The sequence below is a fragment of the Pinus tabuliformis genome, chromosome 4_1 (genome assembly GCF_031772625.1).
Source record: "Pinus tabuliformis cultivar Carrire ecotype Pingquan chromosome 4_1, CPIR1, whole genome shotgun sequence".
In the NCBI taxonomy this organism is placed as follows: Eukaryota; Viridiplantae; Streptophyta; class Pinopsida; order Pinales; family Pinaceae; genus Pinus; species Pinus tabuliformis.
In genome coordinates, this window is record NC_142303.1 from 830,527,358 (window position 1) to 830,599,446 (window position 72,089).

The window sequence follows — 72,089 nt, forward strand, 5'->3', positions numbered from 1 at the left end:
GCGAATATTAAGGATTTGTGCCATTTTTTATGATTCTGTTCGATGGTTCGCTTAATAATTTTAATCAGATTTTTATTTGTAGACTCTGCTAAACCATTACCCTGGGGATAGTAATTAGCAGAATATTTTAATTTAAATCCTCTTTTAATAGCGAAATCAAACATAGCATTGCCTGAAAAGTAAGATGCATTATCAAAAACAAGAGCATTTGGGACACCAAACCTGGTAATGATGAATTGATCTATGAATTCAATTATTGCCTCAGAATTTGTTGTCTTCAAAGGAATTGCTTCAACCCACTTAGTAAAATAATTAGTAGCAGTAAGGATATACTTATGTTGTTTGGAAGAATGAGGAGTAATTTCCCCAATGATATCTAATCCCCATTGCTCAAATGGCTGTTCAATGTTGACTAGTTGCAAAGGGAAAGCTGGTTTTCTTTTCCTTCCACTAGAAGTTTGACAATTTCGACATTTCCTTACATATTCATAAGCATCTCTAAACAGAGTGGGCCAATAATATCCCGCATGAATGATTTTGTGGGCTGTTGTGTTAGCTCCAAAATGTCCTCCTACTGGTCCATCATGTAATTCCTACAAGACCTTTTGTGCTTCAGGTTTTTCTAGGCATCTTAATAAGATTGAATCATAATTTTGCCTAAAAAGCACATCATCAATAATTGTGAAATTTTTTGCTTTTAATCTAATGGCCCTTTTGTTTTTGTAAGACAGGTTAGGAGGTGCATACCCATTTTTCAAATAAAAGATTAAGTCCGCATATTGTGATTCCGAATCAGTAATACTTATCTGGTTGATTTCTTCAGTTTGATCTGTATCACCTGATTTTGGAATGTTGGATGCGCCTGCCAATAACCTGCAAAAACCTTGGCCTCTAACAATCTTTGCTGGTTTAATTTCTAAATCATATTCTTGAAGTGCTGTAACCCAGTTTGCCCTTTTTTCACCTAGTTCTCTTTGGATTAATAGTTGCCTTACTGCAGGGAAAGGAACTATAACTTTTGTGTGGGCTTTTAAAAGGAAGGGTCTGTAATGTTTGACAGCTTTATATACAGCAAAGGCTTGTTTTTCTACCTCGGAGTAATTCAATTCAGCACCCTGAAGATTTGAACTATAGAATGAAATGGGTGCTTCCAAATTGTGATCATTAAGCTGTGTGAGTACTGCTGCATAAGACAAGTTGGATGCGATAGTATACAATGTGAAATGATTAGAAAAATTAGGAGTATTTAAGGCTGGGGCATTGATTATTGATTGTTTGATTAAATCAAATGCTTCCTTTTCTGCTGATCCCCACTTAAAGACTGAATTTTTCTTAATCATAGTTTGAAGTGGCAAAATTATTTGAGAAAAGTCTGGAACAAATCTTTTGACAAAATTGATTTGGCCTAAAAATGACTGCATGGATTTTTTATTATGGGGGAAAGGGATTTCAGAGATTTCTTTGATCCTATCAGGATCAATATAAATGCCATATTTAGACACAATAAAGCCTAAGAGCTTTCCTTGGTGAAGAGAGAAGAAAGATTTTTTAGAGTTAAGTGAAATACCATATTTTTTGCAGCGTTGAAAGATTTGATTTAAATCATGCAAATGATTGGACTTCTCCTTAGAAAATACAGTAATATCGTCTAGGTAGACGACTACTGTTCTGTTAATCAACCCTTTAAAGCTATATCCATCGCTCTTTGGAACGTCGCTCCTGCATTAATAAGTCCAAAAGGCATTTTCTGATACGCATATGTTCCCCATTTTGTTCTGAATGTGGTTTTGAGTTGGTCATCAGGATGGACCAAAACTTGGTTATATCCTGAGAAACCATCTAGAAAGGACATTAACTCAGAGCCTGCTACTGATTGGAGTATCTGCTCCATAGTAGGTAATGGGAAATTATCTTTTAAGCTTGCCTTGTTCAAATTTCTGAAATCTATGCAAATCCTAATGTCGCCATTTTTCTTTCTGACTGGCACCATATTGGAAACCCAGTTTGAGTGCTGAACGGGAAAAATAATCTTAGCTTTCAAGAGTTTATTAAGTTCAGATTTTATTTGACTCTCTAAGTTCGGATGTATTTTTCTCAACTTCTGCTGAATTGGTTTCTGTTCGGGAAGCATTGGAATGGTATGCTGGATGATGGATGTATCATATGTCTTTAAATCATCATATTTCCAAGCAAAAACATGTTTATTCTTCCGTAACAGTTTAATGAATGCTTCCTTTTCTTCCAAGGAAAGTCCTAATCCTAAATTAATGTTTTGAGGAGTTTGCTCAGTGCCAAGGTTTATCAACTCAAACCTTAGGGTAGAACTTTGGAGCTTTGTATTAGTCACAGGTTTAAACCTGTCTTTAATATCATAAAGATCCTCAAGCTTCACCACAGGCTTAGGGATTGAATTCTCCTCAGGTTTACCTGTCATTTGATGGTCATGCTCGTTTTCCTCGATGATTTGATCATCATAGGACTTTTCGGAAGTTAAAAACTGTAAAATGTCTTCATCATGGTTGAATACTCTCCAATTAGTTACATTGTCGGGAATTGATGGCCTAAAAAGCAATTCTACTGAAAATCTATCTGGGCTATAGTCTTCGGAAGGTAGGAGCTTGGAAGCAACATTGGCTAGCAGGTCAGCTGCTGAATTTTGAGACCTGGGAATAGAAGAAATATTGAATGCCGAAAAGTGGGAGGTGAGTTCCTGTACCAGTGATTGATAATGTTTGAGATGGGTGGAAAGACAATGAATTGTATTCCTTACCTGTTTAATAATAATTTCAGAATCTCCAAACACTTTCAAATATTGGACCTTGAGGCCAATAGCTTTATATAGTCCTTGGACTAAGGCTTCGTATTCTGCTATGTTATTTGTGCATTCAAATTCTAACCTACAGGACAGCATTGTTTTTTCTCCTTGCGGGCTAATCAAAATACATCCTGCTCCTGAGCCCTCACTAGGTTTGGACCCATCGAAATATAACGACCAAAATAAAGAAGTATTAACAATTTTATTTACAGTTTTCTCAATATCGTTGAAACATCTTGACCTATCTGTTTGTGAATAATTTTCGATCTGAGATGTAAAATGGTTTACTGAGAAAGGGGATGGTTGGGCAGCGAAGTTGCCAAAGAATGACTCTGATGAATAATTCCCCAAAATGTTGTTATTAAATGCTATTGGTTGGTTTTCTTGTTCAAATTCAGTAACTGTATGGGTCATATGCTTTTCCCGATCGATTCTTATTTGATTTGGCTTACCCTTATAGGGAAGCCACATATGTGACCAATCAGTAGAAATATACCCATGCAGTTTTTCAGACCAATCCCTACTCAAGATCAAACCATAAAATTCAGGTATGTCGGCGATTAGGATATCAATTCTTTGTACTATTCTGGGATCAGCAGATAACCTGATAGTTACAGAGTTGATCTCTCCCAAAACCTATACTTTAGTCCTGTCGAACTGTACAATATGAATAGCAGACTTCTGGGGTTCAATGTTCAGTTTGGAACAAACTAAAGCTTGCATTATGTTAGAAGATGCCCCTGAGTCAATCAAGCAGTTGTGCAGGTTTCTATTGTAGATCTCATCGGTTAGAAGGAAAGGTGGAGTATGAGAATTTGATCTATCTCCTATTAGGACTGCATCAGTAGCTTCGACCATACCAGAAGGTGGTTGACCTGTATCGTTTGCAGCTTTAGCACTGGGAAGAGGTGAAGTAGGAACAACATTTAATTCTTTGAGAAGCAATTTTTGCTGATGTTTCAATTTACTAAGTTCAAACATGGTAATGTTTGCCTTGGTCTTTTTCATGTCATCAACAATATTGTAATCCATTGAATCAGACACTACCAGTGTCTTAGATGTTGATGGGATTGTTGAGGTTGAAGGTTGGTTTTGTGGAATTGTTACAGGTGGCTTCTTCGGGGGTACCTTTTCCTTTGTTATAGCAGCACCTGCACTTCTTTTCTTCGAAGTTGTCTGAACGGGTTCAGAGGTACCTCTACTCCTGGTAGTGACAGGAAATGCTTCTTCTTCGTTTTCTGTATCGGAGTTAGGTAATATAAAATCCCACATTCCATGACATTCAACAACTTCCTCTTCTTCATCAGTTGGTGTAGCTGTTTCTTCTTCTCCTTCTTCAAGATCTGAATCTGCATTTGATATAACATTTGGTGGTTTTGATTAAGTTTTCATATAATTTCTAAAGGGTCTTTTGGTTGAGGTTTTGGCTACTTGTTTTTTGATTTCAACCATTTCATTTGACATAGTCTTGAGGACCTTTTGAAGACCTTCCAGATTATATGGATCTTTAGGGGTTTTCTTCTTTGAATCATCTTTAAAAGAAACTTTTTTGGCTTTTCTGTCTTCCAAAGCAGCTTTCTTTTCTAGAGCATTAATACGTTTCTCCACAGCAAGTGCTTCTTTCATGTTTTCAGCTAAAGTAGGTTTTCCAGCCCTGTCTACAAAAATAGCTATATTCGCAGGTAGGGCAGTTATGTACCATTCGCTTCGGATTTGCTCACTTGGTTTGAAGGCCGTTGGGATTTTATTCAAGAGTTTATTGAATCGGGCGTTAAATTCCTTAATTGGTTCCCTATGCTCTATCCTAAGATTGGAGAGATCGTTTATTAGTGTAGCCAAAGACCTATCATCTCTATACTTAGTAAGAAACTGTTCTTGGCAAGTCGTCCAACTGGTAATGGAACCAGAAGGTAAAGAAAAATACCAAGATCCTGCTGATCCTTGCAAAGTATAAGGGAAAAGCCTAACGACAACATCTTGCTCTGTTACTCCCTTCAAGTTAACTGCCAACATGAAGTTATTAATATGTTCCTCAGCTTGCGCTCCATCATCTGGGTTAAACTTGGGTAGCCATTTTTCAGGAGCATCAAGTAATGCATGCAATGGTGCAAGCATGTTGACTGCACCAGGCCTGGTCCATGGATCTGCCATTATAACAGCAGTAGTAGATGATACTATTGTTGAAATTCCAGATGTCTGGGAAGGAATTGATGTTGCGGAGTGAGCAGGTTGGGATATTGAAGTTCCTAATCCCTGATGAACAACAATATGTAATGGGGAAGTGGATGGTTGACTTCGCATGGGGGAAGGTGAGATGGAGGATGTGGATGAAAGCTCTTCACTGTCAGATCCTTCAATGTTTTTCTTCGCCTTTTTCCTTTTGGGTAAAGGGAACTCAGTGGGTTCAATACCGAGCTTTCCGCTCTGAAGTCTGGTGAGAGGGCGAGGTAAATTAAATTGCGAAGTCGCACTGCTTTGAGATACCTCAGATTTCTGTGGTGAAATCGAGAAGCTCTGAAGCTTGTGGATAAGAGACTGGACTTCAGGGGATTCAAGACTTAGTTGTTCTGGAGTATGATGGGTTTGAGCAGTGGTAGTTTATTCCTCTTCTTCTTGTTTGGATACTGGAGAACCAGCATGCAAGTGGGAAGTACGAGGTGATGCGGAGGGAGAATTACTCTTAGAATGGCCTGCAGATTTGGGTTTGCTTGCCATTCACAGTTGAGGCCCTCCTTCTAGCGCCAAAAATGTTGATGCCCCGAAAATCGTTGTATCAACATTGGGGGATAACCACCCAATCCGGACCTTAATACAACTCCTTTTCCGTTTGGAATGGTGGCTCCGACTGGGGATAATGGGACCAGTTTCGCAGCAATGAATAAATGGAATGAATGAATGATCGATTGACTAATCTAATGATAGGCGAATAACTTAATTTATTAGCAAAATAAAAAGAATTACTACTAATCCCGGGAACTATTGTACATCGAAGTGTAGCGCTTGATGATCTATGTTTATTAATAGGCATGTAGATGACTCCATCTAATAAACATGGACATTTACTCATTCAAGGATTACTTTGCTTAAATAGTTAAACAAGGTGATTAACGCAATATTGCTACACTAATCATTTATATCATCAATACATATATGATCAAAAGAAAAGCATTACCATAAACATCCAATAGTGGAGGGAATAACGAAATGCTGTTAAAACACATATATATATATATTTGATAATAGCAAAGGCGATAAAATAACAATTCATATAAAAAGAATGGATTCAGACATAGATAGTAGTACCATATGAGCTGTGAGTCACTCTCCAATATCAATCGCTATTTGAAATTCTTCCTCTAACGCAGAAATACTTTCAAACAAAGACAGTAGTGCACATTTGCATAAAAGCTTCTTTGCCAAAATCAGAATGATTGGTCCAGTTTATAAAAGAATATGCCTGAAGCACAGTAGTGCAACTTCAGGTTTTAAGTCAAGTACAAAACTTTACGACCCTTTCTAAAAACATGAAAGGGTCTATAAATACTGAATTAAACTAACTATCTATGAAACTGAAATCCTACTTAATTGGTATCAAATGATTTTGAATATCTCCTTCTCAGCAACCTGGCAGTCGGTGGCATGAATCATCAAGTAGGTTGTTTGCCTTTAAACTTGAGCTGACTTAACGCAAGCATTGGCTCCACTTCGGGTTTGTTGAGGCGAGAGTTAAGCTGGGCGGCATAGGTGGCATCCTGAATATCGGGGATAATATACCCGAATGCATCTGTAAGGCATTTGAGGGCGACTCTTTGACTGTGTAGTTTTACCAAGAAGAACCAATAGGTATCCCATGTTAAACTGTTAATTCCAGTAATTAATCTCTCTTTTTCCTCTAGATCTGGATAACATGACTGCTCCAATGTTTTGACCGCTGTCAATTTACCTGGAGTGCATTGGGAAATCATGTTTGACAAGTAGAGAGTATTATTAACCAATTCAACCAAATTACTTGTGGTTGATTTGCACCTTGAAATTGCCCTCTCTACTTTCATTAACTGGGATTGCCATTCTGTAAACAATATTTCTTTATGTGACTCTAAAATTCTTGGTAAATTTGCCACTTGTCCCTGATCGGTATCTTGCCAGTCAAGAAATTTAGTTAATGTTTCTTCAACTTGATCTAATTCTGTTCTAGCCTTTTCTGTTCGTTTACTTATTGATGCCGTCAATTCGCATAGTGGTTCCGCCTGGGCGATTTGTTGACATAGAAGCTTGATTTGTGCTATTAATGCCTTATTTATCTGTAATGCTTCTAATTTGAATTCGGTTATTTGTGGAACGCCCTTTGTCTTCTCAAGCTGTGCTGATAGTTGAGCAATCTGCTCATCTTTTGACTTCAGCATTTGTTCATTTGCTGCCCTCAGTTGTGCCAAGGCTTCAGACAACTCTTTCTGCTTCTGGATTGCGCTGTGATCAATCCTCTGTTTCTCTTCCTGCAATTGTTGAGTTAATTGATTATTTATTTGTTGTTGTGTTAACAATTGCTGTTCTGCCTGCTCCGCTTTCTGCTGTGCTTCTGTTAGCTGTGCTTGCAATAAAAATATTTCCTGGTCTTTTGTTTTTAATAAAAGACTCACCTCTTATGCCTTGTCTATTGTTGCTGCTGAATAGGCTCCAGCATACTGTGATAGTTTTGTTAGGTCATCAGAGGGGTCAAATTCCTCCTTCCAAACCACATTGCCCGTGACCGTTTGTTCTGGGAAAAGGGAAGGTTGATCAGTCCTTCTTCTCTTCCTCTGTCGTTTTACCACAGCTTTGTGCCTTGGGCTATAGAAGACATCCAAGGGAGGAATTTCTTCTATCTGCAAAATGATTTGATCGGAGGGGTCCTTTGGGATTATTTCTACTTCCTTTGAACTGGGTAGGCCGCTGGTTCCACTTGGAACCTGTTGTGAAGTGGTTTCCTGTGTATCTGCTGCTTTCGAGGTTTCGGTGTCCTTTGAACATTCAAGACTACTGATAATTGAATCAAATTGCTGCCATTCCTGGAGCAATTTTGGATCAATATGAGTATCCACATTTACCTCTATGTTGCTCTGTTTCTGCTCTTCAGTATGGGTTTCCTCCTGCACTTTCTCCTGTTCTTTTGTTGTAACTGGAGGTTCCTTTGAATGTTGCTGTTCAGGCTCGCTTGGTCTTGTTGCTGGGGTTGTTGCTAACAGATCTAGAGGCAGAGTTTGCAACCTCTGTTCTCTAAGTCTGTTGAATTCAGTTAACCCTTCATCTTTGTATTGCATTATGGCCAGCGATCTAACCTGATACATTGATTCAGCTGAAGAGAACAGGTCGTCAAACTTATCTTCTACATGATCAAACTTTGTTAATTTGGCCTGTTCAAGTGCATTATAGGCGACTTTGTTGGGATCAAATCGCCTATTTGGGAGAGTCGCTAGAGTTAATGATTTCATTTTTGTAGCTTCTTTTTCTGCATGTTTGAAATCATGCAAAGTGTAGACACCACATCTCAGAGGAAAGGAGGGCCAGACCTGCTTCTTATTTTTCTTGAGAGTTTGTGTAACTCCCTCGGCAATAATCTGATAGGCTATCTCCCTTGCCAGCAGTTTGTCAGGTATGTACAAAGGAAGGACATGAGGTTCGGCTTGGCTGCCGAAAATTCTTACATAAGTAAATTTCTCCTCTCTGAACCATCTTCCTATTGATGTTAAATCAATCCCTGCTTGGTAAGAAATTTTGGGAGCAGGTTTATTAAAAATAGAATAATGAATGGGTAACATGAAGCCGTTGCAGACTTGGTACAAATGGTGCTTATAGGAAGTTTTCAACAATTTCTGATGGTATATGTGAATAGGCATGGGGTCTTGTGGAGTCCACCTCCAGCCGAGTACAGGAAACTCAGAATTAAAACACAAGGTATCTAGAATATAAGCACTGTAGTAGAATGGGGGAATAATCCTTTCTGAGACGGAAGTTTTAGTTCTAAAACTAAGAATTGTTGTCGCTAGCTTATCTGACAATATGGTTGCCCAATACATTATCTCACTATTACATGCCGCTTCCATCAAGGGAACCATTTCTATAGTGAAATTATCGGAATCGTGCAACCCCCACAATCTACACATCATTATCCCAGCATAACAATACGGAGAACATAGAGAATCAACAGAGTACTTACCGGAAGTTTCATGCTTGTGTTTCGCCGGATTTTGCCTCCATTCCTGAATGGGTTCGGATTCAGTTTCGTTCTCATTTCTGAATTTCTCCAGAAATGCCTTGTTGTATTTCTTCTCTGGCTCAGGCAAATGATACATTTGCCTCAAATCATCAGCCTTGAATGAACCGAAGATTCTCCCATCTCTGGTGTAGAAAGTTCTATCTGTGATTGGGATTTCCTCAATTGCCCACTTTACTACATCCGTATATGGGAGAATTTGCTCCCGAGCTGCTATCCGATGAAGGAAAGAGTCGGCCAAGTCTTTCAAAGTACCATCAGATTTTCTACTGGAACCCGCTGTAGCTTGTACTGCCGTCACCTTTGGTTCTTCGGCTTCGATCAAATTATAGGTACTTTGCTAAGTGGTCTTGGAAAGTCCTGAACATGTAGTATCAGATATTAATCCTTTATTTTTATTTGCTGGATTAGCGACGGCTTGTCCTGTGGCTGGTGCAGTGGAAGCAACTGTGGTTTTCTTAGACTTGTTCCCCATTCTGCTTGAATCTATTACTTCGGAATAATTCTGCACAGTAGTGGAAATAAGCGTAACACAGAGAATTGGTAGCGAAAACCAAATACGAGTGAGATATATTGATCAATGCATGATGAGGGATTAACTTTAAAGTGGCCGCGGATACAATCCATGAGAAGATTTTTTAAGCTTACTATTTCATTAAATGGCCATTAAAACCTGTCAATCCTTTAAATTCTCATCATATCTCTTATCGGCCGCATGATTTGTTTAAGCATGCCTTGGACGTTTTGGCAGTTGAGCGCAGGTGAATCACTGTTTGAAAGATAAGGCTTTAAATACGAATTAATCGTAATACCTCTGCTTTAACGGCTTTTTGAAGTTTGCACTTTTGGCCTTATCGCAATCGGGTGTCGGGGAAAACTTAAATCTTCATATTGACACCTTTTGAAATCCCCGATCGCCGATAGCGATATTGCATCGCATCGCATTGGGAGTATGGGCACTTTAAAAAGCATGCATGGTGTATCGCCGATCGTCGATAGTGATATCGCATCGCATTGGGAGTATGGGTGCTTTAAAAAGCATGCATGGTGTATCGCCGATCGCCGATAGCGATATCGCATCGCATTGGGATGAATGGGAGTTTATCACATCTCATCAGATTGAAAGGCACTTTAATTATGGGAACTTATGATTGTCGATGTCCAATAGGCTATTGCATGTTATTGCGTCGGAGCAAACCAATGGGTTTTTAAGTTAAGCCTCCTTTGTCATTGCGATATGTGATCTTGCGATCGCTTTATCGCAATGATAAAAGATTGATTATTTATATTATAAGACCAAAATTGGTTTGTCAAAAAGGTTTTTTGTAATGTTTTCATTTTGTTTTCGAACCTTTTCGAATAATACAAAGTTGATACCAATCAAAACTAAAAGGGACCCATTTCATATGATAGTTTTGTGAATAAAAATGATATGAAATGGGGGGTTGTTGTAGAGCACAACAGGGTGGTATCACCCCTTTGTCACATATCCTTGCTATCAACGTAGGACAATCTTCTATTTCATGATCAAACAGAGTGCAATAATTGCACGACGGACATGTATGGCTAGTGCAATTGCGGGCATAGTGTCATGGTCCTTCGCAATTTTAGCAGATGAACTGCCCCTGACCTCTTCCAGGTCCTCCTCCACACTAGCCTCGTCCGCGACCCTGAAAGCCTGTCTGTGCCATCCCCGTGCTTTGGTCAGGGGGTCGCGTTTCTGCCTGAACCCTATAGGCGAGAGTTCTATCCACCATTTGTTCATAGCTTCTACAACTACGCTCATCATGCCCTACCGACCTACAGAAGTTGCAAAATAGTTGTTGTGGAGTCTGTACAAACTTTTGTAGCAAATGACAGTTATCCATGGCATGTTTTCCTACTACTTGACATATAGCGCACCACAATGCAGGCCCTGCGCTCGGTCCTACTTGAGCTTCTGGCCTCAAAGGCATCAGTCCTCCTCCTGCAATATAGTTCGCAAAGACTAGGCAATGGTCTTTGTCATGCCCCTGACCCTTGCATTTTAGGCACCATACCTCTTTATGCACCTCTAATTGAACTGTTCTGTCCTACTACAAACTTTGCATCTCAAGGCAAATATTTTTCAACTGCACATGGATCTGCTGAACCCCTAGATTTGGATCTTGCATCGGTGTTTCATGCAGTCTCATTTCAATCTCCAAGGCCTCTGCATGAGTCGTTATCTTCTATTGTGACAGCGCAACCCTTAGGTGTGGCAGGAGCGAAGCCATGAACCATTTGCAGTGATGTCCGTCTATTAGGTTCATATTAGCTTCCCAGATTTTAGACTTCAACCTTTGATCTAGTTCCCAAGGGGTCTCGCTGGTTGCATCACGATTTACTTGAACCCCACAATTGATTGTGCCTCAGATCTAGGCCTACTAAATTCTTTGTTCAGCACGGTCTGGATGCCTTCCACTCCAGCATTTGGGTTAGCATTAGAGTACTTGATGTACCAGGTTAGCGTGCGATCCTGCAGAACACTAACCAGTGTTTCCTTTTTCATGTGATCATCTGTAATGTCCTGAGCTTCCCATACAACTTTCACGACAGACCAGAACTGGTCTGGGTCCTCATTTCCCAAGCCTTTGCACAAAGGCAACTTTAAAAAAATTTCCATACTGAACTACAGTGGAGGTGGAGGTGGTATAGGTGAAGTCACAGGTGATGGTGGTGAAGTTGGGGGTGGTGTGGGTGGAGGTGGCAATCGCAGGAATCCTTGTCTTATTAACTGAATAGCACTTCATGGCGAAGCCTACGCTACTCCCTTTTCATCACCTTGTGGAGGTGAAATTAATGGACTATATTCAAGACCCTTTCTCTATTCGTTTCTGTAAGTTTTCCTACTTCGCGTAGCCTTGAACATCAAGGTAGTTGCATAACTTGCTTTTCGCACAATAACATTTTAATCCAGGTATTCAAAGATTTCAAGTACTTACCTCGTGGTCCTTTGAGAAAACACCACTCCACCTCACTGTAGCTGATTGAGGTATCGACTGCGAATTTAGTTGCAAATCCTCCTATGACGCGATCGAGCCAATGGTCGACAACACAGGTGATCTTATCCTCAGATGCTTCCAATCTCTGTACTAGCTCTGGGGTCCAAACAATAGTACCATCAAGTCTCCACCTTCCTTGGCTATCTGCTAGCTTTGTGATCCACTCATATAGCTCAACCGGAAACGAATAGAAAAATATCCTGTGTATTTTTGTATATAGGTACCTGTCTAGCTACTCTTACTTTGTCAGTCACAGGCTTCTGTTCTCCTGTGTCGTGAATTCGTGGATCTTCCTATCCAACCAGTCTCTGATCTCTTTCTTAGTTGGATTCCAGTCATACGAGATCACACATCTCTTATGCAGAATCCAGTCCCGGCAGCAAAACCATTTGTTGGCTTGTTGGGGCATGACCTAGGTTCAGTGTTAGTTAGCCAAACAAATCCCTGCACTAATGGCCCTTTCGGCATCAGCCCATGGAGCATGGACCAAAGTTTCACAAAAAGAATTATGGGGGGATGTTGGAACTAGGTTTATGCACACTAAGATGGTTGTGATGTCAGTTTGTTCCTTCCATTCTTGTTTTCACATAGGTCACTTAGTTCTAGGGCTCGCCAGACTAGCCCTATACTCTGGCCTTCAGTACCTCCACAAAAGGGTATGATTGGCCTTCGCACAACCCTAACCTTCATTTCAGATAATTTCACGCTGCTAAGGAAATGTATTGCATATATTGTCAAGTTACCTTCAGGATCTTACTTATCTTATTAGATAATCACCATTAGCACCGTATAAAAAGATATCCTTATTTACGTTAAGTTATCCAACGTAATTACATACATTTGTGCATCACATAAGCATTATAAATGAAATTCATATATAACATGAAATGATGCATTAATCGGAACAAAGACACAGAATTTGCAGAATACTTATCTTTATTGATATCTTCAAATGATTACAAACTCTGTCCGCCCTGCGCACACAGCTGCAGGGGTCTGCGCACTTAGTTGCAGACTTCTACCCTAGGTCTCTGTGCACTCAACTGTAGAGCCTCTACCTATTCTATGACTTGAAACTTAGACTTCTTACTTCAATGCTATGATTATCATCTCCACTATTGAGCTACTTAGATGTTACTTAGCTCTTTTTATACAATCCCATGATCTGCGAACCATAGGTGGATCTTTTACAGCTGACTTTAGTTTACAAAAATAAGGGCAGACAACCCTTTATGGCTCATGATACCTTCATGCTCCACAACCACAAAATGTGGAGTCTTTACAAGTTTATTACAAAATTCGACCCAAAACATGGGCTTTTAGCCCCAAAACTATCCTTGGAAGATCCCATTCCCAACAACCTTTACAAATTTCACCCAATCAAATGTGCATAAAAAACTAACGTGCATACCAAAATAAAGTACTCCAAGTGCTCAAATAGATTTATGAAAGTTCAGAAATTTACATATGTATATAGCTAGTACATCACAGATAAATATAATAGAGGATATTCTTTCACATTCTCCAACTAAATACATAAAGACATAAGAAAATCAAGGAACCTATGACCTCTATCTCATGGTGTGCTTCCAAAGTGGTAGTTGAAGAAGGAATGTGACCAGTAATACATCGTAAACTTCAACAAGGAAATGTTATATGTGTTCTTCCCTCAGGGTACTACGATTTCAGTGGTCCACAGTTAAAAGAATTGTAATCCAACAGATGGGAAGCTTGTGGCCTTTCCTTGGAGGCTGATATGGCATATAAATTCCCCCCACAAACTCACCACATGCACCCAAAATTCTTAACACTACTTCAGTACTCTCTCAACATCTCCAAATGGCAAAAAATTCATAAATTCGTGGCACTGGTGTCTATATAATACTCAACACTATGGGTCTCCATAAACTTAGTTACAATATAGAGGGATGTTGGCTTTATGCCCAAAATATGTCCATTTTCAAGAGAAAATTACCACAACCTTGGTATTGGCAAGGGATTCAGCTCGATCACCCTTAGGAATCCTACAACAAGTAATAATAAACCATGACTTGTATCAAAGCAAGGCATGAAACCCCCTTCGTTCCTAATCTCTACCTCTATAGAACTCAGGGAAGTCAACCCAAAAATTTGATTGATTTCTGGCTTGGTAAATAGTGAAACTCATGCTTCTTTGAGGAAGGAATATCAGACCTGCAAAATCAGATTATGATGTCAACAATCTCTGTGCCGAGATTATCATCATATCTTCATAAATAAGTACAAAAATAAAATCCCACTACGATGGTAAGAATGTTCACCAAGGAAGGGCAAACTAGCTAGGGTAGCAATTAAATATACCAAAGTTGGGTTAAGGATCTCCCTTGACACAGTCTAGTTGAAATCTCTTGATCTCACCTTCAGCTAAAAGTAGAATGGTAAGTTAGAATGGTCCCCAAATGAGCTCCTTCCCCTCTTTATAATTTATCTTTGAGCAACCTCTAGAATTTATTTTAAATATTATTTTATTAGAGAGGGCCACTTTCCACTAAATAGTTTTTTTCCACCTTTTTAATAAAATATTCATTTTCGCCATTCTCCAATAAAATAGTCAATTTACACCAATCTCCAAAAAAAAAAAAATCCCCCTTTGCGAAAATAACCAAAAATGCCAAAAAAGTACAAAATATGATTGTTGTTCACATGATAGGGACATTATAGTCTTCCCTGCTTAATATTTCTTGTCCCAAGCAATCCACCTGTATGTTTGGGTACCATACTTTAATAAAAAACCTAGATACAAGAGCCATAATTCGTTCATCCCCGTGACTATTAAAACTAATGATGTTTGTGGCATGTGCCATTGTTGAGACCAAAAGGTTTTTTGATAATCTTGCATATACTTGTAAAGTTTCCCATCTATTTTGAACCTGCAACTTTATATTGTTCTAGTACCATGGAGTCCATAGTAGAATGATTTTCTAGATCCCAACAGGCACAAAGCCATTTCACCAAGGATTCAAAAGTAGCTACTGCATTAGCACCATTCGGCCCAGAAGCCCCTAGCATGGCATATCTATTCAAGGATTCACAAGTTTCCTCTAGTAGGTATGCAACAAGTATTCCATGTATAGTTGCAAACTTAAAGTGAACGCCCATTAAGTGTTGGGTTGTGTTATATTATTTCCATGACTAGCCCACATAGTTAACGGGGGGGTTAGAGGGGAGGTCACATGGGGTTTGAGGCATACCCGTAACCCCACTTTATGGGATCTAGGGCAGCGCCCCAGAAAATTTTGGTTTTGGAACCTATGTTAGGTTGGGCGGACCCAGCTATGGTTTTGTGTATGATTTTTGCACATGTTTTTGGACGCGATGGTTTTCGGTCCATGGTATTAGACGTGATGGTTTTCGGGCCATGGTATTGGATGCTTCAGCATGTATAAATATGTATTATAACATTGAAAGGAACTTAATGAAAAATCAAGCTGGTAGTCCCGGTTTTGGGATCCAGGGAAAAATCTCTGTCTATATGTGTTTTATGTGTTATGCGCTTGTATTGTTTATTTTCTGTGTTTTAGAATTTGTATGCAGGTAATTTCTATACGGGGTTAAAACCTACATTTGGTATCAGAGTTGTTTTGGCTTCAAGGGGACGCCTTTGTTGCTGAGGGGTTTTTCTTGGGCCTGTGGTAGACCCTGTTCAGTGGGAGATCTGCAAGATCGATTCTGGTGGTGAAAGAAGATGTCGAGCAGTGGAAATATAGAGATCAATAAATTTAATGGTCATAGTTTTGAGTTGTGGAAACTCAAGATGGAGGATCTATTGGTGGATAAAGATCAGTGGATCGCAGTAGATCCAGGTACTAAACCAATGGGAGTTTCCGATGAAAAATGGAAGAAGTTGGATCGGAAGGCAAAGAGCACAATACGATTGTGTGTCTCAGATTCAGTATTGCTGCATGTATCAGGGGAAGCTACTGCGAAGGCTTTGTGGGACAAGTTAGGGACTTTGTACCAATCTAAGTCTCTGGTGAATAAATTGGTCCTACAGAAAAAGACGTATAACCTAAGGATGAAAGATGGAGACTCAGTGACAGAGCATCTGAATGCATTTAATACTGTGGTAAGTCAGTTATCATCTATTGATATTAAAATTTCAAATGAAGATAAGTGCATCAGTTTGTTGTGTTCTCTACCAGATTCGTGGGATAGTCTGGTTATTGCAATAGGTAGCAATGCAACTGCCTTGCAGTTTGATGAAATAGTCTCAGCCTTACTGACGGAGGAGATGAGACAGAAAAATATGGAGAGCTAGAATGGTGATGCCTTGTCTATACAAGGACGGTCCTAGAACAAAAACTAAAATAAGTCATCGAGTGGGAGATCTAAATCTAGAGGGAGATCTAAATCTCCAGGAAAACCAGTAAAGGTGGTGTGCTAGAAATTCAGAAAGGAAGGGCACTACAAAAGGGACTGTAAATCTAAAGCTCCTGATAAAGGAAAGGGATCTAATGATGCTCCTTCTGCAGAGGTGAAAACCATCTCAGATGAAGGTGGGGATGTGTATTTGGCTTCTCCAAGTACACATGTAGATCATGAGGCATGGTTGATTGACTCAGGTGCATCCTTTCACTTCACTCCCCATAGAGACTGGTTCTGCGAGTATGAGAAATACGATGGTGGTGATGTCTTCTTAGGGGATTATAGGAAGGCTAGAATCATTGGTCATGGAAAAGTAAAGTTGAAGTTGCAAGGTGGAAGGGTTAGAACACTTCCAGGTGTTCTGCATATTCCTGCATTGGCCAGAAATCTGATTTATATAAGTAAGCTGGATGATGTAGGTGTAAAAACTGTGTTCAAGAAGGATACCTGCAATATGGTTCAGGGAGCACTGGTATTGATGCGGGGAGTTTGGATTGGAACTCGGTACAAGCTGCAAGGTAGCACTGTTATTGAGTGGAACAGAAAATCTAGTGGTCTCTGGAGATAAGACCATGCTATGGCATCAAAGGATTGGACATATTGGAGAGAAGGGCCTTCGAATACTTCATGGTAAAGGTATGGTAGAAGGTATGAGTAATAGCTCTCTAGATTTTGATTTCTGTGAAAATTGTGTATATGGGAAGCAGAATCAGGTGAGTTTCCCGTCTGGTAGTAAGAGGGCGAAACAGATATTAGAGCTTGTGCACAGTGATGTGCTTGGACCTGTGAAGGTTCCATCACTAGGTAAGTCTATGTACTATGTATCATTTACAGATGACTTCTCAAGGAATACATGGATATATTTCCTTAAGAAGAAATCTGAAGTCTTTGACAAGTTTAAAGAATTTAAGGCTGTTGTAGAAAATCAGACAAAGAAGAAGATAAAGGTGCTGAGGACAGATAATGGTGGAAAGTTTTGCAGTAAGGAATTTGAAGAATTCTGTAAGAAGTGTGGTATAGCATGGCAAAATACTACTCCATAAACACCTCAGCAAAATGGAGTTGCAAAAAGAATGAACAAGACGTTGATGGAAAGGGAAAGAAGCATGCATAGTGGTGCCAGGTTAGGATAGGTATTCTGGGCAAGGTGGTGGAGACAACATGTTACCTAGTCAACAGATCACCTTCATCAGCGTTGGAGGATAAGACTCCACAAGAGGTATGGACTGGTAAGAAACCCTCTCCTTCACATCTGAGGGTATTTGGATGCAATGCCTATGTACATGTTCCAAAGGAGAAAAGAACCAAGTTGGATAGTAAATATGAAAAGTGCATCTTTATTGGGTATAAGGATGCTTTAAAGGGTTATAAGCTTTGGAACCCAGTAACAAAGAAGGTTGTGTATAGCCGAGATGTGTTGTTCAGAGAGGTGAAAGATGTTATTAAACATGAATTCCAATCAAAGGAACCTGAGAAGATAGATTTTGAGCTAAAGGAGGAAGAATCAGACTCTATAGCAGAGGAGGAATCAAAAGATGAAGAGCCACAAACTCCGGCTATGAGAAGATCAATTCGAGAAAGAAGGCAGCCAGAAATGTATAGTCCATCTGCTTTCTATTCAAATTTTGCTTTATCAATTACTAACGATGATCCCAGAACTGTGAAGGAAGCAGTAGATTCAGAGGATGGAAAACTCTGGAAAGAGGCAATGGTTGACAAAATGGCATCTTTGCACAAAAATGAAGCTTGGGATCTAGTGGAGTTGTCGGCTGAAAGGAAACCCATTGGCAACAAATGGGTGTTCAAGAAGAAGACAAATGCAGAAGGAAAGGTGGAGAAATACAAAGCTCGGTTGGTAGCAAAAGGTTATTCCCAGGTGTTCGGAATTGATTTTGGTGATATTTTTTCTCCTGTTGCCAAGGTAACTTCTATTAGATTACTTTTATCTGTTGCTGCTGCTTCTGATTTTGAGGTAGAACAGATGGATGTGAAGACAACATTTCTTCACGGGGATCTGGAAGAGGAAATATACATGAAGGAACCTAAAGGATTTGCGGTGAAGGGTAAGAAAGAACTGGTATGCAAGTTAAGGAAGTCTCTGTATGGGTTAAAACAGTCACCAAGGATGTGGTATCAGAAATTAGATACATTTATACGGGGACTTGGCTTCACCAGAAGCAAAGCAGATCACTGTGTGTATTTAAAATTAATTGGTGACCGTGTTATTTATCTGGCCTTGTATGTGGATGATATGTTGCTGGTTGGAAATGACAAAGAAATTATCCAGGATTTGAAGACCCAATTGTCCTCCAAATTCGACATGAAAGATCTTGGTGCTACAAACTATATTTTGGGCATGCAAATTAAAAGAGATCGGGAAAAGAGGAAGCACTGGTTAAACCAGAGGAAGTATGTTGAGACAATACTGTAGAGGTTTAATATGCAGGATAGTAAACCGGTGAAGTTTCCTATTCCTGTATGTGTGAGGTTATCTACTGAACAGTGTCCCAAGACACAAGAAGAGGAAGAGGACATGTCTCGTGTTCCATATGCAATTGCAGTTGGTAGCTTGATGTATGCAATGGTCTGTACTAGACCAGACATTGCACATGTAGTGGGAGTATTGAGCAGGTTTATGTCAAAACCAGGGAAGGAGCACTGGACAACAATGAAGCGGGTTTTCAGGTATTTTCGTGGCACTAGTGATTATGGTTTATGCTACCAAGGAGGACCAGGATTGGACAGAGTGTTGGATATTCATGGCTTTGTTGATGCAGACTGGGCTAGAGATCTGGATCAGAGAAGATCTACAAGTGGGTATGTGTTTAACCTATTTGGAGGTGCAGTCAGTTGGATGAGTAAGAAACAATCTGTAGTGGCACTATCAACTACAGAGGCAGAATACATGGTAGCCACTCATGCAAGCAAGGAAGCAGTTTGGTTGCAGAGATTGTGTTCAAGTATGGGGTTAGTATAGGGAGCTCTAAGGATAGACTGTGACAGCCAAAGTGCAATTTTCTTGGCAAAGAACCATGCATATCATTCAAAGACAAACCACATTGATGTTCAGTATCACTTTGTGAGGGATATGATAGAAGACAAAAAGGTGTTGCTGGTAAAGGTGGACACTTTGAAGAATACTGCAAATGCATTGACAAAATATGTGAGCTCTGAGAAGTTCTCTTGGTGTAGAGAAACAATGGGCATTGCAGGGCTGGATAAATGACTAAGCTCTCTTGTGACCCCCTGTGGAAAGAAAACAACAAGTGGGAGAATGTTGGGTTGTGTTATATTCTTTCCATGACTAGCCCACATAGTTAACTAGGGGGTTAGAGGGGAGGTCACATGGGGTTTGAGGTGTACCTGTAACCCCACTTTATGGGGTCCGGGGCAGTGCCCTGGAAAATTTTGGTTTTGGAACCTATGTTAGGTTGGGCGGACCCACCTATGGTTTTATGCATGATTTTTGCACATGTTTTTGGACGCGATGGTTTTCGGTCCATGGTATTGGACGCGATGGTTTTCGGTCCATGGTATTGGATGCTTCAACATGTATAAATATGTATTATAACATTGAAAGGAACATAATGAAAAATCAAGCTGGTAGTCCTGGTTTTGGGATCTAGGGGAAAATCTCTGTGTCTATGTGTTTTCTGTGTTATGCTCTCACATTGTTTATTTTCTGTGTTTTAGAATTCGTAAGCAAGCAATTTCTATACGGGGTTAAAACCTACATTAAGGCATAGCAATGTGCGTCCATCAATAATGAATTGCAGACTTTGACATTGCAGTTCTGGCTAGAGTCTTAAATGCCCTCCAAACTAACACAACAATATTCCATGGAATAGGCCGCAAAATCAACATGCTTGCCTTCACCAATTAAATTTTTATTTTCCATATGTTTTATTTCTATTGCTACCTTCCTTCCTTTGATAAAGTAAGAAGAATTGTCGCCATCTGGAATATGTGGCCAAGAATCAGGTAGAAGAATGAACTTGAAATCTTCCTGAAGTGTGGGTATCTCTAAGGCTTTCTTGCAGTCTTTCTATTCCTCTAAAATAACATTTGGAATAGGATCACAACATGAATCATTGACTTATTTCATAAGATCATCACGAGCATTCTCATCAGCAACATTGAAATTATGAAAATTAAATTTTGTTTCGTTTTATGGAAGTAGTTTTTTAAAATACAAGGCTGCATGATATGTTTTTTATGTACACAAAGGTCTCCAACAAAGAAGAATTATCAGTGTATTAAGAATCTGGCACATTGGCATGCTCTCGCTAGATCCTAGATCCTTAGTAGGGTCACCTTGTGAGTTCTTATGTTGAAATCTTTGAGGAAGAATACCCAGTACATCCAAAAATGAATTATCCAACTCTTCACTCTGGAATTGGACAACCAACAAGCTCAGGGATGCCAACACCAATTTTTTGTTCCCACAAAAAACAAAGGATAGCAATCCACTTGAACTTGTCTTTTTATTTGTATCCATAAGTGTAATAATCATAAATTGTGTTTCCAAAGGTCCAACAACATTTCCCTGACTTTGCTGCTCTTCAGTTCGAATACTAGTGTTGACCATAGATATTCCAGATCCTGCAGCTACCTTTGTGCTCTCATTTAGAAAGTCTCCAACAAATAAATGACCATTGCACTCAGGGTTGAAGGTCGTAGTGGCCAATGTTTGTGGGCACAGAAAATCAGTAGCAATACTATTCACAAACTCTTTGTTATTGACCACTTGTAAAATACAAGACGTTATATACAATGATGTAAGAGTGCTCATCTTAGGAAGAGATAAGTTAAGGGATGCTAGAAAATCTTGCAAAACCAATAAATGAAGAAAATTATGTGTCATCGGTATGCTCAAATCTGAAATACTGGCACAAATTATGTCACTGCAGTAATAAAGGTCATCTCTGATTTCTTCAACTATAGAAAATAATGTTGTAATCTCAAAAACATCATCAACCTGTACTGCACGAACAACAAGAACATCTAATTTTAAGCTTTTCTCCTTGAGGAATTTGACCAAATCTGAGTATGATAACATTGTGTGGCTTGTGAGAAACTTGTTGACACTTTCATCGCCTCTATATATAGCAAGTTTCAAAGCACGTACAACTGTGAGGACCATGGTGTCTTTATAATAAGCGAATTCAACAACCTCACTATAAAATGGGAAGGAAAATACAACATTCTGAGATTCCATATTGAAAGAGAAATTCCTTTTAATTATAAGTTCCAATTGATTGAGTATTGTATTAGCCTTACTTATATTTCGCACCATTGAAGCTTCCCACAACAAGCACAATTTCAGAGGTCCTTCAATCTCATCTTGTAGCCTTTTGATAACATTGTAAATTTGATGAAATTTCATGTTCCCCATCAAGGGTACTAGATGATTATTTGATGAGCCCCAAAATCCCTTAACATCAATTTTTGGACAAGCCAACAGTTCTTCTATAGCATTAACTTCTCCATTACTTCTGAAAGGGTGGCGAGCCCAATGCCTCAAAAGGCATTCTACAGATAGAGCCTTGCAAATTTTGTAGGGAGAAATAATTCTATAGTAAGAAAGATCATCATCTAGCTTCATTCTATGAAAATGTGTAGCTAAATCTCCAAGGGTATAGATTGTAAGTTCTTATTGAATGACTCTATCGAGTGGGGCAAACCCTGAAGAGATTGAATGCAACCTATCGACAAAAGTTGATACATATAGATTATGTAACAAGAATTTAGCTCCACTGGAATTTGATTCTTTTACCTTTCCAATAGCGCCAATAATTTTCTTCAGTGTAAATGTCATATAAGAAATTAATGCACATTTCGGAAGGAAATCTAAAATAAATGCACCTGGTTGTATTAATGAAGTCGTCACACCTAATTCCTTCATGGTTTTCCGAGGTGTTCGTTTCAAAATATGCAAAGCCTCAAAAGGAGACAGAATGTTGGTTGACTGATAATCATATTCATTTAAGAAGGGACAAAAGGTACTAGGAACACCTTCCTTTAATGATTTTTCCAGGTTTAAAGTCTTAATACCCTTTGGCCTGCAAATTTCCTTAACAAAGAGTGGAGGATATGGTTCTGCAGCTTCTTCATTGAAAGTATGCCAATGCCCCATTTTCTCAATTAGTCCATTCCCAAAGGAACTGCACCATTTCTAGTGTATTCTCCCCTCACCTCGATCAAAAACTATAATTATGTTGCCGGGTAACTGAGTGGAGGTATTTTTATTGTTATCTTGATGATGATACATATCCCCTAATTCAATACCTTCCATTTTACAAGAGTTGAAAAGAGTCTCCTTCATAATTTGATCCTTGTTTGAAATTTTGGAAAATTTCATGTTTCTTCCTTGTAAAGTAATCACACATGGAAATAAACCCAAGGTCTTGCTACTTTGCGTTGGATCAATAATATTTTCTTTACGAGTACTAGGGATAGCTGGATTATCCCTCTCAAATATCTTCCTTTTAGGTCCAATGTGTTCTAACAAGAATCCAAGTCATTTGATGGACAACTGAACTTGTTGTTCCTTGATAGTGGTAGAATAATTATTATTGATACTACCACCAACATTATTTATAGAATGAATAGTGCCACCATAATCTGCTTGGCTAGGTTTAGACTTCTCTGGTCCTCTGTTACCTATCAAATAATCATTTTCATCAATGCCCTGAGGATGCTTTCTAGAAAAGTGATCTTCATATCCTTTTCCATATACTTTGTTTGATTCATTACTTTTGTTCTGTCTCCCTTCATATGTAATTTCCAAATCTCCTTGATCTTTGGAAGTCTTCAAGTCTTCCTCAATGTCTGCCTTGGTATACACCACTAAGTCTTTAGTTCTGCTTATATCATCATCTTTAGACTTGTATTTAATTTCCTTTTACCCTTGCCATCTTGAGGATACCTACTCCTACATGAGCTCTGTCACCCTCAAGAAATTTCTAGATAATTCCTCAAACAATTCATGCGTTGTCCTTTGTTTTATTGGTATTGCTTTAGCAACAACTACTAGCCCCCTTTTTCCTACACAAACTGTAGATAGAATTAATACAATATGATTTCTCCAATCGATAGAAGATCATTATTGATCTCAGAGATCCTTATGAAGTAGGATTGAATATCCTCATCTTTACCCTTCTTAATATCCTTCAGCTTATTTTTGAGAAATAAAATTTGATTTGCATCACTAACCTTGAACATGCTTACCAATCTGTCATAGATATCCTTTGAGGTGTTTAAATCGGAGATGTAGGCCACCAAACACTTGTCAATGGAATCTATGATAATATTCTTCACTTTGGATTCACCCTTGGTGTAGTTGTTCTTTGTAGAATTTGGTGCATTTGATGAAGGCTCAAGGATTTTACCCTTCACGTAATCCAACACTTCTTGATCTTACAATGTCAAATCAAGAGACATCTTCCATCCATGACAATCAAACTTTTCACGGAGTTTGTCTTCATCTGGGAAGTGGGATGAGGAACCCATTGAGCCTTTTTTCCTTTCCAACCGTCTTTGATGATTGCTCTTCCACTCTTGCTTGGGCTTTGTCTTCACCTCAGCTCTGATACCATGTTAAATTTAGGTATGTTATATGCTTAGAGCAATTTACTTCAATTTTTCATATTAGCCCAATGTCAATATTCAGATTAGCAATCACATCAACATGACAGTAAAGTGCAGATATAACATAAACATAAATAGTGGAAGACATGCCAAGAAAAGAGGACACAAGATGTGGCACCAGCTAGGGACAAACCCCAATGTGGGGAAACCATTGATCAATTCTTCCTATATTCTTCAATAATTCACCAGAGAGAAAGAGATAGAGTACAATGATTTAAAGTCAATAATTGACTTTCCAAATAGGAGAGCAGAGATCTTCTCCATGACGATGATGTAATGAGGTTGCAATTCTGATACCAAGGACTGAAGATATACAATAGATGATAGTCCTAGAACAAATCAACCAATTACCTAGAATACTGAGGCACTGAACATGATAAGGCTGCTAATCTGGCACTTTTTATATGCTACAATGATTGGTGCATTGCATGGAAGACTTGGTCATTGGTTAGGGCATAAGCTTTGAGTGCCACAACACCTTAAACACACCCCAAAGTCCACCTATTGACTGTGGCTAGCCTTCATACAATCCTTCCAACCATATGCTGCCTTATAGGGCTGCTTACCTTCTTAACGCAGCTGCTTAAAAGGTCTCCAATTGTTGGCTATGGCCTGCGACCTAGCCCAGTAGTGGACTGTAACTTTAATCCCTTCAAACAGTGACCCAATCAGCCCTTAAACAATAGTTTCTTACTCCTCCTTTAAGCAGCTTCTACTTCCCTGCAAATCGAGCTCAAGACTAATCTTATCATGCCTAAACAACCTTGAATGAGACCACGTTGTCACCTACAACAATGTGGTATTCACACAGAACCTTCACACTGCTGTAGTACTCTTTTTGCTGTAGCTAGGTCCACACTTCTAGCCGCATATATGGGTCCCTTTCAAGCTATGATAAGGGCTCCTCTAACTGTTTCTTTAGGCCTTCATATGTTGCTGATTAGGGCCTCACAAAATGCAGTTAGGAGAGCTGTGTATAAAGCCTTTTCATGATAGTAAATAGGAGCCTCAAGACTGCGTATGGGTGTCTTTTGACATTGTATTAGGGCTGCTAATTAGGTCTCCTACTGATATGTAATAAGGCCTACTATTAGGGCATTAGGGCACATCTAAGACAACGACCATACATCCTTAGAGCATGGCTAGATCTCCCTTTTGAACAGTGTCTAGGATTCCTCCATCAATTGTGTATAGAACCCTTCCTCCACTGTGTGTAGGGCTTCTCGCTCTTGATCTCTCTAGCCACCAAACCCAAACGAGTGGAGAGAGATCTTAGGAGAAGTGTGTGTGAAAAATGACTTGAATACCTCTTCTATTTATAATGAAACGTTGACGATAAGTTGGGGTAATTTGGTCGTTGGCCAACCTTGACAAATTATCAAGTAACACAAATAAATTCATTTCTCCATGAATACATGTCGGAATTGGATGATCTTTAGATCAATTCTACACCTCTCGATGAGAGGAATCCAAGAAAAATATCAGCTGGCATAAATACGAAGATCCACATGGAGTTTGAACCTAGTTGTCAATTTTAACAGTTAAGCTATCCACCAATGTTTATGGCCAACCCCACCTGTATCATGTATAACATGATTTTCAAAGGAGTCAATATTTGTGCAAGTGTAATGTCCCTCTCTGAATGATCATACCAAGGGGGAAAAAAGATATAAAAAAGACACCAGTGGAATTTTGATGATAAAAGAGAGATGAAGCTCACTCTTTCAGATGATAAAAGAGAGATGAAGATCACTCTTTGGGCATGCACAATCATTTGCTCATAAAAAATTAGAGAGCTCTTGTGGCTTTTGAGTGCTAAGGGTGAAACCATTGAATGAATTAGTTTTGGTAGTGAAACAAATCTACCCTAGTTGATTAGGAAAAAAAAAAACCACTCAGATATTTCACTAGTATTTATTGATAAAGATTGATCTCATTGCCAGGTCATGGGTACCACCAGAGACCGTGGAATTTTTGGAGGTCATATTTTCCATCTACAGTTTGTGTAGGAAAAAGGGGGCTGATTCACTCATTTCTAGACTTTGGGTCACTTGAGGAGGTTGTACCAGTTATTATTAGTATGTTGAAGGCATTTTTTGTGGGTAGTTTCACCCAGATTTTCACTGACCTATCTGACGCCAATTTTTTCTTAGAAGTTCAAGCCATCATTTGCCAGGCCATGGCATCAAAAGGGAGGGTCAAACTAGCCATCAAATATTCTCCAGTATAGTAATTCACAACATGTTCTTTGCTTAGGTTAGATACTTCATTCAACCATATGCCCATTAATCCATTTACCAATCACATTAGACATTACATAACAATAATTGAGGAAAGACCGTAAATGATAGATGCAGAAGACAAACCAAGACAAAAAGACACAAGAATATGGCTCAAGCCAGGGAAAAACCCCAAGATGGGGAAAACCCTTGATCAAATCTTCTTATTATTATCATCAAATGTTCAACAGAGAAAGAGAGAGAGTACAATGATATAAAATAACTTGGCAATATGAAGATCTGACATCACTGCTCTTAGATCCATTCAATCTTGTAATCTTGGTAGTCTAGTCATAGAGGACAAATCATATTATTGTAGAAGATTGGTTTAGTTAGGGAAACAAGAGGCCACTGCTTTCTAAGTTGACTGATCCAAAATCCCTCCTTTCTATTGCGGCCTTCCTTATTTCACATGATGCTCCCTTTCACTAGCTTAAGGTGTTGGTGTATGACCACATTAAGGTCATCGTTGATATTATCTTTGTGGTTTTGGGTTAGGGCTTCTGAAGCATGCTTCTGCAGGCCTTGAATATCTACAAACAGCGCGACCTTTTTCTTCTTACAAGGGCTCTATTATTTTTAGTAGTCCTAGCATGTTTTTAAGTTTCCATGTCATCCTCAGCAAGCACCCAAATACTATCATATAAGGTCAACGTATTTCAGTTGTATTTTAGCTTCATGGGCAATTGATTCAAGGCTTGCGGTCAAGATGTGAGAATATCTTCTAGCTGCGTCCAAACTATAAGAAGAAGTCCCATACGAAACAAGTCACAACCCATATATAAGATTTTCCTTAGCCATAGTGAAGCATTGCTTCCAAACTTGGACCTGTTATGACAAAGCCTTAACCAAAACAATGCCAACCATAACTCGAATTTATCCTCCTTAATCTTCGCTGAGAGATATCTTTTTCTTTTGATTGATGTGTCCCAAATGAGAGAGAATGATCATCTATATATACAATTCAGTGGAGTTGAGTGGGCATGACTTTTGATCCTCTTAAGCTGACATATAGTTGAGGCCACCCTAAATAATTTACATGAGAGAAACATAAACTCAAAATTCCACGTCTACTTATCCAAATTGGATGATATTTATATTGATTTTGGTCCTCTCAAAAATTGGAATTCAATGCCACAATTATCTTCCCCAAAGGAGCTTTTCAAAGTGGAATTTGGCCCTATTTTCCATTTTTAACAAAAATAACCATCAATATTTTTTTCTAGCATTTTGGGTTGAATTCACAATAGTATGCTAAAAAGTGTCATTTCAATGTCTGGAAATTAGGATATATAAATTTGAGATTTATACTCTACATCTTTGGGTTACCTCCTTTTCAAATCTGAGTTTTTTTAGGCTACATGTTAATTGTTTGAGCTTTGAATTTTGAAGAAATTCTTGAATGGACTTCGTAAATACTCAAATAAATGGACTTTGTAAGGTAGTGGTACCATAAAATGTGTTATTTCAAATATTTGACTTCCATATTTTCACAAAATAAAATGTCCTCAATAAATACTTATGTTTAGGATTATATATGTGTTGGAGTGGTTCGTATATGTTTTACTATAATCTTGATGTTGACAAGATTTAGATGACTGTTTTCATCAATTGCTCATAGAATATGCAAAAGGATATGATTTTCAAAATGTGGCAAAAATTACATTTCTCCTGATTTCCTTTTTTATTTCTCATGAAAAGATAATCATGTTGCAAGAATGAGTTTTTTTTTCTCGGGGAAAAAGTATCGTACTTTTCATTATCAAGGAAAATTACATATTGTAAATGCCATAGGCATATGCAGAGTTGTAGGAATGAGTTATCCTCCAATCTATTTCAATTTGTGGATTTTTTTTTCCTCCCATTTTTTACAAGGATGTAGATTTCATTTTCATGTTGATGGTTTTTGCATGTTATTTAGCCACAAATGCTAGTAATGGAGTGTATCTTGAGAAGTATTCATGGACACAGACTCTATCAGAGGTTAATGTTATAGTACCACTTTGTTATATGGAACTTGCATCTACGGATAAACACATTTTCCCTAGGTGGGTGGCTACACCTAGAACAACAGAAAGAAACTAGTTTAGCCCTTTCCTAGAGTAGATAGATAAGATTAAAGAACTTACATGTAGTCTTTCACTTCCTTTATCTCTTTTGAATCTCTCTCGTCGCTCCCACTTGAACTAAATCCGTTCAAAAAGTACCTGTATCAAGAGAAATAGAAATAAGAAATGATCGAAGAATACATGATCTATCTACTATAAATCAATGGAATCGAAGACATTGAAACACATAATCATCACAGATATGAACAATCCTATGAGGAAAGGAATAAGATCTTTATTAATGTAGAAGGAAGAGTATCACCCAATACAGTTTGATCTTGTGCCACTCCTCTAGCTTCAGTCCAACCCTCTCCACATCAAAAGCACACTACTCTAGCAACATAACATTTTCTTAACATAAACTCAATTCTCAAACCAATAGAATTTCCTTACAAACTTCAGATTCTAGCCCCCTTGATCACTATGATGAGTGCTCAATTTATAGGAAATGGAGGTGGTTTTTTCATAAATGAGGGTATTGAATGGCCTTCCAAACTTGGCGTTAGTTTCCATGGAGCAAGGGATGAGAGGATAGGAGGTTAATGGATCCTTAACCTATCCAATTTCGAGCTCATACGAGGAGATAAGAGATGGGATCCTTCTAGAATCATCTAGAATGAAGGAATATTCCTAGAACCCTATGAAAATTTCACTCAATCTTGCCCGAGGTAGGTGAAAGAGGGCCTAAGTGCATTGTAGTGTAGGCCAGAATGGGCCTGCCTGCTCTGCAGCGCAGTTACCCTTGACCAAGGCTGCGCTGGTGTCATAAGGAGGCATTTCAGCAAAGCTTCAAGCAAGGAAACTTTCATAGAAGGAAGCATTCAATGTGATGACTTGTCTAGGGCATGTAACAACTGAATTAGGGTTTTATGAGCCCTAATTGTACTGATTTGAATGTCGGGAGTGATGTGCCCAAATGGACTTGTAACAGTTTCCCCCTAAAGCATGAAGTTGAAAATGATAATGTCGAGTGATATTATTTACAATGTGACGAAGAGGATATAAAGTGGACAATGACCTGCATCGATTACAATACATAACATCATGATATTTTGAAATTTTCATGAATTATTGAGGGAAGGCATACCCATACTTAGCATATAAAATTTTCATTACATGTACATAGATAGTCATCTACAGATGTAGACCCATGATAGGATGACCATCCGTGTAAAGCCATTGTACAAATGATTTAGTACTCTCCTAAAATCGCAACCTGGATGGATGAAAGTAGATCTGGGGTCTTATATCTCATCCAATCGTTCACTCAAGTAGGAGTCTAACCATGTGAATATGTGATCTGAAGTCGAACATGGAAAGACACCGTCTAATTACTAGCCAATGATGTAAGCCGTTAACAAACACAAGAGAGATCACCAATAATGATAATGATTCTCAAGGTACTATAGTACATTCTGCATGGTGTGAATAGATGTCTTAATGTCGAACACCATACAAAGTATTTTCTTCGAAGGCCCGTGATGTCAACCTATTGCTGGAAGCGAGAAACTTGCCATTGATGTATGCAAGCCCCAAGGTACTGGAAGGGTGTTTCTAAATCAACTTCTTAGACAATGTGCTGATGTTGACAAGAAGCGACTCATTGGAGGAGGGCCTTGATGTATTTCCCATCAATGACACGAAATGAGTGTAATGATTTTCAAGACAGAATTTGACTGAAAACACAAGGTACAGGAATGACGGTCATGAAAATGAAGGTTTATGAGTATTGCAAAGGATGAATTTTACTGAGTGACTTCTCTTAAACATGTTAACGACACTGAATGAATTGGCAGCATTGACCCAAAACCAAAGTGATGGATGGTCTGATAGACCGTAGGTATGATAACCATCAAGCAAATAACAAAACCCAAATAGTCACGGAGATGAAGTGAAAGTGTCATGTTTAAGAGAGACTTTCTACCATAAAGTGATTTATGCCTTTTCCCATTTTCCCCAGTCATTGCTGACTAGTACCTCTTTATTTTTTAACAAGATTGAGGAGGATAACATATGCTTGTAGTATAATTCCACCCTTCGAGTGAATCCATTTCTATGTGATGTTTTAATGAGCCTAGTGAAGGTGAAACTCGGCCTTGTCATGATGGACAAGTTTGTCACTATTTGATGTTTTAATGAGTTTAACGACAATGAGAACTTGGTCCTTTTCATGTTTAGAGAGTTTGAAAAGGGACAAAAAGAAAACTCCACAAGTTCTTTTTCATAATTTTGTCTCTCAAGTCTGAAAAAGCATAAAATAATACAAGAGAGAACCTATTGACCATGTTTGATCAATGTATTCCTTTTTCATAAGTAATCTATCTCAGTTCGGAAAAGGGTTAAACTTATACTTAGTAGATGTGATTTCCAATCCGTTTACGAGCTGAAAGGGACAAGCGCTCAATAATATTTTCATATTTCGAGAGTTTGAAAAGAGCTTAAAGAGGACTCCACTTAGAGGAATGAGTGGTTTCTAGGATAGCAACTGGTTCCGGTGATGTTGGAACTTCTCAAAACATGTTGATTTATGTGAAGAGGCTGGCTAATAAGACCACTCATTGCAACTGTTCCTCAAAAACGGTAAAACAACCAAGTGAAAGTGTATGATCAGCCAAGCAGATAGTGATGATGGAAGGAGAAAAACAAAGGCTCATCTGACGGAAGAGGCTGATAGAATGTCAATCACGAGGGTTAAAATGTAGATGAGTTCATTTTTACACAAGCTTGAACCATAGGGAACTATGCTTGGATTCGATTTCATGTTTACACAAGCTTCAAACGAAAAACTATGCTTGGATTCAGTTTCATGATTACACAAGCTTGAAATGAAAAACTATGCTTGGATTTAGTTTCATTTTTACACAATCTTGAAACAAGCAAAAACTATGCTTGAGATTTACATGCCCCCAACGTGATGACTCAATTCTAGGTGCATGCCCCCCAAGCATCATTGCATTCACCTAAGTAGACTACTTGTGGCTATCAAGTGGATGGAATGAAGGTTCATTTACGAGATAAAGTAAAAGACTCGATTGGGATTTTACAATATCTAATCAAAGACTCGAATTGGAACTTTGCTCCAGGGGACCTTGTTTCATTTTTTAATGAGCATGACACAAGACAAGGAACTCTACTCAGATTCCTTGTTTCATTTTTTGACGAGCTTAACACAATACAAGGAACTATGCTCTGGGACATGTTTCATTTTTTAACAAGGTTGACACAGTAAAAGAAAAATCCTCATATTCCTTGTTTCATTTTTTAATGAGCTTGACATAGGACAAGGAACTATGCTCATATTCCTTGTTTTATATTTTAACTAGATTGACACAAGACAAGGAACTATGCTCATATTCCTTTGTTTCATTTTTTAATGAGGTTGACACAAGACCAGGAACTATCCTCATGTTCCTTGTTTCATTTTTTAACGAGCTTGACATGAGACAAGGAACTATGCTCATATTCCTTGTTTCATTTTTTAACGAGTTTGACATAAGACAAGGAACTATGCTCATATTCCTTGTTTCATTTTTTAATGAGCTTGACACAAGACAAGGAACTATGCTCATGGGACCTATTTCATTTTTTAATGAGGTTGACAAAGTAAAAGAACTATCCTCGTATTCCTTGTTTCATTTTTTAACGAGCTTGACACAAGACAAGGAACTATGTTCATACCCTTTGTTTCATTATTTAACGAGGTTGACACAAGACCCAAAACTATCCTCATATTCCTTGTTTAAATTTTTAACGAGATTGACACAAGACAAGGAACTATGCTCATTCTCTTTGTTTCATTTTTTAACGAGGTTGACACAAGACCAGGAACTATCCTCATGTTCCTTGTTTCATTTTTTAACGAGCTTGACACAACACAAGGAACTATGCTCATATTCCTTGATCACGACCCATAAGAGGTCATGACTTCGAAGAGTTTCTCATCAGATGGTAAAATAATGCTCTAGAAGGGATATGTAGCAAGGAATCCATTAGAGAGATCCGGTTCCAATGCCCCCAGTACATAATCCACAACATCACGGAATTGATCGTCAGTTGATGTAGGCATGGAGCGGGTTGCCACATAATTGATCCATGGCAGGGAAGATACCATTAGGACAAAAGGACCATTTAGGGAAGATGGTGGACTGGAAGCCATATTTGGACCGGGAAATGAAAGCTAGCCAATGGTGACAATTCTACCTTCATGCGGGAAGCACATCACTCGAAAGAGTGTTGAAACAATAGCTCCCATGTCATAAACATAGCCACACCCAAGAAGTAAATTTTAATATAAAGGTCTTGGGACTACCGTCACATTGAGATAAACAATTTTTCCTCCCAAAGTAATAGGCAACTGAGGAAGGATCCCTAATGGTTGACTGGTTCCTCTATTAAAAGCCAATTGATTCTGGGTGCACAAGTGGCGGCGAACCAAGCACCTGCCAAGAGGTGGAGGAAAGGATACTCATAGATGCACCTTAATCTATAATAGTGCCAGATAAAATCATATTATAAACCTATACTATGATCTAGAAAGGCACATAAGAAGGAAGACGACATCCTACCAGTCGATTCCAATCAAAGGAAGTGACCAGACTAGTTGGAGGGGGTATCGTAAGAATGAGAGAATTACCCCCTTGAGTTACGAGAACGGGAGGATTTTCCTCCTGTCTTGATGGAATAGGAGGGTTGCCTCCCAGCTCATTGGAATCTGAAGAAATGAAAAGAACCTGAGTGGTATCATACTCACTCTCTATGGGAAAGGTATGATTAAATAAAGGTGAAATCAGGTCAACTGTTTCCTCGACCTATGATTGTTCAAGTATAGAATCATGGGATTCACATTCAGAGAGAGTGGGTTTTACCGATGGTTGATTTGGGTCAATCACTTCATCAACTAGTGAAGGATTAAGGGATAGTCTCCTGTAACCAGATGGAAGTCGCTACGGAGAAGCAGGATAGGTATCCAACACTTTTTGGGCTTCATCCAAATAGGGACAAAGGTGAATGGGGTGATTCCCTTCGCACAACCTATAGGGAAACTTAACTTTACCCTTCTTTCCATGAACTTTAATACCACTAGTTGATGGTGTGTCACCAACATGATCTCCAGAAGTTGATAACATAGGATGATGTGAACGAGAAGACCATTCTTCTAAGATTTGAGGAATACCGGAACAATTTTGAAGAAGATGGTTTCCTGTACAAAGTTTTCAAGGATATCGAAGTTTGTGAGGATTATTAGATGGTTTCTCATCAGAAGTTGCATTCAAAAGAATGGTTCCTTGGTTGTCCCCCTGCTGAATTTGCTTCCTCTTCTTTTTCTTCTTCTTCTTAGCCACCTGGTTACTAGTGCCAATACTTTCACTAGGAGAAGAGGAAGAAGGGGAGGAAGAAACAATCGACGAAGAAGGCAAAGGGTAAACTTTAGGATCAACTAGAGGTTGATTTTGTCCATATGGAGGAGTACTCAATTGCGGAGAAATCACGACATTTTGAACCAAGGAGGTTGAAAACAGCCATACTAGCAAGCCAATCGTAAATCTCGGAAGGGATAATATAGCCATATATGGAGCACCAATATTTCTGAAAGGAGGAAAAGGACTAGGATTCCCATCAAAAGGAATTCCTTGATTAATGGACTCCGGAGTTGTTGCCATATGTCTCAACGTAAGATCAACTAAGGAGTGACGTGGAGGATTTTATCTGCGGTCAATTAATTTTATTTTAGTCAAAATAACATAACAAAACAAAAGGGGAATAATCTAGGCAAAAGGATTACCAAGTAACTGTGAACTACAATATACCACCTCAGTAAACCAAGGACTTAACATACGTGCAAGCAATCTCCCTGAATGTTGTGTTCAGTGTATCACAGTGTACAAGGTAGCTGACTCGGTTACCTAAGGATGGATAGCAACCTAATGTAGTCCTCCCATATATACCATAAAGTACGTGGAGGCCCAATCTGTGTTAGCGTTGTCTAATGCGAAACTGTAGAGTGAGAGCATTCCTTTATACTTTTCATACTATAACACCGCCCTATATACCCAAAGGTACGTGGACAAACTACGATATACTTACGTACATGGAATGAGGTATCACACTCGGAATGTATCGCAAACAATTAACGACAGTTGTTATGTTTTATGATGCAGAAACACGTCTCTAGCCTAGACCTCTAAATATTATGTGTTAAGTTACAATGCTCCATTAGGTTAATTGAGATAAATTTTTAAGTTGATCTTCTTAAGAATTTTCCTTTCAAGGTTCACCATGCGATGTATGTTTGCAATTCCTAGAATGCAACTAACATCAGAAACATTCTTTCATTCAATTAAGAATGAAAACCGTAGCTAGTAAGTGATAAAGCAATCAGATCTTTGACAAAGAGAAAAGAGCACTCCTAATGCAATTTACCTTTAGTGTTTAGATGAACAAAAAGGAACTAGATGCACAAACTATCAATGAATGCTTTTCACAAGAAACGAAGACTTTACGACAATTTATTTTTCAAAGAAATGAATACTTTACGACAATTCCTTTTCAGAAAAGTAAAGACTAATCAATGTAAGCTAACTTTGAAAATGAATTGATAATGATAAAGAAATCTCTTAAGAAACACTAAACAATCAAGGTCAAAGTAGGGCTAGGAGAGGAAATGCAACTTGATTTTAGAACCCCAAGAATCATTGATATTTCAGCAATTAGAAACAAAAGCAACTTTAGAAGAATCAACCCAAAGGTGGGTTTTTTAGCCTAAGAGGAATCAACGTAGGCCAAAGTGGGAGACAATGCACTGCAGTGCACTGTCTCTAAGCGAGGGGCTGCTTTGCAGTGCATTGTGTCAAGACCAACATTGCACTGGTGCCAGAGAGTCAAATTAAGAGATATTTAAGCACAATTTTTGACTAAAAACACTTGAAAAAGACTGAAATAAGATCAATAAAGTCAAGCAAAGTCTACTAGGGTGTAATATGATGAGGATAAGCCACGAAGAATGACAATCGTTCCCCAGTGGAGTCACCAATTTGTTATATGGAATTTGCATCTACGGATAAACACATTTTCCCTAGGTGGGTGACTACACCTAGAACAATAGAAAGAAAGTAGTTTAACCTTTTCATATAGTAGATAAATGAGATGAAGGAACTTACTTGTAGTCTTTCGCTTCGTTGATCTATTTTGAATCACTCCCGTCACTCCCACATGAACTAAATCCGCTCAAAAGGTACTTGTATCAAGAGAAACAGGAACAAGAAAAAATCAAAGCATACATGATCTATCTACTAGAAAATAATGGAATCGAAGACATTGAAACACATAATCATCACAAATATGAATAATAATATGAGAAAAGGAATAAGCTCTTTATTAATATAGAAGGAAAGGGAATCACCCAATACAGTTCGATCCTGTGCCACTCCTCTAGCTTCAATCCAACCCTCGCCACAGCAAAAGCACACCATTCCAGCAGCATAACATTGCTTAACATGAACTCAATTATCAAGCTAGCACAATTTCCTTACAAGCTTCATATTCTAGCCCCTTCATCACTATGATGAGTGCTCAATTTATAGGAAATGGAGGTGTTTTTGTCATAAATGAGGGTATTGAATGGCCTTCCGAACTTGGAGTTAGTTTCCATGGAGTAAGAGATGAGAGGATAGGAGGTTAATGGATCCTTAGCCTATCCAATTTCGAGCTCATAGGAGGAGATAAGAGATGGGATCCTTCTAGAATCATCTAGAATGAAGGAATATTCCTACAAAACTATGCAAATTTCGCTCAATCTCACCCAGAGCAGGTCAAAGAGGGCCTAAGTGCACTGCAGTGTAGGCCACAATGGGCCTGCCTACTCTTCAACGCATTGTCTCAAGGCTTGGGCTGAGCTGGTGTCCCAAGGAGGCATTTCAAGAAGGCTTTAGGCCTAGAAACTTTCATAGAAGGAAGCATTCAATGAGTTGACTTATCTAGGGCATCTAACAACTGAATTAGGGTTTGATGAGACCTAATAGTATTGATATGAATGTTGGGAGTGATGTTCCCAAATAGACCTATAACACACTTCCACCTGACATCAGAAAACGTTTAATGATCTGTGTGTTACACAACATTTTATCATTGTCCTTGTACTCCCCTTTCCATGATCCTGGAGGGCCTCTATAGTGAACACTACATGATTTCCCATCATGAAGAAGCTCCCATTATGTCCCTCTTCATAAGCAGAACAATTCCCTTTCGCATCATTTCCCAAGAATATTTCTTTTACCCAAGTTTACAAGACTAGCACTAATGACGCATTCCCTCCTCATGCTGATTTGTAGAGATTAAAAGCAGGACTAGTGCCATACAGTGCAACTGACCCTTTTCTCAGTTGCATCGATCCTCTTTTGGAATTTTTTTTAAAAATGGAGTCAAAGCTTCCAGATCTAGAAGCTTCATAATGGAAGTCTGGTAAATGGTTGGGCTGGATGGAGCTAAGGAAGTCAGTTTGGGCTCCTTTCCCCTATTAGGATGGAAAAAACCCAAGAGATAAGTCCTCTCCCATGATAAGAATAACCATCTCCCCTCCATCCAAGCTATATAAACCCCTCCTTTTACAAGCTAAACTAGTTTTTCATTCTTAGTATTTTTGGAGCTTAAATAACTAGCAAGATATCATAGCTTGTAGCCTTCTAGTTTATGTTTGTGGAGGGAGAATAGTCTGTTTGGTTTGGTTTGAGACTAAAGGGAAGAAGCCTTAAAACTTCTATTGTTGGGGCTATCCATGAAATGCTAGCAGAGGTGTGGGAACCCAGATATGTCGAAGGAGACCAGCAACATCAAGGCATTGGTTGTGATCTCTTTCTGAAATTATATGAATACAACTATTGATTGATTTCCTACATTGAGTGTTATATTACATTTAATGGATTAATATTCCTTGACCTTTTAAGTAGGCTGAATGAAATTTGTATGCTATCACATTTGTTGTTGTTGTTTGTTTGCTTTTTTCAGGTATTCGAAGGAAGGAAATGAAAGATAGCTGGAGTAAGGAAGTAGGATCATCACCAAGAGGAATAGAGTTCTAAGGGGTAGGCCCTCTTATTTGATTCTAGCTTAAGGAAGTTTTCTATAGATTGTTTTCTTGTGGCTAGACCCACTCTCTCGAGCTAGAGGAATTGTCTTTGTCTGCATCGATAATTTACCTACACCACAAATTGGTGACTCAACTGGGGGGCCAATCCTCCTGTTTGATTGATTGTCATTTCATGGTTTTGTGTGAACTTTTCTAGTATCACCTTTTCCCTTTAGTTTTCCCTGCTTTGCTTGGTTTACTACTCTGAGTCTAAAATTTATAGTGGCAAGTCTGGCTTTAGCCCTTGAAAATTTTTAGTTTTTTCTTGGAATCCTCGATCAATGCATTTATTTTTCTACAGTTGCGCCAATCAGTGCAAGTTTCTCTAAAACAGTTGCATCAACCCCCCTCTAGCACTTGTTTTCAGTTAGGAACCTATACCTATTACTGTAGGTGAAGATTAGGGTTTCCCCTAGATCATAACTAGTGTGTCTTGCCCTCTTAATTTCTACCTCTCAACTTGTTTTGCTTGTGTTCTCCTTTACTGGAAAGCTTAATTTTCTTGGTTTGTGTGCTTGTTTGGTTTTTTTTTTCTTAATTAATTTTTTAAGTCTTTGGGTGGTATGAGGCCCTAGGGCATCTAGGTCATCATCCATTAAGCTATTTGTGTGCTTAGAAAGTCAAGTTGTTGGTTAGCTTCTCCTTGCATTTCGTTTCTTAGTCCTTTCATTGCTTTGGTTTCAATTAGACAAGTTTGAAAAGTTTCATTTTGTTGTTTAAGCGTCTCTTTTCGAGCATAGATTACATTGATAATCTTGTTCTTTATTGAATCATTGCATCATTAGTTTGGAAGGAATTCTATTTTGTGCTTTGCATTTGATTGAGCTTGATTTGTTTTGAATATTTTCATTGAAGTGTTTGTGAAAGATTCATTTTTTCATTTCCTTGGAAAACACATAATTCTAGTTTGCTGAATCAATATGTTACATTAGTTAGCATCATTGAAGACTAGAGTTTCATCATCATTTGCATTTGAAAAGAAATGAATTCTCTTTACTATTGAAAGGACCACTTGAAGTGAATTTGATAGGAAAGGTAGGAATTGGAAAGAGTTTTTCATTATTTTTGTTTTCGAAAAGCGAAGTAGTGAAAAGGTCATTCTGCTTTCAGTTGCTTGTTTGTTGCATTGGTTGTGTTCCCTACTCTCATTAGTATAAAAATTCATCGAAATGAAAGGGTTTTGTCCCATATTAGCTGCATATAGGAGTTTTTTTCGAGTCACATGATAAGGCCTGAAAACTGAGACATAATTTCAAGATAAACTTTAAAATTAATTCAATTAACCTAAGGCACATTTGAAACCTAACGATAACATTTATAAGGTCTAGGCTAGAGACGTGTTCCGACATATTTAAACCTAGCAACTATCATTCGCTTTGGCACTAGAAAACGCTAGTATGGACTTGTGCTCCCCGTATCGTCACATATATAAAGGGAGACCACACTAGGTTGCAATCCTTTATCCTTTGGAAGCCGAGTCTACCACCTTGTAAATGTGATACACTGAACACAACATTCGAGGAGATTGCTTGCCTGTACTTCTCGGTTCGCCAGGAGGTATTCTCCAATTCATGGTTAGCTGGTAATCCCTTTTTCCTAGATTATCTTAAGTAGTCCTTTGATATTTTTGACTCGTTAAACTTAAAATATCACCCAAGCACTTGTCCTTTCAAGCTCATTTCAAATAGAAAGTGATAGATTCATCTTTGCCTTTTTCTCAACTCTGAAAACATGAAAATTCACCAGTCAGCGTCTTAAAAAATTGTTGCCCATGATCAAATAACATTCCCATTAGTATTTTTTCTAGACCACATCGTGTGTATACCTTTAAATACATTTTAAAAAGAGTTGGAATAAATATCTCTCTCTTGCTAATTGAGACAAACTTATCGTGGCTGAACCAATGTTTGAAAGATTGTCTGAGGAGCCTTTTCCTGAATTGCCACAGTCACTTGAGGACCAAGGTGTTGAACTTGGAATTATTTTGAGAATTCAACCTTTATCATCTCTTCCTCCTCCTCACTCAGATACTGGGTCACTTTTTGACATTGGCCTGGAATCTCTGGATAATCCTATCTAGACTCCCGAGAGTCCGCTGACTCCTAAAGGTCAGCTAGGATTGGTTGTTTATCCTTCAAATCCTTTGTTCGATCCTATTGTGATATCACCGCAGTGTTCGTACAGTCTGTATGATCAGCCAGGTATTCCTTTGGAATTATCCCCTCGAACATCTTCGATTTTCCATCGTCATTTGTTTCCACCCATGGAATCAGAAGGAAAGATCCCAGCCTCCTCTTCGGGTCACTTGGAGGTTTCTACTACACACACTCCACACATTGTCGATATGTAGGAATATCCTTTTCCTCCTGAAGGTTTCCCTTACATGGGAAGCATTTCGACCAGTGTTCATCCAGAGTTATCGCATAATTACGTGACTTTAGCTCACCTAGTTTCTGGTACACCTAGTGCTCAACGTTATATCACAACCCTATCTGGTCATCTGGCACTATGCCTACCTCAGGTCTGTTCATTCAGAACTTGAGCTCTCAGTCGCTTGTGCATTCTGCAGTCACTTTAGTTCTGGTGCAACCTGCCATTCCAAATCATCTTGTTTCATCGGTCCAAGTAACCAGTCTAGTTCAACCAACGATCTCGAGTCGTGTCTTTGTTAGCTCTTCGATCCCTCTAGTAAGTGGACAAAATTTACCACTGCATGGGGGGAAAAACCTGAATGTTTTGATGATGTCTAGCAAAAATGATGTGAGTGGCTCACAAACTCACATGATTGGGATGAATGAGCACTTTTCTAGTGCCATTCCAAACCCTGTTGGTGTTGCTAGATCGAGTAATGTCCAGTACCAATAGCCAAACCCTGTTGGTCCGTCTGGGTCAAGTACCGTCTAGTACCAGCAGTCTTATGTGGCTCAAGTTCAATACTAACCTCCTTATGTTCCATATGGTTCACAAGTGATGGTAAATCTGCCTTACGTCCCTCAAGTTAGACCTCATGTTTAGCTTGGTCCATCCGCTACACCTGGTGGATATGGTGAGATCAAGTTCAAGAAATTTCAAGGTGTCACTCCAGGAACTGTCCAAGTACCCTTGCAAGGACAACTTTTATAGCAGAAAGAGAAACCATCGCAGCAGCAAGGGCCATCCATGCAGTAGAAAGGGTAGATGGTGCAGCAGCAAGGACAACTACAACAACCACAAGATCAACCCTTGCAACAATCGCAACAAACCTTGCAGCTGAAGATGCAGTATGTTCAACAACCCTCACAGCCTATGTCCTCACAAGGTCAACCTCTGCAGCCCTAGGGACAACCTTTATAACTGCAAGGTTAGTCCTTGTAGCAACAAGGCCAACCCAGGCAACAACAACCCTTATACTCATATCAACAGGGTCAACCTTTTCAAGGACAAGGTCATGGTCAAGTCCTACAGCACCAGGCCCAAAATCCTTATGTCCAAGGGAAGCAAGTGGAGAATCCTTATGTCCAAGCCTAGCAGGTCCAAAACCTGTTTGTCCAAGGGCAGCAGGTTCAACATCCTTATGCCCAGGGGCAGCAGGTGCAAGATCCATATGTCCAAGGTCAACAGGCTCAACAACCTTTTAACCCATATGTTGCTTATCAATAGCCTATTGCTAGATAGCTTCAAGGCTTTCAAGGCTAGAATCCTCCCTACGGGCAAGGTAACTTACAGCGGGGGCAAAATAAAATTCATATGGACAAAACCCTCCGCTATGGGTACAAAATCCTTACCAGCAGGAATGGGTTCCGCAGGCTGAGCCCCGCTTATAGGCCTCAAATTCCTTTCAATACCCAATTGCCATTCTTGGTCACATTGGAATTTCTTGATGTATCTACCCTCATGAATGATCAAATTCTTCATTCACCATACTAGCCTCCAGTTCCCTCCAAGATCCCGAGCAATTGTCCCAAGTTTGAAGGAAAAGCGAAAGAGGATCCACAAGCTCACGTGATGACATATCACCTCTAGTGTTCCTCAAATTCTTATGTTGATGATTCCATTCATCTCCAACTTTTCCAATGAACTCTCATAGGGGATGTAGCCAAGTGGTACATTAAACTCCCTTGAAGTACCTATCATGACTTTAATACTCTCACCATGGCCTTTCTCACACATTTCCAGTTGTCGATTCGTTATAAAACTGGCACCCACCTCCTTATGTCACTCAAGTAGGATACTGTGACCCACATCTCTGATCACATCGATGAATGGAGACATCGGTGTTGCCTGATCAAGTTTGAGATCACTGATCATTTGTTGACCGAGTGGCTTACCAAATCATGCGTCATCAAAATCATTGACGACATTGCTATTGGTGGATGTGTCACTTAGGAACAAGCCATTGTGCATGCCCAGTATCCAGTCCTCGTCTATTCGCAATCTTGCAAGTTATACAATATGTTACCCAATGCGCCCAAGACCATTTGATCTGGTGACATTCAAGTCTCCAACTACACCTCTTGTTAAAGGAGCAATTGGTTCAGTGTCCCAGACCCCCACAAAATCTTCTTCCAAACAAATGTTGGTCTCAAACACTACTTCCAATGATTCCTCCCGCAATTCACCTGGTCTTGGTAAAACCTCAAAGGTTCATGCTATCCAGTTTACTGTAGTGGAGAAATCCTCTAAAGGTAAAAAGAAAGGCAAAGGCAAGAGTAAAGATGATGCCTTGAAACAGGGCCCTCCTAAGTCATATGCTGGTGATGATTCTCAATGGAAGCCTCAGTATCCATGCCTCATCTGTGACAAGGATCACTATACTAAAGGTCTTCCTAGACGATTTGAAGTTAGTCATTTGTTGAAAGGGACCCTAGCTGTACTAAAAGATCCCTTTTGGTCCCAGCAGACCCAAATGGTAGACCAATCCCAATCATCCACTTCTTCAAGTTCCCAAGTGTTCATGATGAATATGCCTATCAATGTGGCTACCAGATCAAAATATTATCAAACACCTACCTCGATAGCAGGGAAAGATAAATAAGGTACCACTTCCTCTTATATCCCATCAAGTTCTGGTCTTATCCATATACAACGACCTAGTCCTGATTCTGCCATTCGAAAACCTTCTCGAGGTGTGCCGCAAAAGTACTCACACAATCAAACGCTTGAGCTGCTTAGCATTATAACATTATTGAGGATTTGGCTCAAGCGCCATCAACTATGTCTGCTCTCGAGGTCCTTCAAAGTTGTCCTTCTCAGCGGAAATCATTACTATCAGCTATTGGAGGTATTGATCCAATTGACTCTAATCTCATTTGTTTTGATCTAGAAAATCATGTTCCGCGTTTACCTCATCAGATTGCCTTTCTCATTCAGGTGATCATAAATGAGACAACCATTCATACGACCATCATCGATGAAGGTGCTTCTACTTGCATCATGTTTGTCACTTGTTGGATGGAAATTGGTTATCCTGCTCTGAACTAGTCCCCTAACACTTTGAAAGCTTTTAAAGGATGTGATTCGTGACCATTCGGTGTTCTCCCTAACGTTGCCATTACTTTTGAGGGCAAGACTGTTCACATCGAAGTAGAGATTGTTGATGCCAATCTGAACTATAATCTTCTACTTGGACGAAGTTGGACCCATGCCATGCATGTTGTAGCCTCCTCCCTTTTCCATGTGATTCATTTTCCCCATCAAGGGAAGAAATTCACGGTCGACCAATTGTCCTGCTTTGCCTCTTCCTCGGATGGAAATGTTCCTTATGTCAAGAACATTGGTGCTACTTATCATAGTGTGGGGGTAGGACTCTTTAAAGATCCCCCCTTGATATGTATTTTTCCACTTCTACCTCTGCATGTTGCCTCTATCAACATGATTTCAGTCATGTCTTATCCTTGGTTCATTCCCTCACCGGATTTTGTTGATACATGGGGTGAGGTTATGCCGCTAAGACCTGTCAAAATTAACTATGTGGAGATTGTTTCAGCTTCACCTTCGGTATCCTCTGATCAATCTGTTTCGAGTGCATCTCTCGACATGTATTCTCAATCCCTGTGGCTTGGTTCTTCAGAATCTCCTGATTCGTTAGCCGAGACTTTTCTTTCTGACGAGAGTATCATGGAAGTTATGTCTATGGAGGAAGTACCTTGGAACGAAACTCATCATCATTCCTCATTCTTGCATGGCCCGACGGTCATGTCTACATGCCTTGAGAAGTTGTGTTCTCAGTTCCCAACCCTACCACTTCAGACGCTGATCATGACACATGAAGTTTGGTTAGAAGGGAACATGGGTAACATTACCCAAATGATGCCAATTGATATTAAGTTGAGTGTCATTGAAAATGTCCATATCGGCATAACTTGTTCTCCTTAAGAGATCAAGCTTTATACTCGTCTGTTTTAGGAGTTCCAAGATGTTTTTGCATGGTATTATGAAGAAATGTCTGGCATTGGCCCAAGTATAGTCGTGCAAGAAATCCTGAATTACCCTCATGCGAAGCCCGTTCGCCAACAGATTCGTCCAGTGCACCCTAGAAAAGCGACTGCCATCAAGGGTGAAGTAAACTTCTCAAATATCGATTTATTTATCCAATCCCTATTATATATTTGGTGTCTAATATCATACCGGTGACAAAGAAACAAGGCACTATTTGTGTTTGCGTCGATTACCATGATCTCAATCGTGCATGTCTAAAGGATAATTACCCCACTTCTTTCATTGACCAAAGCATTAATGAATGCGCGGGGAGTGAAATATTTTCCTTTATGGACGGTTTTTCTGGTTACAACCAGATAAACATTGCGTTGGCTGGTCAATATAAGACATCCTTTATCTATCCTTGGGGGACCTTCGCGTATAAAAATATCCCTTTTGGCCTTAAGAATGTTGGGGCTACATTTCAAAGAGCGATGTATTATGCGTTCCATGATATTCGAAACATCATTCAGCCTTATTTGGATGACTTTCCCACTCATTCCAAAAGTGCCATGATTATCTTGATCATCTCCGACAGATTTTTCTTCCCTATAGACACTACAATATTCGGTTGAATCCGCATAAGTGTGTCTTCTGTGTTTAATCTAGATGACTCATCGGCTTTATTGTTTCGGAAGAAGGCATTTGCCTTGATCCTCTTAAAGTCGAGGCTATTGTTAATTTATGCCCTCCATCTTCGTTGCATCAACTACAAAGTTTGCAAGGGAAAGCAAATTTCCTTCGTCGTTTTATACTAAACCATGCTGAGCTAGCTTCAGGGTTCACTTGGTCGCTTAAGCAAGGAACACCATTCGTTTGGGATGAGGCTATCCAAAAGTATTTTGATGACTTAAAAGCCATCCTCATTAATGGTCCTTTACTACACCCTCCAAACTATCATCGTGATTACTTCCTTTATCTAACTACAACCTCTAGTACCATCACTATGGTGTTGGTACAAGACGATGACGAAGGTAATGAACATGTTATTTACTATCTTACTCACAATCTTCTCGATACCGAGACATGTTATGCTCATGTTGAGAAGTTGGCTTTGGGTACTGTTCAGGCTGTTCAACACTTTCAACATTACATTCTCCTCCACACTACAACTGTGATTTATGAGTGCAACCCTAGACATCTTGACTCGTCAGTTGCTGGGGAAAGTATTCTAAGTGTACTTTCATCCTCCAAGAATTCGATTTGGTGTTTACTACTGCCAAGTCTAAGAAATCACTTGTCTTCACTGAGTTGATTTGTTCACTTACCTCTGCCTCTCTTCTTACTAGTGCTGATGAGTAGCTATTGCATGAGACTCTTTTCCTGATTAGCACTCTCAACCCTTGGTACGGTGATATCATCGTGTATCTCTAGACATCCACCATCCAGTCTGTGTTGACCAAGGATGATCACTGATGCATTCAGCATCAATCCCAACCATACTATATCATTGGAGATACTTTATACCGTGTCAGTGTCGATTAAATTCTTCTCTGATGTCTAACTCTCGAGGAGGCTGAGAGAATATTGAATGACTTTGATTCTGGCACATGTGGTAGTCATCTCTCTAGATATGCTACTACTCAAAAGATACTCCGAGCTAGTTATTTATGGCCCTCGATCTTCAAGGAATTCATCCTTTCTGTTTGAAAATGCCATGAGTGCCAAATTTATCAGCGTAAAATGCACGCCCCACTGTTATGTGGAATTTTGCATCTACATATAAACACAAGTTCCCTAGGTGGGTAGCTACACCTAGAACAATAGATTTAAAGAATTTAACCTGTTCCTATAGAAGATAAATAAGACAAGGGACCTACTTATTATCTTTCACTTCGCTTTGTCTCCTTTGAATAGCTCTCATCACTCCTTCTCAAATTGAATCTGCTTGATAAGTACCTGCAATCATAAACAAAGGACAAAAAACCAATCAAAGAAAGAGATCTATCTACTATAAGCAAATGGAATTGAAATCATTTACACATATAATCATCATACATAAAGACAAGAATATGGGAAAAGGTGTAAACAACTTTATTAAGTAGAACGAAGAGTTATAACCAAATAAGTCCAATCCCATGTCACTCATCCTGCTTGAGTTCCATCCTTCATCACACCAAAAGCACAACACTCTGGTAGCATAACAATACTTGCTTACAATCTCAAACCTCAAACCAATAGTATCTCCTTACAAATTCTCAAAGTCCAGCCCCTGATCACTATGATGAGTGCTCAATTTTTAGGGAAATGGAGGTGGTTTTGTCATAAATTGGGCATTGAATAGGTTTCCAATTTGGGAGTTATTTTCCATGGGGGAGGGGATGAGAGGATAGGAGGTTATTTGATTCATTCCCTATCCAATTTTGAGCTCATAGGAGAGGATAAGAGGTGGGAATATTCTATAATGGTCTAGAATGAAAGAATATTCCCAGAACCCTATGAAGATTTCACTCAATCTCGTCTAGCATGGGTAAACGTGGGCCTAGGTGCTTTGTTGAGTAGGCTTGAATGGGCCTAAGTGCTCTGCAACACATTTACCCCTAACCAAGGCTGTGCTGGTCCCTCAAGGAGTCAATTCAGGATGTCTTCAGGCCAGGAAACTCTCAGGAATGATGGCATTCAATGTGATGACTTGTCTAGGGCATGTACCAACAGAATTAGGGTTTTATGAGCCCTAAAATAACTGATATGAATGAAGGGAGTGATGTGCCCAAATAGACCTATAACAGTTGCCCCGTAAAGCATGAAGTCAAAAATGATAATGTTAAGTGATATGCTTTACGATGTGATGAGGAGGTTCTGAAGCGGATGGTAACTTGCATTAATTACAATACATAATATCATGATATTTTGGATTTTTCATGAATCGCTGAGGGAAGGCATACCCATTCTCAGCATATAAACTTTTCATTACAAGTACATAGACAGTCATCTACAGATATAGACCCATGATGGGATGACCATTAGTGTAAATCCATCGTACAAATGATTTGGTACTTTCCTGAAATCGCAGCTTGGATGGATGAAGCTAGATTCGGGGTCTTCTATCTCATTCAATCGTTTAATCAAGTACGATTCTAACCATGTGAATATGTGATATGAAGTCAAACATGAGAAGACACCATCTGATTACCGCCAATGACGTAAGTCGTTAATAGACGCGAGAGAAATCACTGATAATGATAATGATCCCCAAGGTACTGCAGTACATTCTACATGGTGTGAATAGATTTTTTGATGTCAAACACCATAAAAGGTCTTTCGGTCGAAGGTCAGTGATGTCAACCTATCATTGGAAGCAAGAAATTTGCCATTGATATATGCAAACCCCAAGGTACTAAAAGGGTGTTTCTAAGTCAACTTCTTGGATAATGTGCTTATGTTGACAAGAAGCAAACGTCGCAGGAGGGCCTTGATGTATCCCACATCAACGACACGAAATGAGTGTAATGATTTTGGAGACAAAATATGACTGATGACAGAAGGTTTAGGAATGGCGGTCATGAAAATGAAGGTTTATGAGTATTGAAAAGGATGAATTTAACTAAGTGACTTCTCTTGAACATGTCGGCGACACTGAATGAATTGGTAGCATTGACCCAAAATCAAAGTAATGGATGGTATGATATACCATAGGTGTGATAACCATCAAGCAGATAACCCAACCCAAATAGTCACAGAGATGAAGTGAAAGTGTCATGTTCAAGAGCAATTTGGTACCATAAAGTGGTTTACCACTTTTCCCATTTTCCCCAGTCATTCCTGACCAGTAACTCTTTATTTTTTATCAAGCTTGAGGAGGATAACATATGCTTGTTGTATAATTCCACCATTTAGGGGAATCCATCACTATGTGATGTTTTAAAAAATCTAGCGAAGGTGAAACTCGTTCTTGTCATGATGGACAATTTTGTCGATATTTGACGTTGTAACGAGTTTAATGACAATGATAACTCGGTCCTTTTCATGTTTAGAGAGTTTGAAAAGGGACAAAAAGAAAACTCCACAACTTCTTTCTCGTAGATTTGTCTCTCAAGTCTGAAAAAGCATAAAATAATACGAGATAGAACCTATTGACCATGTTCGATCAATGTATTCCTTTTTCATAAATAATCTATCTCAGTTTGGAAAAGGGTTAAATTTATACTGAGTAGATGCCATTTCCAAGGGAGTTCCTTTTTCAATGTTTAACAAAGCTCGAAAAAGAGATAAAAGTATGCTCTATGGTCAAAGTACAATTCACGATCGTGCATGTCAAATTCACTATATTAGCTGTAAATCTATTCAAGGCAACACCAAACGGATCAAACATACCTGTTTCATTGGTAAAAATATGTAAATACTAAACTTTATTCATTTAATGATCATAAAATAAACATAAAAAAAGAATTTACCATGTCATTTTCACCATTTGATATTTACCATTCAGTTTGTGCTCTGAACTAGTTTTTTACCTCAAACTTCAGCAGCTAATTGTGAGATATTCTGTGGATCATTTCTCGTGCCATCTAGACCAGGTAGAAGATCTACCCCTCCTCTTTCTTTTCATGTCATTCTTTTACAGTTTCAAGCAATTTTTTTTGGTTTTTAGGGCCCCTGGGGTTAGTATATTTCACCCTGGGATCACTGCAACCTTCCAAATCAAAAACTGCACTACAGAGCACCCAAACAGAAGGGTTCCTTCTCTTCAATGCACTGTCTCCTTGTCTGGGCTGCGTTGGGCGAGTTTCACAAATTTGTTTCACCTGTTTGGCCCAAAATTTCTCTAGTTTTTTGCATGAAATGGATCCTAACTAAGCGTATGGTTCGATTTCAGGCTTTGATTGGATCATAATGTCTATTAATTGGCGATAAAGAGAGCATGAAGAAAAAGACATGGTTTCCCTAAATGATCTGGGTACTGTTGAGGCCCTTAGAAACTGTGGGTTGCTCAAATACTTCAGGTTGTCTGGGATGAGACAACAATTAGAACTATTGTAGTTCTTAGTTCATGCATGGGATCCAATGGATCAAGCTTTTCACATAAGGGAAAAAGTGGCCCCTATTATGATTGATGATGTTTACTTTCTTACCAGGTTGTGGAGACATGGTACCCCCATTTCTCTTTCAGCATTTGACCGTGGGGGTGAATTGGCGAGGGACTACATTCGGCAGTTTTGTCGGCCAGGTACACAACCTAGAAAGGATGGGAAAATAAAAATCAGGGATGTACATGATTTTCATTTGAGAACAATCCTTTTCACTGTCACAAAGTTGGTAGGAAGTGTGACACTTCATCTGGCGAACAGATCATACATGCAGTATGCACTTGAGTGTCTTGAGCTAGCTGTATTCAATTGGTGGGAGGCCATACTTTCTTCAATGAAATAATAGCTGACAAAGGTAAAGAGAAGTAAGATAAAGAATTTTAGCTATGGATCACTCTTAATCCCTTTTACCTTAGAGAGAATTCCATTGATGCATCCTTAGCATGTAACACTTGGTGTAGCTGGTCCTAGAGATCCACAGATGCAGAGGTGGGTCGAATTGATGGCTAGACATGTTGGTCTATCATCAATCAAATTCTCTACTGAATTCTTTAGTTGGCTTGATCGACAACACATTTACATCGAGGAGCATCCATACATAGGGATGGATTTTCATGGAGATCCAAATTTGAGTTTCCTAGTGTGTGCTCAATGGGGTGTTGTAGGTAAATTGTTTTTGACCAAATGTTTTTTATTTTTAAGTTTCTACATGTTTTTGTATTTTGATGTTTCCAAGATTAAACTAAAATCATTCTCATGCATACAGATGTTGGTACTGTTCGACCTATCAAACATCAACAGGAGGCAAGTGGACCAGCGCGGAGAAATGTCGGGAGAGTAGTTCTCCAGGATTTGGATTTGACCAAGACACTGGCAGAGTTGCACGATCATGTAGAGGGGTTAACCCTTGGTATTCTAGATATCCAGATCAAGGAGTTACCTATGAGGCTGTAGCGCCATACTATTGGTGTTCTTAGCCATTGGATGAGGCTATTGCGCATGACAGCTCAGGCTGTGACCTGTTATCATGAGCATCACTAGGTCTACTTAGGATGATTTTTGTATGCATTTTGAGTTTTTAGGTCAGATGACCAAACATGTCTTGGACACAAATTTTGTAAAAACTTTTAAAACATCTATCTATTTTTACTTTCAGAGTTTTTATATATGGTTATGTGCAATCTTATTCAACTAATGATGTGAATTGAAAATTTACTTTTACATGTATCACAAATGTTTGTTTAACACATAGTTCGCTAATGAATTAGTTAATGTGTTAAAGTTTATGGAAATACATTGATATTGGATGTACTCAAAATGTCTTTCCAAAAGACAAAGTCTAAGGAACACACGAAGAATTGTTGGATTTTGGACGGTATAAACACTTGTTAGTTGTAGGACGACGAGTTATGAGTCTAGCCTAATGATGATTCGGCGAATGCCAAGTGAAATGGCATCAGAGAGAAGTTCGATCAATGCGCTATACTCAATGATATTGTTCGCAGAATGATATATACAAATCCCTTGAAAACTCACTAACTTGCCACTTGGAGTGAAAATGGCCCATGTTGCAAAAGATAGATTTTGTGTACTACGACTAGCACCATCGCCGTAACCAACAAATGGTTTCAAAAATTCCGACATCTACAAGAAATGAAAAGCAGATTACTTAACCACATAAAAAAATCTAAAAGACACACTGACACACACACACATGCAATTAAAGCATATCTACAGTGAGTTTACTACTCTCAATTAAGCATAGTAACATTTGAGATACAACCCATTTTGGGGCTACGACAATGGAATTCCATCATAATCCACCAACTCATAGGAACCTTTTGGCAGAACACACTTGACAATGTAAGGGCCCATCCATAGTGGTTCAAATTCTCCTGCTCCTAGTTTATAAGTTTCTTGATCATAAAGCAAGACCAGGTCTCCTTCTGAGAAAATGTGAGGCTTGACATGTCAGTTGTATTGTGCCTTGATTCGTTTCTTATGTGATTCATTAGCTGATGCGGCTTCATGATGGTTTTCATCCAGATGGATGAGTTCTAAGAAATGTGCTTCTTCATCAGAAGTGTTGGGTAATAGGTCAATTGTGAGTTTAAGAGATGAAATTTCACATTGTATCGGCAAGATTGCCTCCAAAACATACACCAATTGAAAGGGTGTGAATTCAGTGGCATTCATTACTGATGTTCGGTATGCCCATAAAGCAGAGTACAAGATTAAATTCTAGTTTTGTTTATGAACCCCTATCATTCTTTGAAGCATTCACTTAAGGACTTTTTTGATGGCCTCAACTTTTCCATTAGCTTGCAGATAATAAGGAGTAGAACTATCATGTGAAAGTCCTAACTTGGAAGTTAACTTAGTCATCATGTGATTGCGAAAATGCAACCCATATTCTATAACTATAGTCTGTGGTACACCAAACTAGGCAACCATGTGGTTGAAAAAGAAAAGTGCAGCCGTCTCGCCATTGTTGTTTAATGTAGGCATCGCCTCAGCCCATTTTGTGAAATAGCCAACGACGAGTATAATGTACCCATTCCCCCTAACCGAGTGAGGTTTACATGTCATGAAGTCAATGCCCCACTTGGAAAATGGTCCAACAACGATGATAGGATGCAATGATGCAGGTGGTAATCTAGATTTACAGTCATAGATCTGGCATGCATGACAGTTTCTGACAACAATAATGCAATATTTGAATATAGTAGGCTAGAAGTAACCATCACGGATAATTCTCTGTGTGGTAGCATAACCAGATAAGTGTCCACCACAAGCACCTGAATGAAAATCATTCAAAAATTTCTCAACTTCCTCATGTGTGAGGTACCTCCATAAAATCGTATCGATACTACGATGGTAAAGAGTTTCGCCAATGATCAGATAATATTTGGCTTAGTATCAGATACGTCATTGTTGCGAGTGAGAGGTATCGGGCCAGAAAGTTTGGGTCTAGAGATAAATCAATATATCTCCATACCATGGATCATATGATGAAGTCAAGAATAGAGACTCATCCATAATTGATGGTTCTAATGTTGAATCAATGGCATTCAAGGGAAAGTCACAAAGAGGCTCAGTGAAAACAAGAGATTTCTTTGATTTGGATTTAATGCATTCCAAATCAAATTCCTGCAAAATGATGATCCATTTTGAGTATTTCCCCCCAGCAATTGACGTGACAAAATATGTGTCATAGGGTTGCAATCCGAAATGACAGTGGTCTTTCGGAGCAGGATATAGTGGCGAAATCTCTGTACAGCTTGAATAGTAGCCAAAGATAGCTTTTCAACGTAAAAGTACTTAACTTCTATATCATTGAGATTGCGACTCAAATAATATATCAGATGTTCAATCCCATCGTCTTCTTGGACTAAATCCATTGCAATGGTTGTATCTGCAGCGACGAGATACAAGAAGTAGTCGTTTTGATAATTCGGGGAATACATTAATGACGCTCTAATCAAGGTATCTTTAAGAGCATCAAAGGAAGCTTGCACAATATGATCCCAATGGAAGGGTATCCCCTTTTTGAAAAGATGAGTAAATCCTTTAGCCATTTCAGCATAATTGGGAATGAACCTCCTCAGAAAGTTAGCCTTCCCTTGGAGTATCTATAATTGTAGTAGATTGGAAGGTGGAGGCAAGTCAAGAATTGTCTGAACCTTAAGAGGGTTGAGTTAAATTCCTACCTTAGACACTATGAAACCAGGAAAATGACTAGAACAAAAAAAAACACACACATTTGTGTGGATTGAGTCGTATTTTGTAGTGTCATCACCGTAAAAATATAGCTCTCAAATGCTGCAGGTGATCAGTCCACTTTTGTGAATGAGCAGGTAAATCATCAAGGTATAGTTGAACAATATGTTTGATGTCATGGAAGGCATAGTTCATTGCCCTCTAAAAAGTTTCCCCAGTGTTCTTCAAACCAAAAGGGAGTTTCTTGTAATTGAATGTGCCCCATGGACAAATAAAAGCAGTTTTAGATTGGTCCTTTGGGCAGATATTGATCTTATTATAGCCGGAAAATCCATCCATAAATGAAAATATTTCACATCAGAACATTCATTAATAATCTGATCGATAAAGGGAGTGAGATAATTGTCTTTCGGACAAGCTTGATTAACATCCCTATAATCAATGCACACTCGTATTGTCCCTTGTTTCTTCATGACAGGAACAATTGGAAACCAAATTAGTAAGTGGAACAGGCTATATGAAACCAGCATGCAAAAGTTTTTCAACTTTTGTTTTAATGGCAACAACCTTCTTTGGCTGAATAGGATGGAGGCATTGTCACACTAGTTTGACATCATGATACATTTTAATTTCATGTTCAGCTACACTAGAGTCAATACCTAGCATCTCCTCATATGACCATGCAAATATATCTCAGAATTCATGAAAGAGAGCACAATAAATATCAAGTTTTGATGGAGAACAAGATTTGCCAACATGAATGTTTTCTACAACTTTCGGTTTGATCGAAATATTGATATAATTAACTTCTTCAATATTTGACAAATTTCCCTCGGAATCTATTGTATCTATATAAACAAAATTCAAAAGAAAATCGACAACTGAAGGGTGATTAAATTCATTCGAAAAATCTTCTATGTGATATGGAAGATGGGAACGATGATGATAATCTTCCCATGGTTCTTCTTATATGATCATTGATTGGATGATTCCTTCATCGGTAGAAAATATACATGAAAAAGGATCAGAGGAAGTACCATATTCTAATGAATGATCTACCCATACAATTGACAAATATGGACTTGGATTTGCCGCGCAAGCCAAAAAGATTGATTTATATGCAAGCTCAATGGGGCTTAGTGGCATGATTTCATTACTACTATCAACTTCAGAATGTAGGAATTTATAGGGTAAGTTCCTCAGACAAAACACCAAAGGTTATCTTCCTTAAATCACATGAAGTGGAAGATATCATGTTGCAAGTCTCAACTTTTGCCACTTCTGCCATGTTTGATGGTGACGATAGTGAAAAAGTACCCAATAGGGAAGAATCTCTGAAGAGACATACACCAATGTTTTGAAGAGATAGTGGGGGTCTGTGAACTAATGGAATGCTTCCAGTAGCTTGTGAAATAGAGGCAAAGAAAGCAAGTTGATCAATAACTGTGATTCCACCTTTATCAGGGAATGAAATCATACGAAAGTATGTCGAAACCACAACAACCATAGAATATACCCACGGTCTTCCTAGCAAAGTGTTGTAGTCAAGGGGTCCGTCAACGACCTCAACTTCAACAGTTACTATTTTTCTCCCTAGTTCAATTTGTAGATTACTAAAAATTCCACAAGGTGTATATGTGCAACTATCAAAAGCTTTAAACGTTTTTGGTGAACGTGACAAAGGTGGTGAGCCAAGTGTTTTCCAGCAATTCATTGACATAATACAAGTAGATTCCCCCTCATCAATAATGGTTTAGTGAATAAGTTTATTCAAGGCATTTACTTGAATCAGGAATGCTAATTGTGCTGGTAAATATGGCGTATAACCAGCATGATTGAAAACCACAAGATTGGAATCCATTGGATCGATTCCACCAATTGCTGACAATAAAGCCTACTTTTGGGAGGGACAATTTTGAAGCACCTCAAGTGTCGACATAGCAGAAGGTGATTGAGCTATATCTTCTACTATGTTATAGTTCTGTGTTGCACGAGCTCGTGGGTTAAATGTTGATTTATGTACAACTCCCTTAGGTGTTTTTATTGTTAACTCTGGTGTAATAGGTGGTGGAATAGGATTAGACGAAGTCGAAGTCAAAGGATTAGGTTGATCAATGGCCTGGTTATTTGACAATGACAGTAGATTTCCATAATATTTACTTTGTGTTGACATGAAAACATCAATTTTAGGCTTAGAGGTGGATAACATAAGCACTTTGGAAGTGGAAGCATGGTTTGTAGCAACCATATGTGTCTTCGAGTTCGGAAAAGGATCAGTCAACATTGCATATGTACTAGAAGTCTTAAGTAGATTTGAGACTTCAGAGCGGTGAGGAAAATCTCGCGTAAAGTGCTCATCGTTACAGATTAAACATGGGTAACGAGGTTTCCTAGCCGAAGGAGAGGAATCAGATGATTTCTCTTGAGGGGGATTATTTTGTTTCTTCTTATTTTTCCCCTTATTCTTGCCTCCTAGTTTCTTTTCATTCTTGCCTTTGTCAGATGACACGACATTAATTTTGGAAGAAAGAGTGTTATTAGATGCATTTGAAGTTTGGTTGGAAATGGCAAGTGTTTGACCAGATGGTCTACCTGCCGTTTGTGTGCTCAAAGAACCAATCACACCATCACCAGCATGAGAATCCTTACTCAATGGTGGTAGAGGAACAATATAAGTTGGTCTGGGTGCATTTGGGATCTTGTCATAGAGCATGCTAGACTGTGTATAAATCAAGTCCAAATATTGGGCATGAGCAATTACTTTCTCTTCAGTGACAACTCCACCTTTCGCCACATCCTCAGTGTGAAGCAGGCAAGTTCCCTCTGCGAAGAGAGGCAACCCCTCTAGCCCTAGAGTGGGTCTAGTCACAGCAAGAAAAATATCAAAGAAAATTACCTTAGATAGTTAATTTCATGGAGGCCTACCTTCAAATCCTCGTTTGATGAAGTTATCGTTGTGTTTCTCCAGCTCTCTTCTAATCACTTTTGTACCTAAAAGAACATAAAGAGAACAACAACAAACATAATAGAATACAACAAAACCGACCCACTTAAAGGGTCAAGGAACTTTGATGAGCCTCATAAATGAGTAATTATATGGGCTCATTTTACCTCCTAACCTAATCAAATCAACCATTCTCTTAGCTTATTGTATGATTTTCTGATTATATCTATGCTTATAGAGTGAGTTGAGTTAGTTATTGTGCCATGTGGTCCAACATGTATTTAATGCAGATTGTTGATGATTTTCGAAGTCAAAGTCAAGGATCCAATGGAAAAATGGTAGCAATAAATCAAAGTGGACAAAGGAGAGGACTTATAGGAGGGAATCCCCCTCATTTATTACTCCTCACTTCGAATTCCCATTCATTCAGCTCAGAGTACAAGCAGCTGAATCATGCACTAGAAGGCAGCCGAGCAAGTGGAGGATGACTGATGTTTATCTCGCGTTTTGGGAGCCAAGCCTCTCTAATTTTAAGGAATATGTTGGTAGCTTCATTTGTATAAGTAGAGAGGCCTAGGGCCTCACTAGGGTCAGATTTTTGTTGGATTTTTGCTTATGTAAACTCTGCTAAGATTTCGAGCTTATTATTTTGTGACAGTTTCATGTAATCTTGCTATTATTTTGAAAATAAAGATGGAATCCTTTTTGAGCTAGCACTGAGTTACCTCAGAGGGCTAAAGCTCTCAATTTAGGGCCCAATCCAAGCAGCCAAGCTCCTCTTTACTTGTATTTGTATGCTTTGTTTCAGTTTGTAGATTAGTTGTTGTTAGATGTATTTCTTTTATGGTTGAGAATAGGTTGCTTTTGATGATCTAGTAGTTTGATTCCATTTGTGATTTTTGTAGCAGGTTAAACAGTGATCAAAAAATATTCAAAAGGCTAGCAACAATGCCTTGGCCTCTCTTCCTCCCTTTGAGACCATGACTTGAGGAAAAGACCCTCATGTTGCCCCAAAAACACAGATTTTCCTCCTTCATAGGACTTCTAGTGTTTGCAACTTTTTAGTAGGTTAATAGTCCAGCTTTGCTTTAATTTAGGTCTTCTTCATCATGATTACTTCTTGATTTGTAATAGTCTTCTTTCATGCTTTCCTTTCCTACAAAATTTCTCAGCATTTCCTTTCATAGATCATAGTTTAGACCACTCTTTATGAAAAACTTTGTTTTCCTAAATGCATTCATTTCAATTGTTGCTTGGTTTCCTTGGTTGACTGTCAGTTTCTATGTAGTATATCTCTTCCAGTAGTAGGCTAGCTTACCGGCAATCACACCCTCCATCTAATCCATTCCCTATTGGTCTCCCAAATCTCACCTCAATTCTCCCTTAGTTTCCTGCATTTTTCCTAGGACTTCTTCCTCTCTCCTGGTGGTTTATGGTAGACCATAGGTGCCCTAAGACCTCATTCCAACCTTCTTCCACCTTTTTCACCCACTCTCACACCATCAAAACAATTAAAACTGCTCTCAGCCTCCTCCTGTAGGCCTCCTGTAAGATGTTGTTTTTCCTCTTGTAGATTTTACCGTAGGCTTTATTTTGAAGGCCGAGTGTGGGAAAAGCTCCAGAAGGCCACCTGAGACCTCCTAGGACCCATCCATACCATCCTACATCCTCTCAAGTACCAAAATCACCCTCTAATGCCACCAATTCGATGCCACATTCACACAAAATAAATTACATGCATGTCAATTTCACATAAAAATCCAAAAAGATGTTCTTTGCTTATTTACTTCTATAAATAGCATAGTTAGATGTTATTTACTTCCTTGAGTAGGTAATAGCATTCATTTCATGGTTTTCATAGTGCTTTCTACAAAAGTAGAATTAGTTGGTTGATTAGGGTTTACTAGGCTTGCTTTACATTTCAGTCTTTCTCCTTTCTGCAGTTAGAATAGCATCTGTAGAGTAATATTTCTTTCCTTCCATGAAATATAGAGCTTCTTCTAGAATCCATAGAAGTTGGCTTGAACTCCTAGTGATCTCGTGCCGGTTGACCAAGTGATTACCTGCAGTGAGAACTAGTATTTTTTCATATAGCACCGACACTTCCAAGTTTGTTACGAACTACCGGGTTGATAAGAGTAAAGTAGGCAGCCCAGGAGTTGCAGCATTATAGCTGCAATACTGGTGCTCACCACTTTTTGGCGCTGTTGCCAGGGAAGCGTCAAAGTATTCTTTGATTACTGCTTTCTTCTATTTCCTATTGCAATATTCTGCTAATAGTTCATTTCAGCAAAAGTAGACTACTCATTTCTTTTCGTTCAGTTCTGCATTTCCTTGCTTTGCTTTTCAATTCTGCAAATTTCATTTCAGCAAGTTCATTTCAGTTAGTTGCAAATTATTTTTTTCAATCAATTTCAATTTTTGCAGGTACAATCAGTGTGGGGAAAAGAAAAAACAACCAAAAAGATTTCCTTTCACGCCTCGTAGGAATAGAGAGTACTTAGGAAAATTCTTGCCCAACACCCCCACTACTTCACACAGCCAACTTTCTCTCTTCTTCGGTGACTACGATCAAGACGAACCCTTAGGTGAACAACCAGACATATTTGAAGAACCTATAGGGGAAGAAGAAGAAGAAAACATTCCTCTAGAGCCAATGGCCAAAAATAGAAATGCTAGGGGGAATGGAGAGAGAATAGAGGGTACCTTTCCCATTCAGGAGACCAATGGGGACACCAAAATGAAGAATATAAGCCCTTCCACCCTACCTCATTTCCATGGCTTGAATATGAAAGACCCTGACACCTTCTTGTTCAAGTTTGTTGTCATCTATCGAACTTATGACTATGTAGAAGATGAGAAAAAGATGAAACTGTTCCCTTCTACTCTCAAGGATGAAGCACTACGCTGGTTCATGGGATTACCTGGTAATAGCATCACAACTTGGGCTCAGATGCAGTAGGCCTTTAACAACAAGTATAGAGACTATTGTAGGTCAAAGGATACTAAAGAAGAAATCTTCCGAATGACCATAGGAAGTGATGAGTCCCTGGAAGACTATGAAGAGAGGTTCCAGCTCAGTTACAAAAGGGCTGGGTGTACACTTGACCCTGAGTCTCTAAAGTTGGTCCTACTCAGGGGAATCTGGGAGGATCTTCTAGAAACCCTCCATCTACTAGCCGGGGGAGACATTTACCAACTACCCTATGAGCACATAAAGACAATTTTTAGAAACCATTCTAGGGTAGCTAGAAAGAAAGGTAGGGGGAGTCAACCCATAGCTAGTACCTCTTCCTCCAACTCATCCATTAAAGGAGAAATTTGAAACATGCTGGAAGACTTCAAGAGTGAGATGCTGCAGACTCTTGCCATGCAAATGGACACCTTACATCCCTTGGGGCTTAAAGCACAAAGGGAATGCACTATGCTAGAGAGAGTTGGGGCATAAGCATGATGCTTGATCATTTCACATAGAAATAAGACCAAGGGCATATGAGGTTTATAAAGGGAATTCAACCTATGAAGTGCTTAAATGGGATTAGCACCTAAATACCTAGCCAATGGTCACAACACCTGGTCCTATGGTGGAAAACTCTTCAACAACATAGAGGAAGGGGCTAAAGGCCAAATTTGGTGGAATCGATAGATTTGGTAGAAATTTGTTTAATTTAAAAGGGACATGAGATCATTCTGACAACATAGTTGGCAGAAAAATATCAAAAAATCCTTGACCCTATAGTAAAGTTTATTGGGCACACACATGAATTATTTGGAAGCTAAAGAAAAAGTTGAAATGTGTTCGCATGAATGGATGAGTCAAAAACTTTGGTAAGTGACAATTTAGTGGCACTGTTTGCTAGCAGAATGCTAATTGCATGAAACAAGTCAATAGCTTGATTTGGTAGTAAAAAGGAAGGTAGGAATGAATAGGAGTTCTACTATCACCATGGACAAGTTAAGAAATAGATTTGGCAGTGTGACAAATCTAGATATTTTCCAGAAATAGAAAGTCCCAGTTAAATTATGTTAAAAAGCCATAACAGAAAAATTAAGAAGAAAAACTCATAGTTTGAATTTTGAACTGTCGATCATAGATTGATAACTTGGAGGAAAATTTTAGAAGATTGGATTAAATAGGATAAAGGAAAAAAAAGAAAAATACATGCAGCAAATCAAAGAAAAATTTAACCAAATATCAATCCAAAAATACCAGTCCATAATTCTTTAAAAGTAGAAATCAAGTAGCGAGGTTCATGGGTTGCAAGAGTGTGTGTGTGTGTGGATGAGAAGTTGATGAGAGGTTGAAATTTGTTGGTGTAGTGTGATGCATAATGTTGGTATGCATCGAGGGTGAATCACAAACCAATATTGGACCTATCGGAAAGGTAATCTATAGATGCAAATATGTGCATTGGTGATTGGTGATTGATGTTGTTGATGCATAAAATTTGGTGATTTTTTCAGTAATGTGAAATTACTGAAGGTGATGGTGTTTTTATCAATAATCATAGATTGTTGATTATGTTTGTATGGTGCCATTAGTGAGAAGTTGTAGTGAGAAAAATTATTTATTTGCGACACAAGTGGACTATTAGTTCTAGTTTGAAAATGGATCAAGGATGGATCAACAAGGATAGAAAGTGATAGCTTGTAGATCAAGGGTATTAGCTCCTTCTAGTGGGTGTTGGTAAATGCAGTGGCAAGAGTCCCTTTAAACAAAGGATGATAAATGATCAGGTGTAAGGGTCCCTTTCAGTAGAGGCTGATAAACAAGCATGGGCAATAGTCCCTTTCAATATTGACTAATAAACGAGCAGTGTCAAGAGTCCCTTTCAGTAGAGATTGATAAATGAGAATGGGAAATAGTCCCTTTCAGTGAAGAATGATAAACAAGTAGGGATAGAAGTTCCTTTTAGTAACAGTTGATAAACCTATAAAGAGTAGCTTGTGGGGAATTGATGTAATTAAGTTGAATCTTGTAATAAAAGGAATATTGATGATTTGTGTATATATTTCTCATGTGCTTGATGATGTTTATGTTTTACATGATTATGTTATGTTTCTAATCAATGAACAATTTCTAAAGTGTTTGAAAAGTATAATTTGTAAAAATTGTATAATTTTACTGATTCACCCCCTCTTAGTAGTGACCTAGTTTCCATTGTTTATAACAATGGGTAACAGAGCCAATTTCCTTCAAAATCCATTTAACACCTGGAAGGAAGATCATGGATCATGGAGAACTAAGACTGGACTACCTCAGAAGGAGTTCCATTTTTGAATGGCTCAAATTATACAACTTGGAAGGTAAGGATGAGAATCTACTTGCAAGATCTTGATATTGATGTATGGCTATCTATGAAGAATGGATAGATAGATGATAAGTTTGATAAAAAATCTATGAAGGAAATCATGAGAGGGTTGTATAAGTTAGATATTAAAAAAGTAGTATGTTTTGAGACTGCCAAGGAGATATGGACTAAATTGCAGTCCATCTATGAAGTAGACATCCAAGCTACATATGATGCCAAGAGGCTTTCTTTGGTGGATGAATCAGTCAAAGTTTTAAAGAGTGTCAAAGATCATGAATCGTAGGATGATTCTCTTATATTAAGAAGCCAAATTGTTGATCAACACCTAGAGGATATGCAATCTACAAGTAAGTTATTGTTGTGTTGTTATTGTAGAACAATAGGCCATTTATATTCAAATTTCTTAGTTGCAAGTACTAGTGATAGTGATATTTACTCATCTAGTTATAATGAAGAAGGAGACACCTCAATAGAAATAAAAAATATGAGCATCTCACGTGTTAGCAAACAAATATCTAGAGTCATCAAGGGAACAAAATTTTGAGAGTGAAATAGACACTTGATATGAATCAAGTTTCTCCTCCATTGATTTGGAATACCTTGAAGAAAATACATATTTTAAGAGGCAACTCATATCAACTCTTGAGCGGGTTAAGAAAACCAAAGCCATAAATATGAAGTTGGAAGAAGTGAATAAGGTATTAAATGACAAGTTGAAGAATCTTTAGAAGCATGAAAATAATTATGAAGCATTTAAGAAGATTTAAAACATCCATTGTTCTTCTCAAGCTGAGACAAATTTGAATATGATAGTGACCCAACAACATTGTTAAAGGGATCGACAAATTCACGAATTTGGTTAAAGAAAGATCTGACAACATTGCAATGACATAGAAAAGAACACAACATCAAGGAAATAAAGGGACTTCCAGGAATCAAAATAAAGGTATGCAACCCCTCATATGTTTTTATTTTTCTAGAGAGGAAAACTACGTTGTAGCAACATAGGTGGAATGTTCCATTTTAGCCACAACCACAAATTCCTCAGAAGGAAAATTCGACTAGACATGCACAAAGAGCCTATTGTTGGGTGTGGAGCTTGATTATCTTCCTAATTCATAGGTCTTTGTTTCAGCTAGATGTATACCCCAGGAAGATTGTATACCCCTCCATGTGGGGGGAATTTTCCACCCTACAAGGGTTTTGGGGCTAGGGGACCCTCGGCATCGGTTTGGGGGTAACACCCCTGAAGCTAAAAATAGATGTAAAATTTTAAAGAAAAATATAGAAATTTCATAGTCAATATGGGTCGTTCATTTGGCGAATGATTTGATGGTAGAAGTTATGTTTAATTTAGGTTTTTTTTTCCATAGAAGGAAACCCCTCAATTTATATGAGGGAATTTTATTTTGGATGTGTATATGTGTATTCTGAATGAGAAAGAGAAAAGAGGCTATGTGAGAGAAAAGAGGAAATTACAACAAATTTGTTGTAGGTTGTATCTCTTCATTTTGCTGGATAACATAAGAGGAAGGACTGGCTATTTCTCTGTGGATGTAGCCCAAATTGGGTGAACCATGTATATATGTGTCTCTCTTATTTTATGTGTTTTATGTGTTTGTGTTTCTACAGTATTTTATGTGTTCCATTGCTCTGTAATGTATACTTTTCTGACAACTAGTATCAGAGTCGAAGGTATATTTGGCTGATAAAATCGCAGGAGAGAACGGTTTCTGGTTCGAGTGGGAACAATGGCAGAAGATGGTAGGTTTAGGGTGAAGAAATTTAACGGCCAAAACTACCAGTGGTGGAAGATGCAGATGGAAGATTATTTGTATCAGAAACATTTTTACCTACCATTAAGTGGAAAAACAAAGAATCTTATGAGTATGACAAACTTAGAATGGGAGATTCTCGACAGAAAGGCACTTGGAAGAATACAGTTGTGTCTATGGCATCAGTAGCCTTTAATATTTCAAAGGAAACGACAACAAAGGGTTTAATGATGGCATTGGCTAAACTTTATGAAAAATCCTCAACCTCAAACAAGTATTTCTTATGACGCATTTATTTAATATGAAGATGTCAAAAGGTGGATATGTTCTTGATCATTTAAATGAATTTAATATGGTTACCAGTCAGTTAAGTTCTGTAGGGGTAAATTTTGATGATGAAGTTAGGGATTTGTTATTTCTATGCTCATTACGAGAAAGTTGGAATGGATTAGTTATGGCCATTAGTAACTTTGTCTCAGGATCTAGTACTTTAAATTTTGATGATGTAGTTAGTGCTATCCTTAGCGAGGAAATGCGGCAGAAAAGATTTGGTGAGACATCAGGTAATGCTTTTACTGCGAAGTCTAGGGGAAGAAAAATGGAAAGAGGAAAGAACCCAGGATATCACAGTAAGTAAAGGAAAGGTAGATCCAAGTCTCGATTGAGAATAGTGCATTGGAAATGTGGGAAGAAAGGACACCTAAAGAAATATTGTAAGTCTTGGAAGGGAAAAGAACAAGACACACAACAAGAAAGCAATCATGAAGCCAATGTGATAGGTGATGCATTGCATATGTTTTGATTCTTTCATTAGAAAATATTATTGATGTCTGGGTGGTAGATATAGGGACTTCATTCCATGCTACACCTCATAGGAAACATTTTCGTGATTATGTTCAAGGATATTTTGGACCGGTTCATCTAGGTGATGATAAAGCTTGTAAAATCATTGGAATGGGTAAAGTTTTCATAAAAGAATAGAATGGGAACCAATGACTATTGAAGGAGGTAAGGCCTATTTCAGATCTAAAGGAAAATCTAATTTCAATAGGGTAGTTGGGAGGTGAAGGTTCTGTAACTACTTTTACAGCTAAAACTTGGAAGGTCAGTAAGGGAGCCCTGGTAATAGAAAAAGTAGAAAATGTTGGTACATTGTATTTATGTAATGGTATTTCTAATTTTGTTAATGCTTTAACCTCCACATGAGAAGATACAAAATTATGGCATCATAGACTTGTGCACATGAGCGAGAAGGGGATGCATATTATTCACTCAAGAAATTTGTTGCTAGGTTTAAAGCATGTTGATTTGGATTTCTGCGAGGATTGTGTTTATGGAAAACAGAAGAAATCCATATTTATCAGAGTTGGGAAAGAAAAGAAGAGCGAAAAATGAGAACTTGTGCATAAAAATGTATGGGGACTTGTTCAGGTATCATCTCTCAGTGGCTCTTCTTATTATGTTAGTTTTATTGATGATGCAACTAGGAAAACATGGATTTATAGTATTTAGACTAAATTTGATGTATTTTGTACTCTCAAGAAATGGAAATATTTGGTTGAGAATGAGACAAGAAAGAAGTTGAAGTGTCTCAAATCAGAAAATGGAGGAGAATATTACAAAAAAGAGTTTGATAACTATTGTTTAGATCATGGAATTCGTAGAGAGAAGACAGTTCCAGGAACACCACAAGAAAATGGTGTGTCAGAAAGGATGAATAGGACAATCATGGAGTGTGTAAGGTGCATGAGATTGCATGCATGATTTCCTTTACAATTTTGGGTAGATGTTGTAGATATTGTTGTTTATCTAATAAAAATAGGTCCTTCAAGTTCATTGGATGGTCGTATTCCAGAGGAGGCATGGAAAGGTAAAAATGTAAACTACTCATTCTTAAAGACTTTTGGTTGTGAAGCCTTTGTCCACTTTAATAAAGAAAATATAACAAATCTTGAGGAAAAATAAAAGAAATGTACCTTTATTGGATATGGTGTTAATGATTTTTGTTATCACTTATATGATTATGAAAACCACAAAATCATTAGGAGTAGAGATGTCATATTCAATGAAAAGGTCTTGTATAAGGATCAGATGCAGGAAAAGAAACAGGAAAGAGAAAACAAAGAATACACAGTGCTTGATGAGATCACAGAAAAATTTAAGTTGTATGCAATTCATAATGATCAATAGCCACAACAACAAAATCAACCACAACAACAACCGGCACCTCAAACACCTGAAAGTGGTGTCAGAACATCTAACAGGATAAGTATACCCCTTGAAAGATACTCTCCTTCATTATATTATATATTATTGATTGATTCTGGTGAATCAGAATGTTATGAAGAAGAAATGCAGGTAGAAATTAGGAAGAAGTGGGAGCTAGACATGAAAGAAGAGATAGACTCCTTGGTACATAACCAGACTCGGGACTTAGTCAGGTTTCTTGTAGGTAAAACAACATTGTAGATTAAATGGGTTTACAAGTTGAAGGAAGAATATGGAGGTAGAAAAAGGTATAAATCTAGACTTGGGGTGAAGGGGTTTTCACAAAACAAAGGTATAGAATTTGATGAAATATTTTCTCCTCTTGTTAAAATGACTTCAATCAAAACTATTTTAATTCTAGTAACAATAGAAGATTTTCATCCTGAGAAGTTACATGTAAATACGACCTTTGTCCATGGGGATTTGGAGGAAGAGATATATATGTGGTAGGCACAAGGATATGAGGTCAAAGGGAATGATAAATTAGTGTGTAGGTTGAATAAGAGCTTGTATTGCCTAAAACAAGCTCCAAGGTAGTGCATCTAAAATTTGACAAGTTTATGTCTGAACAAGGCTATACTAGATGTCACTCTGATCATTGTGTTTATCTCAAAAGGGAAAAAAGATGTCAGCAACATTATATTGTTATTGTATGTACATGACATGCTTATTGTAGGGTCTAAACTAATGGAAATAAATGTGCTCGAAGAAAAAATGGAAAATTAATTTGCAATGAAGGATTTGGCTACTGCAAAACAAATCCTTGGTATGAGAATAACTAGAGATACGAAAAATTGCAAATTAACATTGTCTCAAAGTGAGTACATAGAAAATGTGTTGGAAAGATTTAATATCCAAAATGAAAAACTAGTTAGTACACCTTTGACTAGCCATTTCAAACTAAGGAGATGTGTCCCAATACTCAGGAAGAGATGGATTATATATCTAAAGTTCCACATGCATCAACAGTTGGAAGTTTAATGTATGCAATGGTATGCACAAGGTCTGATATTTCACATGTAGTGGGAGTTGTAAGCAGGTATATGAACAATCCAGGAAAAGAACATCAGATGGCAGTGTAGTGGATGCCCAGGTATTTGAGAGGTACCACAAATCAAGAATTATGCTTTGGTGGTTTAAAAATTTCTTTACATGGATATGTTGATGAAGATATGGAAGGTGATAAAGATAACAGGAGGAGCACCACATGATATGTGTTTACTATAGGTGGAATATGTTGGGATGGGGTCCCCTAGGTTAGTTTGGGGTTAAGATAACCCAAATTTTTGGTACAATTTTGTAAATAAGGTAAAGTCTCCACGATTTGTGGATGCAGAGCGCGTAGATGAATAGGAGTCAAAGGGGCTTAGCCACTTGTTTTATGTAAAGTTTTGAGTTTGTTTTGAGATTCACCCATGGTCCGCAGACCATGGAATTGTATGAAAATTTTATAAATAGTGAGTCTTAGCAAAGGGAAAAAGTAGACTTAGAATTAGAGAAAGAAGGAGGAAAGAGAGAAGTGGGTGATTCAAGAGTCTAGTGAAGGAAGGCTCTACTTCCTGTTCTTATATAGGGAAAGAAAGGCTCCACAGCTGAGTGCGCGGAGGCCTAGGTAGAGTGCGTAGCTAAATGCGCGAACCCCTGTAGCTAATGTGCATAGGGAAATTTGAGTTTGTAACCTTGAATTGAAGATCAATAAAGACCGTTTCTGAAGAATTTCTGAGTATTCATGTTTACCTCTGTTAATGTGATATGTTGTCAATGAATGAATTGCTTTATGAGCTATTGATTAAATTTTACGTGATTCTCTTCAATAAATATTAATAATGTACACAATGCATGTTTAATTATTTTTGTGAAGACTCTGATGACTTCTCTTATGTTTACTAATGACTTAATTAAATATGCACGAACACTAATTTAGAACTACTCTCTGTTGTGCATAAGTAGATAAATTGATTGTTAAAGGTATGCAAGGATTGATCGTAAACCTTCGCGAAGGTCTGAAGACTGTTTTAATAGAGTTGTAGCAACATTCCCTAAGAGCTTATCGATCTGTGTGATGGTAGATCTGAGGCACTAAATGACATCACACTAGTCTCCAGATGCAGAAACTTGGTTCTTGCGTTCCCTCATACTGCTTTCGGTGAGACTACAGCCTGCACTATGTGGGTTGTTGCCGAAAGGGCCAGTAGTGTAGGGTTTTGTTGGTTGGTGCAGCTAACTCTGAACCTGGGTTAGGACCCCCTAATTCAACATGATAAACCAATAAATTCTCTCCCATTTCAAGTTTCAGATGTTCTCACTTAGTTTCCCCTTGTCCCTCGGTCCTAGGGTTGTGGTTACTAGCTCCGCCCTCCTATTCTTGAATTGGATGCTTAGTCTTGGGAGTGTTCTCAATACCTTTAGAATGGTATGGAAACAAATTTTTGTTGCCTTGTTTTCCTTGTTTCCTTCTGACAACTTGACTGCTATTTTTCTACCCTTGAGATCAGTTCATGGATAAATGTTTTCCTTCCCAAATCTACACTCTTCTTTTCCTTTTTAAAACTCGTTTTCCCTATGACTAATTAGAATGGGGAGTGTTTTTTCTATTTCTATAATTCGTACAGTTGCACACATGGACCCTATGTGTGTTGATTCACACCCTAAGTGTCTCAGTCTCGATAGTGGTGAGCCTGCCTAGTTATGTTAGAGTGATGCGCATGTTCTTACCTATCATCTTACCGCCCAGCAATTGAAGAGATGAAGACACACTTTAAGAAAACACCAAAATTCCACACCCTAAGTGCCCTAGTGATCACATCGGTGAGCTCGCCCAGGTATATTAGATCTATGCAGAGGTTCTTACCTCTCGCTTACGGCCTAGCAACTGTGGACTAGGGACACTCTATCATCAATAAACAACTTGGATGATTGTATCATCAACTACCATCCCCGACAACAACTCCAAAATGTAGTGGTGTTGTAATCAATCCTAATTGACTAAAACTGCAACCATTTAATTGTCAACCCAGGGTAGGTCTATTATTTCAATGGAGTTTTCACTATATATGTCGATACACTACAACCAAGAGTGAAAATAGAAAACAGTAAAGAATTTCGTTGAATCAATTGGAGAAACTAACATTCATGCAGAAATTAAAAAACTCTACAGAAATGGAATCACACTTTAGAATTACCAGAGCAAAAGTGCGCCACACACTGTAATGATAACTACACCAGTTGGTCAACTACCATACTTCTAACCAAATTTGTGTAACAACATAACTTAAATCTATAACTAAAGTAGATATATTCTACAAATTATACAACGACATTAGAAAACCATACAAGTAATAAAAGAAAGGAACAATAATATACAACTACTCTACCACTGCAGTTCCTACTAAAGAGGAGGGCCCTTCCTCCCTACCAGGGGTGTAGGAATGAACATGAGATTAGTTAAGAATTCAACTTGCCAACATCAACAGCATCACCATAGTGTCTTTGATATTCAGAACAACTAAAAGTTACAAGATCAAAATAACAATACTCTTTATGTCGTCCCCCGTGCCTAAGGGATTAAGTTTCTCTTATAGAAATTACATACCCAAAAAATTAGGAACAAATCAGTAATGAGAATCTCATGATTCTCATGCTCATCATAAAATAAAAATCGTTATAACCAATTCCTAAATATGAATTCTATTTAAATACATCGATTAAAATCATAACCACTTGGATTTGTCACTTTCAAAGTAGACAATTCATAACTTCCAATAGATGTTGCATGGAATAGTACCCATGGCTTGATAGCTATAGTGTAATAGCACCCTGCAGTAAGGTAACGGTTTGGGATGTAACAACAACATTGGATAATAACAACCTCGTAATGGCACCCAGGGTTTAACAACAATAATCTGTAATAGCAACGTGGTGTAACAGCAATGTCTGTAACAACATCGTGGTGTAATAGTAAAATATGTAACAACACACAAAGTGTAACAGAAATATGTTTTGTCCTGCTCTTAGACCAATTGGTGCAGCTGTTCATTCCATAACCTTGTTCTTGTGGGAAATACTTGAAAAGAGGAAAGGATCCAAAAGACTTCTCCAAGGCTTACCCCAGTTAGCCATAAGAAGGAATATTGCTAGAACCGAATTGCAACTAAGTTAAGAGGTCAGTCTATAGTTAGCCAACAAATAAAGTAAGAAAACACAAGCTATAAATAAAAAGGTAAAACTCAGTGAAAGCACAAGTACCTGTGTCAGTGCAAGATAAGATAAGCTACTAGGATTTTAATAGGAAGGCTCCAAAATGAAGCATAGGAAACATTTTGGAGGGTGGTTGCAGCCGCTACAACACAATAGCAAATAAAAGTGCAATAACCCAATAGTAGGAGTTAAAATGAATAATATTTTATTAAAACACCTGGTGAGGAAGATTTACAACATGGGTCTGTAGATCCCCCTCCATGGGATGGGTTTTTCTTACATCGTTGTGCTTCAATGATCTTATTCTTCTCTCTCAAAAATGCAGAAAACCCAAAAGCAAGATGGACCTTAAGTGGGAGCTCAGATGTTGTGAGATGATAATGTTGATGGTGATAATTATCATGGTGAAGAATGAATGGAAAACACTCCTATTTATAACAAATTATTGAGCTAAATTAGGAAATAAAAAATAATAAAATATTATTGACCAAATCAAAATCTAGTCATTAGGAATACTTTATTATATTTTTTGGAGAGGGAAAAGATATTCAAAATGGTCAAATATATTTATTTATAAAGTGGGTTAAGTGGTTAACAAATAAAATAATTTATTAATCACTTTCTGATAATTAAGAAAAGTGTGAACATGAAATATTTATTAAATAATGGTTTAACAATTATTCTAAAAATAAAAATTAGGAATACCAAATAGTGGTGTATTTAACTATTCCAAGGTGATTAAGTCAAAGATGACAAGGAATAGTTATCAAATAACGATTTAATAATTACTCCTAGAGAATATTAAATAAATATTGATTTATTTAGATATCCTTAGAGGGTTTTTTTGAATTTTAATGAGAAATAATTTATGAAAAATGGTTTACTAAGTTATTTCCGTGGTGAAAGTGAATTTAATATGGTAAAATTATTTATGCATGGTGTATTTTGATCCACCTAGTAGGAAATGGATAGGTGATAATTTTTAGGTGATAATAGATTGCCCCCCAATGTTAGAGCATCAGGAGCAAATCGTATGAGTGGAATATGTTGTAGGTTACACTTTCACAAGACACCAAAGGGGGGTTAGAGAGAGTGAGAGAGAGTTGAAGCAATGCAGGGAGGGACAGAGGAATGGAGGGGGTGAGACCTACTAAGCTGATACAAGTCTCCTTTTGTTTTGGAGTACATGATCTGAAATGAGGCAGGAGAGGAATACTCATACCCGCTGAGATAACTGAGTACAAATAATAATGGTGTGCCCAACAATGTGGGTCTGAGCAACAAAGTACATGACACATGATATGTTGGCATTGATGGGCCAAAAAGTGATAAAATTATATAATGAGTCCCATATACATAATGTGCCTTGAAAAACATAGGTCATGACTGAATACAATAGCGTTTGAGTACATGAGATGTAATTCCCCTGAAGCTAACATTTGGAGGTTTTTGCATATAATTGTTTCTCCTGCAATAGTGTGTGCACCTTGTCAACATGTTGAGCATGATCCTTCCAAGACTTCTTGTATATTAGTATAACATTAAAAAATACTAAAAAAACAATTTCTAAGGAAGGGTTTGAAAATGGAATTTGTCAAACTTTGAAATGTGGAAGGTGCATTAGTAAGGCCAAAAGGCATGACAAAAAATTCATACTAACCCTCATGAGTTTTGAATGTTGTTTTTGAAATCTCTTCAGTCTTAATTCTAATTTGATAATATCATGAACAAAGACCCATCTTGGTGAGGTAAATTGATCCATGTAATTCATCCAACAATTCATCGATGATAAGAATGGGAAATTTATCTTTAATAGTGAGTTTGTTGAGCTCCCTATAATCCGGACACAAACACCATGGTTCCTCCCTCTTGTGCACCAATTCTACTGGAATAGAGATCTCAGAAAATATAGTGAACCAAGATCTGAAATTTCTACACGAAGTTCACAAAGCTTTCGACTCCACATGGCTGAAATTTTAGCTTCTGAAACCTCGTAGAAAGAAAATTTATTAAAAAAAATCCAAGATGACCTATTTGAAGCAACGAAATCCTAGAATACAAAGCTCTGATACCAAATGTTATGCAAATAGCTCACACAAAAAAAAAGATAGATCAACAACTTAAAAATTATCCTCTTTGAGGGGGAAAGCTCCTTCACATTACATAAAGAACAGTTCTTGGATGATACAAATGATAAGACCTCCTTATAAAGGAGTCTAAGGGGTGACATTATAATCAGAGCCTACATAACAATAATAATGTAAGGACACAACAATAATAATATGGGGCATACATGAGCGCAAAAAAAACAATAGGGGGCTACACTAACAATAACAATAAGGGTGATACGCTAGTGTTATAGGGACCTGATAATAAGCTTCAATTTCTTTTGGGGTACATTATTCCCCCAAGGTGATATTTTCTTCAACACCTGGTTGATTCGAAATGTTAATCTTGATGTGTTGGCTTATGGGGGCCTAACCTAGGTTCAAATTTATTTAGCCAAACAAATCCATACACTACTGGCCCTTTCGACATTAGCCCGCAGAGCGCGGACTGAAATCTCACCCGAAGTAGTATGGGGGGATGTTGGAACAAAGCTTCTGCACCCTTGAGATGGATGTGATGTCAGTTTAGTCCAACTAAAGCTACCTTCACGTAGGTCACTTCGCACATTGTTCTACCCTTCAGTACCTTCACGATTTGTTATAATTGACTTTCACGCAACCCTCATCAGGGG